The sequence below is a fragment of the Ambystoma mexicanum genome, chromosome 14 (assembly GCF_040938575.1).
Source record: "Ambystoma mexicanum isolate Mex_15411 chromosome 14, UKY_AmexF1_1, whole genome shotgun sequence".
NCBI classification, from domain to species: Eukaryota; Metazoa; Chordata; class Amphibia; order Caudata; family Ambystomatidae; genus Ambystoma; species Ambystoma mexicanum.
The window spans coordinates 529,410,670-529,482,758 of NC_090940.1; positions in this window are offsets into that span (position 1 = coordinate 529,410,670).

Below are 72,089 nucleotides of genomic sequence, written 5' to 3' on the forward strand. Positions count from 1 at the left end.
ATTCATGCACTTGTCCTTACAGTGCCGTCAGCCTGAATCTTTGACTTTCCTGGTAATGTAGTTATGTTCTATGTAGAGCCCGTTCCCATGTACTGCACTGCCCCCTCACACTTCCAACCCCATGGCTCCCCTTCTAAATACCTATTCACTTGCGTGATGTCAAGGTGAACTGGAGTTATGGAATCAGTGTGCCTGCCTTCATTTCATTCCACCACCCTAGCATTGTAGCACCTTGTCACACTTGTGTTTTTTGTAATTGTGATTTCCATGTCATGTCATGTCACGAGCATTGTACCTGGCTCTGGGGCAGTAGTCATCTACTTCCGTCAATGAAGATGTTTGGCAGTTCAGGCATGGCCATGATAGTGGCATCTGCGTATTTGCATCACTGATGCTGGTGACTCAACTTTGCCAGTCTGGTGCTTGTGTGTGAAGCAGGTGCTATGCCCCATGCACTACATGTGGTGTAGTGCCCTTTGACACACATCCATATCTGCTTCCATGATACCATTCCCTTTCATTGACACTGCGTACGGGCCAGTGTTTGTGACATCACTGACATACCAGGTTGATGTGTTCCATGACTACATTGTGAGGCCTATGTGTGTGGGCTATGCTATTTAAAAGTGTCTTCATGTACTGTTCTATCCACGTGCAGGTGATGAGGTACTGGATGCAGAGGAGGAGGTGGAGGAGGCACAGGACAGTGGCCCACGACCAGGCACCAGTGGAGGATGTGGTGTGGTAGCCCATGAAAATCCACTAGTGCTACAGGCCATCCTGGCCGTGACTCACTCTGAGTCTGCCTCTGAGGAAGCCTATGGCTCTGGTGGTGAATCAGACATGGATTCCTCGCTGCAGTCGCAGGTGAGTGCATCAACTGTGGGTGCTGGCCTATCCCAGACATCTGTAGGGGGGAAGACCCCTCACAGGACCAGTCAGTCTTGGAACATTGGTCTGTGGTGGTTACGGGTGCAGGGCCATGCTCAACAGTATTGTCTCCTGTTCCTGGGACAGCTGTTCAAGGGAGGGATGCAGCCCTGCAGCCACAGACAGCGCCAGCACATCAAGGGCCACGTTTCCTTTGGCCAAGCAGGCGTGGGGCCCGCCAACACGAAGGCCGTGTGCCAGCAGGTGATAATGTGTGGGAGCAATCCATGTATTTGGTTGCTCAACAACAGGGGGCTTCGTATGAGATGTTGGCTCAGGGCATGGATAGGGTGGCCAATTCCATTATCACCCCCCGAAAGACAGATTGAGCTCCAGCAGCAGGCATTGGGGTCCACATGCCGCTCACACATGCTCCACATGCAAGCCAGCAACAGGTGCCGACAGGCAGAAATGTGGTCTCTGCGCGCAGCTATGGCTGCATAGGGTGGGGCCCACAGGGCTGCCCTGAGGGAAGAGGCTAGGTCACTCAGAGTTACACTCACTGCACTTGAGGCAGCACACAGTGCACGCTCAGAACAGCAGATGCAACAGTTGATGCACACCATCTCGGTGGAACTGCGTGCAACCTGTGAGGTGTTGCAAGCAGAACTACGTGCATCCCGTGATATGGTGCAAGCAGAACTACGTGCATCTCGCGAGGTGTTGCATGCAGACATCCGTGCCATCATGTTGCTGATGCGAACATCTCAGCCTGGAGGACCAGGCCAGGGCTATACGTGGTCTACCTCCCATACCACTGACACCTTCTATTGCTACACCAGAGGGTGGCGACAGCAGCGACAGCTCACCCGATACCTGATAGCCGTGTGGACCACAAACCCATGGAGGGTATTTTTTTTTCTCAACATCAACACATGTGGGTGTTGAGGTGCACCCTGCCCCTCCACCCTCCTGGGTGGCCCTGCTGCCCACCCGGTACACCATGGGCATTTTTCTTTTTTTGTCTATTGTGCATTTATGTGAGAGTGTGTTGCTTTGTGTGGCATCTGAGGGCATCCACTGTAGGTTCGCCTGGGCCCATATAGGCTTGTCTCATGTTGGTACACTCCTTGTTTGTGCCTTAGGGTCCAGACACATATGCAACTCCTGCTTCCCCTTTCCATGGGCTTGCAAGGAGTGCAGCATGTGAAGTATCTTACACAGAGGCATTGGGGTTCTGTTTCTTCTGTGGGCAGTCTCAAGTCCGACCTGTGTATACACCCCTAATGGGATTCATGATTGTTTGTCCAGTGCATGGTTGGCATCCCTTATTTTTGCAACAATTGAGAGCCATCATTTCTTCATGTTCTATGTTCAAGTATTAGCTTAGCAGTCTACATTGTTGTTGGCCTTCCTGCTGTATGCGCTTCCCTGCCCCCTTTAGTTGCCAGGGCCACACTACTAATAGAAGGATGCCATGGGGTGCTTAGGGCACATTGAGGCACTTCTGGTATTCTGATTGGTGGCTATCAGGCATATTCACTGTTCGGTCCTGTGTTTGTGGTATGTTTTGCTGGCCAATTTATGTTCCTGTGTACATGAATGTTTGTTTTGATGTGTGAGAGTGAGTTGTTTCAGTACTATTTCTGTTTCTGGTTGAGCGCTTTCTGAAAGTACTGTTATGTGTTGGCCATGTATGTGTCATTTTTTCCGTTGCTTTGCATGGCATGGTGTGTCAACTGGGTGACATGGAGTTTGGGAGGGTTCTGGTGACATACCAGCATTTGGATGGTTATTTTTGCATGGGGTTGGTGGCATACTACATCTTCCATGTGTGCCATTTGTGCGCACCAGGATGAGTTGGTTTAAGTTGAAGGGATGCACACAATGTTGCTCTTCCAAGGACAGATTCTCAGGGTGTTGCAACGTTGTGCAGGACACATGCTGCCACAGTGATCCTGCACACAACTGGTGGTGCATATAGTAGCACTCTACCAGAGTGGTCAAGGGAGCGAAAGCGTGACTTTAGCACTCCGAATGTACGCTCCACTATGCCCCTAGTTGCAATATATGCTGCGTTGTATTTTACCTGGGGTGGGATGGTAGGGTTCCGTATTTGCGTCATCATGTAGGTCCTCAGTGGGTAGGGACTGTCCCCTTTGGAGGTGAGATGGTTTGTCCGTGGTGTGCTATAGTCTGTGTGAGGCATGCATGCATTTTCAGGGCCATTTGTACTCACCAATGAGCTATATGTTGCCATGCCTCCCAGCTTCCAGGACCCGGTGTAGGGGTGACATTCTGTATATGAAACTATCCTGGGTGGACCCAGGATAGTTGGCATATACAGAGGTAATGATTCTCTTGCCATCACATAAAACTTGCACGTTGATGGAATGCCAGTGCTTGCGATTCTGATAGATGCGCTCAGTGGCCCTAGGTGGATGTAGGGCCACATGTGTACAATCAATGGCACCAAGCACTTTACGGAAGTGCACAACCCTGTAAAAGTCCTGGACCACGGCCTGCCTTTCTGCTGGTGTTCTGGGCATGTATATGTGCTTGTGGACTGCGGGGCGTGCAGTCATGATTGCCAACACCTGGTGTAGGCAGCGTGACTGCGTGGACTGTGAAACGCACCTAACTATGGCAGTTGTCCACTGAAATTACCCAGTGGCCAAAAAATGTAGTACATTGAGCACCTTTTCCAAGGGGCTCAGTGCTTGGGAGCACAGGGTGGGTGATGTGAGGTAATCTTCCCACTCCCTCACCAGGTGTAGGATATGAGGTGGGAACCTATACCTGCCATAGACCTGGTCATCAGGCATCCCAAAAAGGCTGGTCCTGGGTAAAAGAATGCCGGCCCTGGCTATCCTCGTCCTCCTGCGGTGTCCCACAATCACTGCTGCAAAAAATGGCACATTCATCGTAGCTGTATACGCGTGTTTGTGTTTTGCCTCTCTATTTATGCATTGTACTTGTGCGCGGTGATGCGTACGCAAGCTTTCGCTTGGCGGACAGGTTTCCGGATTTGCGTGTCTTTTCCTGCATGCTGGTGAGCCCTGTTTGATTCCATGAATACGTGTTTTAAGCCTGCGTGTTGGCGTTGCAAGTATTTTACTGTGGTACGTCCCACGTAACGCCCACATTTGCACTAGTTGTTCCCCATTCCACGTGTTCTGCCCCCTTTATAGGTGACAGTACGCCCCTTCACCCCTTCGCTGGGAGTCTCGTGCAAGGCGTTCGTGGTGTTGCAGTGATGTGTTGGACCCATGCACGATTTCGCACGCAAGTCCCCCTTTTAACGTGCAAATAATTCCATGAATCGGGCAGATTGTGTTTAGTAGTGGGGTGTAATGCATGAATTTCCAAAAGAGAAAGGTGTACCTTGTTTTTGGTAGTGGTGTGCAATGCATGATTTTCCTAAAAAAGGAAGCAGACCTTGTTTGTGGTAGTGTGGTGTAATGCATGAATTTACAAAAGAGGAAGGCAGACTTTGTTTGTGGTAGTGGGATGTAATGCATGAATTTCCAAAGGAGGACAGCAGACCTTGTTTGTGGTGTGGGATGTAATTCATGAATTTCCAAAAGAGGAAGGCAGTCCTTGTTTGTGGTAGCATGGTGTAATGCATGAATTTCCCAAAGAGGAAGGCAGACCATGCTTGTGGTACTATGATGTAATGCATGAATTTCCAAAAGAGGAAGGAATATCTTGTTTTTGGTAGTGGGATGCAATGCATGAATTTCCAAAAGAGGACGGAAGACCTGGTTTATGGTAGTCAGTGTGAGGCATGAATTTTCACAAGAGGAAGGCAGATCATATTTTTGGTGGTTAGGTACAAAGCGTGAATGTCCAAAAGAGGAAGGAAGATCTTGTTTATGGCAGTGGCGTGTAATGCATGAATTTCCAAAAGAGGAAGCAGACCTTGTTTGTGTTAGTGCGGTGTAATGCATGAATTTCCAAAAGAGGAAGGCAGATCTTGATTGTGTTAGTGGGGTATAGTGCATGCTCCAAAAGAGGAAGGCATACCTTGTTTTTAGCATTACAGTGTAATGCATGAATTTCCAAAAGAGGAATGTAGATCTTGTTTGTGGTAGTGGGGAGAAGTGCATGTATTTCCAAAAGAGGAAGGGAGCCCTTGGTTTTGGTAGTGGGTGTGATGCATGAATTTCCAAAAGAGGAAGGCAGACTGTGTTTGTGGTAGTGGGGTGTAATGCATGGATTTCCAAATGAGGAAGGCAGACCATGTTTGTGGTAGTGGGGTGTAATGCATGAATTTCTAAAAGAGCACGGCAGACTGTGTTTGTGGTAGTGGGATGCAATGCATGAATTTCCAAAAGATGAAGGCAGACCTGAGTTGTGGGGTCTAATGCATGAATTTCCAAAAGTAGACGGCAGACCTGAGTTGTGGGGTCTAATGCATGAATTTCCAAAAGTAGACGGCAGACCTGAGTTGTGGGGTCTAATGCATGAATTTCCAAAAAAGGACGGCAGACCTTGTGTGTGGCAGGCCCCGTGTGATGCGCAGAGAAACAGTGCACTCTAGGGTCTGTGAGGGCATTACATCTATTGTAAAGTGGCCATATGGTTTCCGCCCCTATTGATACATTTGTATTTTTAAAAAATGTTTCTGTCATGATCTGATACTTTTTTGTAGACACTTTGTTCTGTTTCCGCCATGCCATGCTACAGTGCATATCTTGCGTTTAATCTATATTTGCACTTCCACACGAAAGGGTGCGTTGGGGCTCAATATCCAGATTTCATTAGGACCATAGAGATGGGTAAATGGCAGTAGATGGACAGCTCAGCACCTTGCAGCCTACTAAAAGTGCTTTGGGTTAATTCATGATTGATCAGGGCCAGCGTAGGCTCCCAACTATGGCCCTCATAAGGATTTTCATAACACCTATGATAATACCGTCAAATAGATTTACTGTTACCTCATGCGGTAATCATGTCATATCTTGAAGGTTCCACATGATTCAAAGTCATGTGAACCCTTGGGTTATTCCCCATTTTGGAGTCCTGTATGGGCTGCATTGGGGATTGCATGTTACTGCATGCAGTAATTACCACATGCAGTCCTATCCAATGCGATAGAGGTTTTGTGTGGAAGAAATGTACTCTACACAAAAACCTGGTTCATTACCTTGAGTGTCAGTATTAACTCTTAATTTGGCAGTGCGGTAAAAGTGGCAGTAACCACTTTACAGCCACTGTTTCATTTGCCACAGCACCTCACTCTAAATGAGGTCTCATGTCTTCTTGTTGACCAGGGACTGTACAGGGTAAACAATATCTTCTGTAAGCCTATTAGCTTTAGATGCAGTAGCATGCAATCCTTTTGGTGTGTTGTTCATTTAAATCCATTAGTGTGTTCCTCAGTGAATCTTCTTGTGTTATGCTTGTGTTATTTCTGAACTAAACAACATTGGGCCTCATTACGAGTTAGGCGGAAATTGTGGCCGTAAATCTGCCAAAAAATTGCCCTAAGGAATTACTGTTACCGTCACTTGGTCAGGTGGATTTTCTGGCTGATGGCAAGTGGTGGTGGCGATGCAATTCCCCATTTATTTTGAGTACATTAGACCCAATGGGGCTTTTTGCCGATTTTTCAGCGTTGAGTGGGAAGATTTATCTCCAAGGTTTTCCTGGAGGTAAATCCTCCAGTCAAAACCCAACCTCATATTTTGGCGTAGTGGTTAAATTGGTGGTAACTCAGTTAATGCCAATTTTACCACTTACGGCCTAACTCGTAATGAGGCTGCTTGAGCCTAAGGGCCTCATTACACGGATGGCGGAGAACCATGGCACTATTAGCGCCATGGTTCATGCCGGTAAAATACCGGCACCGTCTTGGCAGAAAGGGGGAATTACCGCTCTATTCCAAGGTTGGTGGGGCAGTAATTCCCCCTTCCACCATTGCCCTTCCCCATTCCCATTTTTGCCCCATAGGGTTCTATGGGAATGGTGAAGGTGCTAATTACGGTACCGCAAATTGCGGTACCGTAATTAGCTCCCTGAGTCCCTTTGCGGGTTGGTTTTTAACGCCTGCAAAAAGCAGGCGTTAAATCCCCCAACCCGCAAAGGGACCTCGTAGTAAGGCGGTAAGGATTTACCGGTACCAGTATTTTACCGGTACCGGTAAATCCTTACCGCCATCCGTGTAATGAGGCCCTAAATCTTTGAACGATGTCTAAAGGGTGCAGGATATTGCTGGGGAAACATGATCCCATCTGAGCAGTCTCGGGACAGGATAGTCGGTACTCTCCGAAAGACTGCTTAAAAGGAGGATTTGGGGAACGAGATTATTGCTTGTAAGAGTTGTTTATCCGGATGAGATGAACCCATCGACCACTGCGACTTTCAGGGAAGGAAAATAACTTGCAGTGGGGGAACTAAATGACGTAAATGCGAAAAAAAAGCCATTAGTGTTCCATAGGATTCATACCGTAGGCAATTTCTGCCAGTCTATCAAAAGCAGTTTCCGATTCCTCGAAGACGCCTCAGATCTATATTCAGCGCTGCTATTAGAGAATCCTACATCGCAGCTTGAAAATTTCATATTTCTAGGAAAAGACACTCCCGCGGGACCAAAGCGTAGGTGAAAGCGAAGACTCATGGCTGCAAATCCCACTGAGGGAGTCATTACTTTAAAATATGCCATCATTAGAGGGATGCCTACGCTACTCCATGCCATCCAGTAATTGCAGTCTTCATTAAAACTTGAAAGCGCCGGCACCGTGGGCGATTTTCAAAACTTTATTAGAAACAGATAAAAGCGATGAAACGCACAGAAACGTCAAAGGCCATTCTTATAACTGTCAACCTAACAGATGCAGGAATTGGCTAATTTAATGATCAAAATGCCTGCCAGTTGTTCTTCGGATTTCTGCTCTGACAAAGTTTATGCTAGAAAATGTACATGTCAAACGGTTTTGATGGATTGAAATTAATTTCCGCTACTCACAATGTCCAAAATATGTGCCCTCGCAAAGTATATATTTTTTAAACTGCAAAGTATTGGAATACTCTGTGCATCCTGGTCGTGTAGCTATGCAAAAACACATGACAAAAACACATGGAGGTATTTCTGAGTGATTTGCTGTCTCCTTTAATGCACTGCGCCGAGATTCCATTCCAAATTGTACTGCAATGCCTGTAGTCAAGGGTGGCTTTAGGTATTTTCTGTATAGGGATCTTCAGGTCTGTTATACCATTAGCCATTTAATCTCCTGCAAGCAAAAACAACATTCATAACGCCCCCCTGTAACCAGAAAGTTTCCATGTAACACCGCCACGATGCCTATGGGCTGTTGGGCGCTTTATAAATATGTATGTATAAATAAATAAATAAATAACACATGGTTTGATGGAGACCCCCTCTTTCATCTTCAGCCCTTCCACCTTAATACTTACTCATTAGATGCATTTTCAGATCAGCAACAGTAACCAGTCTTTGGCCACTTTAAGATCTAAACCTAACCAATATTAGGGTTCTTGACTGCCCCTTAAGGACACCACAGCCCACTCTAGAGTAGATTCCCAAATCACTTGGAGCACTGCTCCAACAGACGGTAATCTTGATGATGTTGCAGTTATTCGGAACTGCCAGCTGTATGAATTTACCGCCAGGGGTAAATACTGCTGGGGGCAATTACTACCAATGGTATACATTAAGCCAGTGGAAAAGGTGTTCCTGTTTTTGCAGCAAATGAAGAAATAACCAAGATGGAAAGTCACCACTGTAATATTGCTGCCCATTAAATACATACATTTCAGGGGCAGGTATAAGCGCAGTGCAGCACAAACCGCTTGCACGTCATTGGCTAACTGTTTACTGTTGACACACAAATGCATTCGATTGCAGCAACTGCAAGTGTCTTCGTGGCAGCCAGCAGATCAGACATGTTACAAAAAAGTTACATTCCGGAAAGCCCAAATAACAGAAAGAGCACAACTCGTCAATGGCTGGTAGCCGTTGGTGAATGGCTGTCCACCCTCAACATCAAGTTCTACCACAGAAACAGCCACAGAAAAGCTCAATCGACGGTTGATCCCTTTGGAAATGAGCTGTGGACAACGTTAACTTAATGACTGCCGCTGGTCGATCTCTTCCGACAGGCCAGGTCAACGTTTTCCTAAGTTTGTTCCTATTATTTGGTCAGTTTCTTGACCTCAACTGTTTAACATGCGGTGGAATCTTGTGGTCATTTGCAAGAAGGCAGGGAGAGGTTTGAAAATAAAAAAAACTGGGCCTCCGGACTCCCTCCTGTCCTTAAAAACAGTACGCAGCAACATTGAAACCACCTGGCACAAATCCAACAATTAATTGATCAAAGAATAACTGAAATCGGCTCACACAGCCTACCGCAAGGCCATCTTCACAGCAAAAAAGCAGTACAACTCTAAAAGATAGCTGAGGCTATTGCCAGACCCAGACACATTTTCAAATTGCTCACTCCTTCTGCATGCGTTGCACCTCAACCAAAATCCCTCCAGTGCAGCAACTTTACAATGATCTTTCCTCATTGTTCCTCAACATAATGATCACCATCAAAGTTTGGAATCATCCAATCTCATCCTCCTCTTTGGACATCTTAAGTTGCCACTGCTCGGGCTTGTTTCTTATCCTTTTGTTAACATTGTTAGCAGGCTTCAGCTCCCACCAGCCCATGGTTGGCCCTGCTCCTGGTAAACCCAAAGGATAGAACCAAGTCAGATCACCAGCAAGTATTTACATTCAACAAAACGTGAGATGCCATGGGTGATATATCTGGCAGATGACCCAGAAGGCGACTGATAGGAGCCTTCATCCTATAGTCTAAAAGGACAGAGCCGAATGTCAGCCTCACTCATCCAAGCCATGAGGATGGAATGGTCGATAGATCTTAAAGAACCAAGGCCCAGACACTGCCACTCTCCAGCACTTTGTGTAGTCATCCAAGCTAGTGTCCAACACACACACCATACTCCTCAAATGTGTGAATCTTATTTGATGCGGTAAAGGACATTTGTATTTATTTGACAACAGGTATGTCCATTTTGATCAGAAATGTCTTACAATAACACATTTGCAGCTGGCGGAGGCAGCAAACCAGTTTATGATCATGTACCAGGGACAAGACAAAACAAACCAAAATAAACATAAGAAACAGGTGACGTACATAGATAACACTAACCCAAGGAGACAAGTACTTAAAACTAAAGAGGGGTACTATATAAATATACAGAATTACATTATTAAGCATCACTGGAATGAGTGGTGGGGTCAGGTAGGGAGGATGAGGAGAGGATGTATCCTCCATTTCTAGCAATTCTGTGAAGTGTAAGCCATGCTTTGAGCCGATCCACAGTTGGACTGGCTTTGATTGTGATGGGCAGCTGGTTCCAGGGAAGTGGGGCGAGAAGGGCAAAAGATCGGAAGTGAGAGGGCAGGCTGGACATAGGAGAGAGCGGTTGAGCACAGGGCAGGAACACAGGTGGCATGATGTTGAGTAGACAGTGATACAGCAATACATGTACTGAGGGGCAAGAATAATAATAGCTTTGTATGCTAGGAGAAGGACTTGACAAGGGAGCAGCTGTGCATGGAGAGCCAACCAGCATGCTGTTGGTAGGTAGAAGTGGGGTCATATCTGGTAGGTTTTAGAGAGTGTGGGTAGGAAAGTTGAGGACTTTGTTTACAGGGAAGAAGGAGAAGAGAGGACGGCCAAGGAGTAGGCTCAAGCAGTAGTCAAATTTGCTGAGTATGAGACTGGAGATTAGAATTTTCGTAGTGCTGTTAGAAATGGTCACATTTTCCGAATGTTCAGAAAGTAAAACGAGGAGCAGTGGTGGTGGTAGTGATAAATTGACGCAGACAGGGGCTGCTATTAAAGGGGACTCAAATGTTGTGAGCCTTGGGAGGGGGAGCAAGAAGGTGAGCAGATAGGGGAGGGATTGAATGGAAGCCGGGAGAAAAACTACTTCCATTTTTGCATAGTTCAGCATGAGGCAGCAGAGAGCCATCCGGTGGCAAATTGCTGTGAGGCAATTGGTAATCTGTTCTGCGATGGCTGGGGTAAAGAAGGGAAAGGAAAAATATTTGAGTGTCGAAATTAAAGAGGTGATGTTGAAAGCCAAAGACCAGGCACGTATTCCTAGGGCAGAGGTATAGAAGGGGAAAAGGAGAGGTCCAAGGACAGGTCCTTGCAGGATGCATAGAGGCAAAATGTTTGCAAGGACAAACTATGCTATGGTTTGCTGTGACATTTGGGTCAGCAGAGGTTTTGTAAATAGAGGTAGGGCATTTGCAGATTTGAAACAAACATGGAAGAGCCCAGCAGAGAGTGAGAGGTTAAAGAACTCAGAGAGATAGGGGCAGGTGATTCTGACTAAGTATTTGACCATTTGGGGAGCAAACAGCTTTATAGTAATGCAAGATGGCCTGACCTTGCAAAGAATTGGTTCCACTTTGATAGGATTTGTAGGGGAGAATTGAAAAGGGGTAAGGAGGAGATTTAGTGGAGAGAAGGTTGGGAGCGGGAGGAGGTTTGTGAGAGTGTCGTAAGTCTTAGAGATTCTAGAGTTTAAGTAGTAAGCAAAGTCATTGGCATAAAGGGTGGAGATCATGGGAATTGGCTTGGGAGGGTTAAGCAAAGCTCAAAGGGTAGCTGAATGTTTATGGGGCAGATTGCAAAGATAAATGATTAGGTGTGTGAAGTAGCAGGATTGGCAGGGTCCAGTGTAGAGGTAATGGCAGGAAGGGTATTTTTGTAGGTGGGAGTATGGTAGGGGTTTGTGATTTGCATCAAGGTCATAGGTCAAGGTTCATGTTTGTTTTGAGGGTTTAAATCTTAGAGGAGATCCAGGGATGAGGATGGGAAGGTGAAGGTATGAATTTGAAAGCAGGATAGGGTTGGTCAGAGAGAGTCATAAGTACATAGTGTAGGTCAGAAAAAAACATGGTTAATGGAAGAGGCGTGAATAGGGGAGATAGACAGGCGACATGCCCTCACATCATCAAGGTAAGAGGCGAGGGAGAGACCTGCTGGAATTTCCTTTTAGTTATTGGGCCTCATTCCGAGTATGGCGGTAAGGGATAGCGGCCACCGGTAACGAGACCGGTGGCGGTAATCCCATACCGCCATACTCCGAGTTCCCTCTGCGCCCTCGCCCTTAACGCCTGCTTTGAGCAGGTGTTAAAGTCGAGGGCGCAAAGGGGCCTCCAAGCCAATAACGGTGACCGTAATGAACGGTCACCGTTATTTGCATCTTCCCCATTCCCATTGAGCCCTATGGGGGCTCATTCGGGAATGGGGAAGAGCCTTGGTGAATGGGGAATTACCGCCCCGCCAACCTTGGAATGGGGCGGTGATTCCGCCATCCACCAAGGCGCTGCCGGTCCGGATACGGCGTCAACCAAGGCGTTAATAGCGTCATTGGTTAGCGCCGTACTCGGAATGAGGCCCATTGTAGAGGGGAGAGGAGGAGTAGAGGATGGAAGGACCAAGATGTTAAAGTGAACAATGGAGTGATCACTGGGAGATGGATCAATTGAGAGGTCAGAGGGGAGAGTGGGTTGCAAAGAAAAACATGGTCAAGAGAGTTCCAACCAGAGTGGGTTGGCTTGTCCTGGAGTAGAGGGAGTGGTCAGACAGACGGGAGATAAGTTCAAGGTGGATTTCTGTGGCAGGATTTGAAAAAGTACAGTCCCTCAGCATGGCAATGAGGAAGGAAAGGAAAGGAAGGAAAATAGGAAGTGACACAAAGAGAAGGTTCAGGCCTTGGAATAGTAGGTGAGATAACCTGGGGCGGTAGAGAGTAAGAACAGTGAGAGGGGCTGGACGAAAGAGTTGACTAGTGGCGTATTCAAAGGAGGAAGAATTGAGTTCAGACAGAAACACAGGGCAAGTGCTGAGAACGTATTACTAAGAAACCTCACTCTACCACGCTTCCCAATAGGTGGGGAGAGAGGGAGAAGTTAGCAGAGTCGCTGTAGAGAGTCACTATTGTTGCAGAGTCAAGATCCAGGTTTCTATGATAGCAAGAAGTGAGAGTTGAAGGTGAAAAGAGTCATAGTGGTCGGTGATGTAGCAAGACTTGTTATACCGGTATTGTGCATTACAGAGGCAAAGTGAGTAATAGGATGTGGGGGAGATGAGCAGAGGTTATGCAATTTGTGAGGGGGACTCTGCAGGAGACCTGGAGTCGATTAGAATGCAACAAGTTCATCTTGACGACACAGTGTGTGTCCGAGAGGTAGGAGGTAATCCAGTTTACGACAAGGCCAGAGATTCCCATCCTGTCAGCAAGGAGGGAGAGAAGGATGCAGTGGTGGATGGTATTGAATGCAGCCAAAGGGTCAAGGTAGGACAACAAGGCCTGAGTTGCTACTATCCAGGATGTGGATGCTACACGTGTAGTGGAAACCTGAATGATAGTCATTTATGAGTTGGAGCTGTTCGATTCTGGTGAGTTGTTGTGTAGCGACTACTTTTTCCAAGATTTTGCCAATAACTAGATGTTCGTAATGGGCCTGTAGTTGGCCAGGTCATCTAGATCTAGGGTTGGTTTTTTCAAAAGGGTTTATTGGAAACCAGTCCTGAGGGTGTCCGGGAATGACTCTTCTGTGAAGGAGGCATTAATGATGCTAAGGAGTGCCCTGTGCACTGGGCCCTTCAATTGTTTAATGGTGGAGGCTGGGATAAGAAGTAGGTTTGATGGAGGCAATCGTTTTTAGGAGATCCGCGGCAGAGAGAGGAGAGAATTTGGTTCAGACGGGCAGTAGGCATGCCAGGTTGCTAGTGATGCTAATGCTGTGAGAGGTTGATTCCATTGGTCTCCCAAATTTTGTCTATTTATTCAATAATAAAAGTGTTTTCCTCCTTTGTGAAAAGTACAGTGAACAAAAAGCTATGGCTGTGGACTCTCAAAGTGGGTAAAAACCATAGAACAGGTTTTTATGCCAAGTTCTTTCTAGAGAGGGGTGCCTGCTACCTTTTCTGTATTTTTGCAAGGAACTTGGGGTTGGTCACCCTGAGTTACCTGGGAGAACCCAGACGTGGACGCCCTGCTCACTGTGCTCAGAGAGGCACAGCTCCACCTCACTGATGAGGCCCAACAGGGCGGAAACACATTTCTGGGGTTGCTATTCACACTCTTGTTCAAAAGAGGTTTACCAGGCATTTCAGTGCTGGACTGCCCTTGTGGGCGGTACAAAGACTGATATGCAAATAGTTATTCCTCCTTTGTGCAAAGTACAGTGAGCAAAAAGTGATGGCTGTAGACTCCCAAAGTGTGTAAAAAACACAGAACAGGTTATCATGCCATGTTCTTTCTAGAGAGGGGCGCTTGCTACCTTTTTTTTGTATTGATCTATTACCATTTGGTTGCAATTAATAATTACCAGAATGCCAACAGGTTTTGCGAAAGTCGAGATATATCTTTGGAGATAAGGAGCGCATGGGAGCAACATATTGCTTTCATGAGTTTTTTTGTTTGGCCTTGGGCTTAGGCCAGTTGCATCCATCCATGCTATCACCCGCCCTCAAAGTTCATTCGTGTTTGCATAGTTAAAATAGTCTACACAGCTGTAGCTCGACTCGATAGCGGCCCAACCCTTTGTTTACATATAAGTGCTAACTCTATGTTAAACTATGTTATGTTTCATAACGCGCGTGCCATTTGCCATGGTCCAAACCGCTCTACAGATTGAGTAATAAAATAACGTATAAAAAAGCAGGCCTGTATTGTTTAAAATCCAGAGATTTCAAGACAGCAAAAATAGACCTGCCAATTTTACTGTAGTGACTTCAAAAGAAAACACATTGTTGGAGAGCCTCTAATGAGATCCTGCCACATGAACAGGCCCTAAAATCTACAAGTATGACCCCTCCCCACAAACACCTCTGCACTGTAATTGGTATTACATTCCACATTAATTGTACCCCTTAAGAGCTGATATATAATCATTTTTATGGGGCGCGAATAGGGTGCCTATAAAGGAAGATTTGTACGCCTGTATAGAAGCCGTTTGAAGTTTACATGATTCGATTTGGACCCAAACACATACAAATAGATGTTTTTCAAGGTAGATTTAGGATTTAAAAGAGTAGCAGCATTGTTATACCAAATATTTACAGCACATTCAAATAAATGATCAGTTATATAAGACAAGTGAATCTTCAAGACAGCATCAAGACTGACAATACCACAAATACCTGAGCTTCTTGACAGAGCTGTGCAAAATGTTGATGCAAACAGAATTGGCATACTTCCCACTCACACAACCTGATACTGTTTATTTGTAAAAGCGTCTCCAGGTAGCGGATGACGTTGGCAAGTTTGCAATTAAATGCAGGATTTCGTGAGCTGTAGAGTCACCTCCAGGCCCTGAGGTCTGACTTCATCGCAGAAAGCGGCGAAGCGGTAGGATGGGCACAAGCGGGGTTATAGGTGGGGCCGTCAACCAGGTTGTTTTGACCATGTCCGCCTGTCATGTGCTCAAGGACTCATGGTGCTACTTGAGGAACTCCTTGAACAGTAAGGTTAGCCCAATAGGAATTTGGTATCGCCCTGGGAGTCTAACAAGTTTAAATACAAGTTCAACTCTCCACAAAATTTTCTAATAATTTTCTGTTGGCAGCACTAAGGTTCTAATGTAGCAATCACTATGTGGAGTTATTGAATTAAGACTCTATGGGCCTCATTACACGGAAGGCGGTAAACCATGGTGCTAATAGCACCATGGTTGCCGCCGGTACCATACCGTTACCACCATGGAGAAAAGGGGAATTACCACCCCATTCCAAGGTTGGCGGGGCGGTAATTCCCCCTTTCTCCATGGCCCTTCCCCATTCCCATTTTTGCCCCATAGGGCTCAATGGGAATGGGGAAGGAGCTAATTACGGTACCGCAAATTGCAGTACCGTAATTTGCAACAAGGTCCCTTTGCGGGTCCCAACTTTAACGGCTGGTCTACACCAGCCGTTAAGGTCGGGTCCCTCAAAGGGACCTCGTAGTAAGGTGGTAAGGGTTTACCGGTACCGGTGCCCTTACCAGTACTGGTAAACCCTTACCGCCTTCCGTGTAATGAGGCCCTATGCCTAATACCACATACCATGAAGAATGAGATGTCCTTCTTTTTGAAGCACATCTGCGCATACTCACAGAAACACCACCTATATACCGAAGAACACAGACTGATACTATATCTACAGTATACATTGAAGAGATAGAGTTGATCAGAAAAATCGGTTCCATACCGATAATCGAGTCAGCTTTAACTACCCTCCAGGATATTGTAAGTAAAGCCATACCCATTGACCCTAATCTAAGTGGACTCTATAAATCACTAAGAAATCTAGAAACATTTAAGATAACCATATTATACCCGAAAATAACTCATTAACACCTTTGGAGTGTAGCATGAGCACAAACACCTTAAGGAATGCAGCTAATCAAAGAGGGCCTCACACACCAACTCTAAATACTAACTTTGTCCTACTCAATACTAGATCACTTGTGAAACATGCCACACAGGTGGCTATGTGTATATTGGACAATAGCATTGATGTCTGCGCACTCACCGAAGCATGGGCATACACGGCCGCAGCCCCCTCACTTAACTTAGCCATCCCCCCAGGATATGGGATGATTAGATGTGAAGCACATCTGTGCAGTGAGCGCGTGGTTACATACACAGCCCTCACAGGGAATCACTAAGCCCTTTCTTAAGAGGTACCAGGGCTTATTTTGTGGGGGTGTTTGCCAGGGCTCAACCCTGGCACTTTTGAGCCCCGGCACTCATTGGGCCTGATTCATGGATTATTTGCCCCAAAAAAACGGGATTTGTGCGCCATTCTGCCCGCAAATCCCCATTAGTTAAACAGGGATTTGCGGGCAGAATTGCGCATAAATCCCTTTTTTTTTTGGCGCAAATAATCCATGAATCAGGGTCATTGTCTCAGACTCACTTTAATTACTCAGTGGTGATAGTCAGTGCATCCATCAACCACAATGAGGTGCGAGTTGAGGTGTAACCCCAAATATGTCGACACTGTGGGGAGCACCTTCGGGTGGTGGCAGCAGTGGGGCCCACCCGCAGTGTCACGGGACTGCAAGAAAATATTTGGGCCCTGGCAATTTTATTTTTTTTTACAAATTAAGCACTGAGAGGTACCAAACATTTTCCATGTATTTCAGTTTAGACAATACTATGGTACGCAGTCTTTCTATCAAATATTTCATAAAGAATGAACATATATTGAATATTTAATAACGAAACATTTTATAGAGAATGCATTTAAGGGTGGGGTAAAGGGTTAAATATTTTTGGGAAACGGTTGGGGTGGGTTTATAGGGGTGGGAAACAGGGGTTTGGGGGACCCCCCAAAAAAGTGCATTCTCTATACTAATTATTGATATGAAATATGATATGGTAGGTTATTTATAACACGTTTAATACCCAGAGGTTTCTAAGCGCGGACCCGCGGAACAAACCTGTGTTGCGCCATGTCGTTTTGCTTCCAAGGCGAGCACGTTGCCCCTGAGCTATCCTCCCGAGACATATATTCAATATATGTTCATTCGAGACATGTATTCGATATATGTTCATTCTTTATAAAATGCTTCGGTATAAAGACATGTAACCCAATACTATCTATGTGAAATAACACAGCACCCAATGTTTTTTCACCCACTTCTGATATTTCTTTGTCTATATAGACGGTTGGCTGGCTGAATGAGGGTGACAAAAGAGGGCCGCCGCACCAGAGAAGCACTTCAAAGAGTAATCTTATTTTCCCTCTGTACACACATCTAAGCAGCTCATTTTGAGTAGGGCTTCAATGCACAAGCAGTGCTTAAATGACCCTATGTGTTTGCAGCTGCCCCAGTGTGTGCTCAGTTATTCACCTAGCATGGTACATATTGGAAACACTGCATTAGGCTTTGAAATACTTTCTAAACATGATCCCCTTAATTTTACCCCAACCTAAACAGGGGAGCTAAAATTATTCTGTTGTAGAGACCCACCACCCCTCCTTTACTAAAAAATGTTCATCTGGTAAGCAATTTCAGGCCAAAACGATACATAGGGTGTCACAGGGGGAGGGGGAGGGATTGATCTGAGAATATGAGCCAGCATTCTCAAACCATCTAGGCCTGGAGCTGCACAATGACCAGGTGAGTCATTAAACTGGCCCTTCCCCGGAGGGTTGCCTCTGCTTGACAGGAGTGGTGAGGCCCACTGTAGCCAGACATCCATTGCACCCCTCAAAGAATGATGGGAATGCATGCAGTGATGCCATTCCCACATGCCGCATCTGCATGGCGCTGCCCCAGCGGGGCCAGTGCACCAACTAATAGTTATACCGTAAGCGGTATTTCTGAACTACTGCAAGTCTGTGATTGGTTTACTGACCCATCGGGTGCAGACTCATCAGGATAGGTAATCACTGCACTTATTAGAGTAGAAGCTTTGCCTGTCCTTCTCCGACTCCCGCTGGATACTTTCACGAGCAATGTGGCCATATAATTGAATTCACGGTGCCCCCAGGATAATGCTATCATAGGTCTCTGGACAGTCTGGCTTCTTAAATGAGATGTTTAGTTTAGTTTATTTATAATGCGCAGCCATAAACCCGTAGGTGTGAGGGCTCGGACAAAACAAGAATATGACATGCAACAAAGAAGGTCCGGGAAAAGGGGGGAGAACAATTTCTCACCAAGCATAAAGGGGCAGGAGAAGAAAAAGAAGGCTGGCTCCTTATCGAAACAACCAAGTTTTAAGCTCTTTTTTTAAGCAAGCATAAGGACCGCTGGTTTCTCAATGCAGCTGGTAATGCATTCCACAAGGAGGGGTCTAGGCCGAAAAAAGGCTCGTCCCTGCACTTTCTTAGTCTTGCATCTAGGCAGAAATAAGAGCTTTTGATTGCTGGATCTCAAGTTTCTATAGTTGGGTTTTTGTTTGTTTGTTTGTTTATTGAATTTATAATGCGCACCAGGCCCGGAGACAGCAGGGCGCCACAAAGGTTACCACAAGGTTTGTGGTAGTCCCAGTCAAGACAGATTTTAATTATTTGACATATCAGTAATTGCTAGGATGCTATGAAGCTGCATACACATTATTATATATAAACTCTTCTGAAACAAACTGTATTAGATTCGTACTTATGATGCTCAAAAGGAGTGCGGAAATCAGCCGACTACCCCTCACCTGCCTCAATATGCAACAGGCAATCATTGCCTGCCAGATCCAGCTTAGTGTAGATAACAGTCCCCCAGATCCCAGCATATCACCAATCAACAGCGAAGGGCACTGACCCTAAACCATGACATTTCACCCATAGCTGTGCACACCTTGCCACAATCAGGGGGCTCCTTGGCCTACAAAAACAGCCATGCACCACCTGGAAACTTAGAGGGAATGACTGCATCATTGTGTGGGCGCTCACTAAGGTACACCTCAGGCATTCCCATTCCTTTTCTGAGAACCTAGTGCAAGAAAAAATAAATGTCGAAGAAAGGAGGAGGGCTCTCCCCACGGGAACAAAGTCATGGAAATAAAATGAGGAATCAGGTCAGATGTGGAGGCGAGGGTGTTCGGAATAATAATAATAATAATTTAGCATTTATATAGCGCTATGAACCCTCGGGCATAGGAGCGCTGCTTATTATTACCCACAGTGTATGGTGCTCATTTATGACATCGGAAGGATGAAAGGCGGAGTTTGGCCCTGCCGGGATTCGAACCTGCGCCGGCAGGCTCTGTACGGATGTCAAAGCGAGCGCTGTGACCGGTTATAAGTTTTTCTTTTTAATCGGAAGTATATTTATGGCATCTAGTATGTGCCTGGAGCTTTGTTGGTTTTACTGAGGCAAATGCAGAAGATTATGTAAAAATGATATACAACTGCATTATCATGACTAGAAATGGTCTTATAATTAGCTGTTTGTTACGCCGGTTGCTCCCCCATGGACTGGAATGGTATGAACGGGCACCGCTCGCCGGTGGCAGAGGATAGGGGTGGTGGTCCTGTTGGGAAGAGAGTTGAGGTTGATGGTGTGAAGAGAAGGGTAGCACTGGCTGGAACTTTACGCTCAAGCACAAGTGGGTGCTCCCCATGGCTACTCAGGAAGAGAACGTACTGGCCACACATGGCCACTCAGGCAGAGAACGTACTGGCCAGGGGCCGATCTCCTGTTATCAGTCACGTTGCAGCAACACCCTCTGCATTCAGTCCCCGCTATGGATCTGCAACTACCCTCTACCCGAGTACATGTGCCTACAACCAAATAGAACCACTGGATAAATAAGAACCACTAGCTAAAATAAGACGCAGCTTACTGCCAGGAGGATAGCTCAGAGGCAACGCCCTCGCCTTGAAAGCAAAACAATGCGGTTAGAATCCCGGGTCCGCTTAGAAACGGTACGACGTCCTTGATGTCCTTTCATCAGCTGCGTGTTCATCCCCAGGCATTTTAACGTGGGCTGATAAGGGTTTGGGCGGGTAGGCAATAGCCACAAATAAGTGTGGGAACGGGGCTTGGGGTCACCCCTCCACCCTCCAAAAAAAACGATGAGCATTTTCAATGGAATGTGCACATTAAAATGACAGGGGATGAAATTACAGGCGATGAAATGACATGGAACCTTAGAAACCTCTGGGTATTTCCTTATACATAGCCAATTATAATGATTAAATTATAATTACATTAGACACCTCACTTTAAAGACTCTGAACAGTCACTGTGTTTTTCACAAGATCTTCACTCCATCTCCACGTTATGGCAGTCCATTTTCTAAAGCCTATTGGACAGCTAGGAACAACTGATAGGCAGATGTCTGGAAGTATGGGAACCCCTCCTCCTATGACCACTCACCATTCACTATAGTGACTGGGGTGAAGTGGTGCTGTAGTCCATAATGGCTGCAGAGCCTATAGCCACAGAACCCTAGATTTCAACTGTAAAACAGAAAACGCGGGAATCCATTTTGTATTTTATGCCACTACAGTTGCATGCCTTCAGCTTGATCCCCTTCCAGGTCAAGCGCAAGGATTTCTAATGTCCCAAGGGAAGGGCCTTGCTGGCCTCCCCCCTCCTTCTACAGTGTGGACCGATTTGATGTCTCTGGGGCCCAGATGCCTATGACGACTTCCTGCTGAAGGCACCATAGGGCAACTACAAAGAATTCCCGTGCTGTGGCACCGGCCCTGTTCATTAGCTCCTTTAATTAATATCCGGTGAGAGAAATGGAATGAGTTTTTTTGTTGTTTCTTTAATTAAGGACAGTTTGTGAGTTACTGGATGACTAGATTTAACGTCATTTGGCTTCCCGTTCTTCTGTTTTAGGGTATTTTAAGTGAATACTTCACGAATAGCTCTTTCCATCTGATGATAAATGTTTTTATTTTTTTTATGAAAGTCTTCCCTCAACCATTTCGAAATTTATTTCAGAAAATATGCACATCTGCAGTCCATTCAATAAACATATTCTGAGTCACGAATGTGACGTGAATTTAAGCAACAATTTTAGAATGTAATCCAAAAGAGAGTGATCCCTGACTCGGCCTTTGATGAGAAAAACACTTGTGCCTGCTGTGACAGCAGGTGGGCTCTCGTCAGTGAATGGACCTTGATATGATAGATTATATATAACAAGCTTAATACCCAGAGGTTTCTAAGCCTGGACCTGGTGATCAACTTGTCTCGGGAGGATAGCTCAGGGGCAAAGTGCTCGCCTTGGAAGCAGGACGTCATGGAGCACCACAGGTTCGATCCCCGTGTCCGTGCTTAGACATTTCTGGGTATTAAGCACGTTATAAATAACCTATCATATCATATCATAACCTGTGCTGCTCTGTGGTGTCTAGCTGCCAAAGCGAGCACGTTGCCCCTGTGCTGTCCTCCGGAGACGAACTCGAGTGAATTGAAAATTCACAGGGTTACTACTATGTTCATTTAGGGCAGTGGTCTGTAAGCTATGGCTCGACAGAATTGATTGTTTTTAACTACAACTCCCCTCAGCCCAGGCCAGCATAGTCGCACACTCTGCAATTGCAGAGTGACACATTTTCATACGCATGTTGTTGTGGTGCTGGATGCAGTTACGGGGGACCTTGCCCAGGCTCCCCGAGTCACGGCCTCCATAGGGGGGACCACACGCACTGTTTGATCTGGCAGTTTACTGCTTTTCGTGTGGGCCTGTCAGGGGCGTTCCAGCCGTGACTTTGCGAATGCGGTTACTTTGCGCTAACAAATCCATGAATACGCATTGCGCGCAGATTTACTTGACCGTGCAGTGGCCTTTTTGGCATGCAGACCTTGCGCGATTTCTGCGCAGAATTCCATGAATCAGCCCCTTAGTCTTGCGAGGATAGCTCTGGGGTAACGCACTCGCTTTGGAATCAAAATGACACGGAGCAAGAAAGGCTGGATCCCCGGTCCGCGTTGGAAATCTCTGGGTATTAAGCATGTTAGAAACCTCGGGGTATTAATCACGCTATCAATAAGCAATTATATATAAGCTTTTCCAAACACTTTCTTCAAAAATCTGTGGAGCTTGTAAAATTAATTCTAATGAGTAAAGGTGAGTTCACCTGTTTTATACCAAAAAACTGAAAAGAAAAGAAAAAAAAAACAAATGTACGTTTACTGCGCATTTGCAGTAGATGAAAATGTCGAATCCATGTTAATTCGCACAAGGGGATCAGGGTTTGGGGGGGGGGTGTCCCCTGTTCCCTTTGTGCAGCATATCACGTTTGGGTTCGGTGGTTACAGGGGTGTCCCCCGCACTTACAATGTGCAGTATATATGTGATAACTGCGCAGCTGCATTTTTGCATTCAGGGTTTCTGAATGTGCTATTTTCGGGCGCACAGTGATCACACGGATCCATTTCACGTATCTGCAAACTTTCTTGTTAATGCGGGAAAACTGCGGGCAGGAAACCAAGCAGCACATACGTGCTAATGCCGGAGGCCCCCTGCATGCAATTACCACTTTTAACAAAATGAGCCCCCTGTGTCCCCTTTGCACACCAACCTGCCTGAATGTCTCATGGTTTGAGAGACGATGGAAAATAAACTAAAACCCAACCCCCATCTTTTACAAAACTGAACCCCACTGCTTCACAATACTGTACACCTAACACAAGAGGGTTCTCCCAAGGTACAGGTTGGGGCCCTATCTAGAGTGTTGCGATTATAATTATAATTGTTATTTTATAAGGAAGTGCTTACCGCAGACCAGTTTCGCGCGAGACCGGGATTCGAACCTCTGTTAAACGTGTTGCCCCTGAGCTATCCTCCCGGCCTTATGCTCCATAACTTTGCAGGTATCCTGACCTGCAAAAATGTACGGGTAATTCTAGGACAAGTTATAGCCTGCGTTCTGTTTCTCACTGAAATAGCATCTGTTGCCACTTACAGCACCTTTAGACCATGGGAGTGTGGTGTCCTGAGGGTCCCCCAGGATCCTAGTCAGTTATGCTTGTGAACTTTACAGGTGTTGGCTTTGATCTACAACCCTCTCCTAAGAATTCGGGAAGAAAATCCAGCCAGGAATCTGATTCTTACAAACAGAGAATGGTGTTTTCTGGTCCCTGGAGTTTTTTTACTTCCCACAGACCATGGAGTGCGACAGTTCAGGAGGCAGTTCAGAGTTTACACTTGTGGACCTTCGGGGAGCTGCCTTTATCCGACGGGTACCGTTGGTGGCACTCTTCGCTGCCATGACTGAAATTGGTTCTTCTGTAACTCAGAAGAAAGCCTGCTACTATTCCTGGCTCCTCACTGTGTGACTTTGAAGCCCAAGTTCCACTTTATATGTAGTGATGTTACCTCTCTCTTCCAGGCTGCACCTCTCCCCTTGCTAGTTTACTGCTATCTGAGCAGCACCTTTGATGTTTTTGCCTGTTCCGGCTAAGAATAAGGCTCCCTGTTTTCCGTTTTTATTGATTTTTACACCTAAAAAGGACGGAAATCAATCTGCTTTCTGTCTGCATGTATTTATAAAAAAGGAGAAAAAAAAAACCCGGAAAAGCAGGCCTTCCTGCTTGGTTCCCTGTGCAGTCAATCATGAGTTGGACAGCAGACTGGCAGCACAGAGAGTGTACAAGGTGTGGGGAAAATGGCATGAAAGGTAATTGCTGACAACCTAGATCTTAGATCAGCAGCGCTCACAACATGTGTTGTTATGGTAAAAAAGGAGCAGACGTTGAAGCAGAATAACCCAGCTCCATTTGGGTCCTGTAGGGCTGATTGTGTGTTTTAATAAATGCATTTTTTCCATTGCAATAAATGCAGCAATATACTGGTTGCAAATTATCTGCCAGAAAATTAAATAAATACCATATAACCAGAGGCCTTACTTAAGAATATGATTACTCTCTTATGTGTGTCGACTGTTAGATGCTATATCTTATTCAGTTCCCAAATACTTTACAAGGCTACTCTGATAAGTCAAATCTTCTCTATAAGCTTGTTTCTTTTCTTTCCTCCTTCCTCGGCTGCACGGTTAAGTTTCACTTGTCTCAGCCCCAAACCTGTGTACCAGTCCAGTTTTTCCTTAAGCAATCCCGTAAATCTCTTTGCTTGACATTTTTCCCTTGATTTTGTAGTCTTTCTATACTTCGTATCCTTCAAGTGACTTGTCAGTTCCTCAGATGCCAGGAGCATGTGGTGGACAGTGAGCAAGTATGTTACAGTGCACACACATGCTTTCATTTTCTTTGCCTGAGGAGATACCGGGTCTTCCTATAGGAGTCGACCTTTTCAATATGGCTTAGTCACATTTCTGCACTTGTGGAGGTAGGTCACCCTCAGGGCTTGAGCGAACTCTGTAAGATGAAAGCAGACTATTCCATGCCTACAAATTTGACGTCAATCCATTTTTGGAGAAGTAAAAATACTTCCATGCTTAAATGTTTGGGTGAAAATAAATTCTATGGCTAAAAATGGAAGTCAATAGCTAGGTAAGACAACAGGAAGAATTATAGCGCCTTCTCTTTTCCAAGGCTAATAGCAAAAGAGAAGTCAACCTAGATATTTGATGTATAAAAACCCATTTTGGACACAGGGAGTGGAGGATGGAACTCGTGAAGATGCGTGCAAGGAAAATAATAGAAAGACTATCAGCAAGTTTAAGGATACTGCGCAGGTTGCACAGCTGGAAATCATATTTTTAATTTGATGTATTCTATGGAAGTATTTTCCTTCATTGCTCCTATCTTTAGACATTGATGTTTTTTCTAGGCCTAAAAAATAACTAAAAATGCTTAGCGGAAGCACTAGTCAAACTAACATGGGAAACTACCAGTGATTGAAGAGAAGTTTGCCTGTCTATCTTTTTGAGAGACGCTACTTGTTTTATGAGCTAATTTGCTCCACCTCCCATTGGTACTAGGGTATCATTCAGGGTGTGGCAGAGTAGTAAAAATGTGGAGCTACTGCCGTTGTTACTGCACCGCCGGATGAAGAGTTTCACTACCGAAACTCTTTAAAGCCACCTGGTTTTACGTGGAGGAAATGCCCTCCACACTAAACTATTACCACATGTGCTAATGGCAATGTTGCATTTCCCCAATGGAGTAATTGGGAATAACAGCACGGCCGCCTCTCTGAAACATGCAGACCTTTCAAGTCACTGCATGATTGCAGCTTGTGGTAGTGATACTTCCGTTTGGCGGTATCAAGTGAGGTAATACAGCCAAACTCTTAATGATGCCCTATGTTACAGTATTAATGCTGTGTGGGATAATGGTCTTACATCGACCTTAGTCTGGCACGGCCTAACATGCGACCGCTGTGGCTGAGTCCCGCATGGCTCTGGCCCAGTTTCAGCAGTGTGTCCTGTTCATACGTTGAACGGTACTCCTCTGATCTTCCTAACACCACCCATCTTTGGCTTACATTGCCATAGTAGTGTTGAGTTAGCTAGCATTCCACCACTCTGTATTTTGTGCCACCTTCTCGAGAAATGTAGTTTGTTACCTACTGTGAATGTTTTTGTTCCCTTCTCGCCATCCCCTTCCCAGAGGTGAGCCCAACCCTAGTCTTTCTACCCCCAACTGCTTTGCTCACCTTGCGAACACCCACTTCTGCTCCCCCATTCAACAAACACACAACGTTCCCCATTTTCCAAATTCTCCTCTTCCTCTCGCCGCTGTTTAGAATCTTCTGTTCACCACTACCCTACACCCAATTTCCAATCAAAAACATTAAAAGAAGCGTAGGCGGGCTTGATGTGGCATCCACACTCTGGGCTCTTATTGTTTTAATTTCCTTTCAATTAGAGGAAAAGTTCCCAATGAAAGAACAGCGTAAACAGGAAAAGTGCAGAACACATCTCCAGAAAACAAGCTCATATTAAAATGACATATTGGGAGGGGAGGTTATGTACAACATCCCTTTCCGCTGCAGCAAAAATAGACATGTGTTGCCCTTTATTGTGGGATGTGAAGTCAGCACATTTCTTGTTCTATGGTTTGCTCAGGCACACACAGTGGATATCCGATTTGCCCTGCATAGCAATGGTCTAACCACAAGGAACACTGAGGTTAGGCATCATTCCCAGTGTGGCGGTCCGCAAATAAGGGTGTCGGTACCGCCACACTCCAACTCTGCCTTCCTGGGCTGTTGCAGCCGGCAGGTCTGACCTGCCGGTTGCAACAACTCCAGTAGGTGGAGCTGTCATGGAAGCGTGCCAGTGTTTCTGTGTCCCCATTCCCACGCAGTCCTATGGGAATCGATGGGAATGGGGACTTACACTTTCCCCTGCCTGATATCCTGGGTTGCCGAGACTTGTAATGTCCTGGCGGCACCGGGATATCAGGCGGTAGGAAACAGTGTTATGAGTTTGGCGGCAATCCGACGGTAGCACCGTAATGAGGCCGGATGTCTTTTCAAAACCACCCAGCTGTGAGAGTTGATTGTTCACTGCTGACAGACACCTGTGTTCGAAACATAGACCCGAGTGTTGAGTCTTGGAAGGACCATCCTTCAAGAGCTGTTAAGGCAAGTACCCCTGAATTAAATATAAGTAATTTGGGTAACATCATTAGTAACTTTATGGCAGACCTGCATTAGCAGGCACTGAGTGTAGAGAAGGGGAATGCTATTATTATCTCATACCAATCTACTGTCACTAGACAGCCACATACACACTGACACGTGATTTATTGCATTCAATTTAAAAGGTAACTTTCATCTATGACATAGCTTGCATCTAATGCACTCGTGACGAGTGTACTCATTTCTGCTCTCTGGCCTGTGTAAACTATAGAGGAACAGCCCTCGTATGGGAAAATGCTGATCAAGCAGTGAACCCGTACTGTAAAATATTCCCAAAGATACACCTTTGACGTCAATCTCATTAGCTTATTCTGGACCGTAATACAAAACAGTACACAGATAGTGCAAAATCAAGAACCTATAACTAATACTGTTCAGGTATCTAAATGTTTTCTTGATTTTTGCACTATTTGCTCGATCTGTTCAATTCCCTGTGTACTGTTTTGTATGACAGTCCCTTTTAAACGAATGAGATTGTCATTAAAGGTCTATCTTTTGGACTATTTTCACAGTGAGAGTTCATTGTGTGATCAGCATTTTCTCATCGGGAGGGATGGCTCCTCAGGCCTATGAGTGTCAGGGACGTCATTTGGGGGTCGCAACTGCGACCCCTGAAGTTTCCCTTGCTACCCCTGGGGTCTCCCTTGCTACCCCTAAAAAAAAACATGTAATAAAAATGTTTTTCTTTTTTTTTTTTTACATTGAAGCTCCTGGGTTAGGACCAGTGACATGTGGCTCTTTGTTTCTGGAGTTGCTGGAATTTATTTCGAGGCCTCTTAAAAAAAAAAAAAAATAGGGTTTTCCATTAGTGGAACACTGAGCAGTGATCCGAAATAAGAAAGAATAGGAATAACAAATAATGTGTCTTTCTGGAATTCTATACAATAATTGCTAGACTCATTAAAGCGAGCGATGAAATGTCATGTTCTATCGCTTCCCATGATGTCTCTTCGGGTTGGGGTCAAATGACATACTGCCTGTGATGTCATCAGAGGTCAAGGGTCATGTGATGTCACTTCCGCTACCCCTGGCATTTTGGTGAAATGACGTCCCTGATGAGTGTTAGTGTGGATTGCAAATTCCAGTTTCTGCCTGGCAGGCTGTATCACTGAAGACCATTCTCTGGCCTGAGAACTGTGTAAACTATGGGACGTTTTGTACACAAAGGTGCAAATAGTAACAGAAACTGAAAAGTGGGGTGCATAAATGTACGAGTTTCGGGTTGCTTGTTGTCTCTCTGTCAAACCTCCACGTTTCTTTCAGCTTTTGATACATCCTATCATGCTTTTTGTGCCCCACCTTCTTTCTGAATAAACGATGCTCACCTTTTAGTCTCTGCAAAGTGCAGCATCAGTTCAGAACGTCCAAAAGCAGAAATGAGCCTTGTAGAGATTTTCTCTACATGGACCCCAGGAATGTACGAAAGTAAATGTGTGGTATGATGTAATTGCGCCTGGCGAAAACCGTGCCTGAAAGGGGGCTTTCAAGCAAAAACCCACCACAATTAGTGCTATCACCACTGGCGCAATTAGCGCTGGCGCTACTAGTGCCGATGGGAAACGCCAGAACTGGAAGCACTGGGGCGACCATTTTGGAAATCACAATCCAACAAAAATCATAGCCCCTGGCAGCCATCCACACTCCCAAACAAGCAGAAATGTCTCAGAAGAGGGTCAAGGAAAATGCAGCTCAAATCGGCTGAGAAAGCCAAAATTTAAAGACAGTGAGCTTGTTGTGCTGGTCGAGGAGGTCGTGGCCCACCATGATGAGCTCTACGGTGCAAGGCAGCGCAAAACTTCCACCCAGCGCCACACCCAAATCTGGCAGGCAGTGAGCTGGAAAGTTTCTGCAGTCGGCCGCGTCCCCCAGGATGGGGAAGACTGCAGGAAAAGATGGAATGATCTGCGTGTCCGGGGACTGCTGTCCCATCTCAGGCAGGACACCATGGCCACAGGGGAGGCCCACCTCAGTAACTACCACTAACACTGTGGGAGGAAAAGTGCAGCACAGTGCTCGACATAGAGAGAATTGAGGGTGGCAGAGGTGCAGAGGAGGGGGCCAGCAGCAAGGAGGCTGAAGGTGAGTCAAAACTCCCCCCACCCCCATATGTGAATGCAACAACAGCAGCCTAGCACAGTATCCCCAGTGGGATGACCCATGAGCTGGGCATTGCGACTGTGGGCAGAGTGTGGGAGCCACTACAGGCAACTACCGCAGCACACATGTGCCAGTGCACAAGGCCACCCCTGTGAGTTAGAGCAGTGGCGAGGGCCGACAAGGGACACATCCAAGCACCATGCACCGCACACCCATGGCAGGAACACAGCAGTGACCTATAAGGACCTGACAGTGATAGGTACGATGCCCCCCCCCAATCATCATGTGTGTTGGCAATGTGGAGGCATGGGGTTCAGATGCATGCAAGCCAAGCAACAGCTAGCCCAGCGAGGTACCCTTGTCATCCACCCAAGCCAAATGCAAACCCCCTATGTGTCTCCCCCACTTCCTGCACCTATTTCCATTGTTCCGAATCCAATAGCAAATGCAACCAGCCCAGGCACATGCCTCTGTCCAACTGCCCGAGCCCACACACATCACCATGTTTTCACTGTCGTGCATGGCAAAACACGTGGGAGAATGTGTCCTAACATCATCCCCTATGTCCCCTACAGGCACACAAGCTTTGCCAGAGGCATCGTAGGATGAGGATGCAGCTGGCCCATCCAGAAGTGCCCCCTCCTGTGACACTACCACCACCCCACTAAGGGGCCAACATGTGACCCATAGGTGCAGTACCCATCCCACCACACCCACTGCAGCAGGGCACGCTTACCCCCCCAACCCAGCCCACCAGGAGCACAACCGTTACCCCAGACACCACCTCTGCTGCAGTCGAAACCACCAGAGAGGACACACCACTGCCAACCATGTCGCTAGAGGAACAAGGAGACAGCACCAGTGCAGTGACCAAGCGGTAGTGCCCCAAACCCCAGGCTACAGTCTGCGCCGATAAACTACCTCCACACCCGAGAGCACACCACATGACGGACAGTGCAGCCAGAGCCCACACCGCTGGTGATGCACACATCCCCCCAAAGTGGACATGGACCCCCTCTCCTATGGCTCCCCTGTTGGCAGCCCATCAAGGCAACGTACCCCTGTACAGCCTAACACCACATTGGGCATGTCATTCAGAGACTGAATGACATGGAGGCAAGGCAAAGGGAAATGGAGGCCATCGCCAAAGTAGACTCCAACCACATACAGGCCATCTGTGATGCAATCCATGGTGCCACAAGGAGGATGGCACGTGACAATGTCAGGACACCGAGTGTTGTCACTTCATGCACCGCATTACTGACAGGGTTCAGCCAAAGGATGCGAGAGATGTGTAAGGGTGTCTCTGCCCTTGCTGAGCAAATCTGGGAAAGCAATGCCCTCCAATGGCAACAGCTGCAGGGGACGGCATCCATACCTTCCACCTCATCCACACCAACTGAGGAATCGCAACAGAGAACCCCTAGGCGACAGTACCTGCGTCAGCTGTGCACACGGTCAGCGGATGATGGGAGTCGGGAGAAGAGGGAAAGGCCATTGTAGATTGCATTACTAATGTTGGCCTGAGTGGCCATGCTATGGACACACTTGAGGGCGGGGGCAGGGGGATTGTGTGCTGCGTTGTTGGTGTAGGGCAGGTGGTGGGGTATTGTGTGTTGGGGTACTGGGCAGGGGGAGGAGTAATTGTTGAATTCTGTTGAACTTCAATTATGCAAGGATATTCATGTTTGTGTTCTTTTGCGCTTTATTCACAATGTGCTGGTAGAGGGCTGAGTCAGATCATCGTACTAGAAGTGATTGTCAGTTAGTGCCTGCCGGACTTGTCTGCCTTCCCTCACAACATCCCTGTGAGTGTCTGCTCGGGCTCCTGCCACATGCTAATTGTCTGAATCTTCCTCTGGGTGTGGCCTATCCGCGTAGAGGGGTAGTGGCACATTCCTCTGTTGTGTAGCATTGCATACACCAATATTATTTTCCCAACTTTGTCAGGGGCATAAATTAAGGCTCCGCCAGTGTGATCTAGGCACAGGAATCGTGCCTTGAGGAGTCCATAGGTGTGCTCAATGCATACGTGGATATGGCTGTGAGCATTGTTGTAGGTGGTCTTGTGCAGTGTACGCGGGTCATGCGCAAGGGTCATCAGCCACGCCAGTTGCGGATATCCAAACTGACCTGCATAGGGTGGAATACAAACATCAGTCAATTGTCTCATGCGTCAGTCTGCTGTCTCAATGTATCTGTGCATTGTTAGCCATGAGCATTCATATGTGCATGCCACCCATGCAATGTGTATGTGTGATGGTTGTGCAGCCTTCCTTAATGATGCCATGTGTTCCTTGTCCTGTACATGCACCCTGTGCTACTGTGGCAGGTGTTCTGTAGCATGTCCCAGGTGACTGCACATGTGGCATGGGTGGACATACTGTTGGGTGCTGCTGTGTGAATCTGCACTGTGCCACATTCAAGATGCAATGTGGTTCATGTGGTCTGATGTGTCATTGTGATAGCTGCGGTGTGTGTCCATCAGCATGATCCCTCGGATGCCCCCCATTGTTGGTGCAGGTGCTGCCCGGGTGCTGCCAGTGCATACTCTTGACATGCAGTGCTTCTTTTCAGTGTTGATACCCCGCCTCCTTTCTGTCTTGTTCTACCCAGTGCATATGTGACAAGGTTTGTACTCACCCACTATGCAGGTCTGTTGTCCTCTGTGCCTCTCCATGTATCCTGGCAGTGTGCTTTTGCATAGGACCCTGGAGTCATGTGTGGAAACTGGGTATCGGGCGCAGCAGTGGGCAATGATCAGGTCCGGGCCACAAGTCACCTGCACGTTGAGGCAGTGGTAGTACTTCGGTTTCCTGTATACGGCCTCAAGGGCATGGGGTGCCACCAATGCAACATGGGTGCAATCGATGGCTGCTATCACATTGGGCAATTGTGCAGTGGCATAAAACCGTGCCTTGATGTCATTTACATGGGCCTGGGTGACGTGGCGCAAGAGGGTATCCAGCATCTGGCCCAGGACTATGCTAAATGTTGACTGTGCCATGCCATGCATCATGGCCACGGACTGCTGGTAGGTGCTGGTACCCAGGAACTGCAGAACTGCCACCAGCTCCAGCAGTGGGGGCACAGCTGTGCGGATATTGATCCTTATCCCAATGTCATCCTAAATTGTGGTTAGTAATTCAGTGATGGTCCCCCTGTTCAGGCATTATTCAGTAACCAACTGGGTGTCGCTGTGGGCCCATTGTCAGGGCCTGGCCCTGGGGATGGGTGCTCACCTTGCTGGTGCCATTCTTCTCCTCCCCCTCCTCCTCACCCCCTCTCACCCTGTACTCCCTGTGCCCTGACCTGGTTGGGTTGCATCTCAAGCTCCAGGTGCAGCATGAGCAGGTGCCTGTTCCAGTATACAGCCACAAAAGGCAGCATGGTGTTGGAATCTGTTTTTGGGGCCTGGATGTGTCGTATATAGACCTCTGGTGAGCATTGTGTACACCTGTGGCTTGATTGCTTGCACTGAGGTCCATTTACCTCCAGCTGGGGGTAATTCTCGGCTATATCATCCCGGTTTGTGGCGCTAATACCTCCGTACATGCACTTGTGATACGGCTGTGATTGCTCTTTGTTTTGTCAGTGTTATTTGCACCAGTTGTTATAGCGCTGGCTGTAATGGCACCAGCTGTAATAGCTCTGGTTCCTTTTGGGTCCAGCGGTATTTGCGCCCACTCGTAATCCGGCAGAGCGGTATTGTAGGCGCTAATACCGTTACCGTCAGATTTAAGGGTTACCGCCCAACCGGTGATGAGGCCCTATATATACTAAAAGAGTAATTACACAGGAACAATATCTCAAGCATGTGATAGAAATATCAAGTCATACATCTTGTACCTGATGTGTTGAAGTGCCTAAGATCACACCGATTGCATGAAGACCACTTGAAGAAGACAGGTTTTGTACAAAGGAAGCAGCACATAGACTGTCATCATCATTAGGTGACCTAGTCTAGGTGGCAAAGAGCTTACCTCCTCCAGCGCCTCTTCCAGAGAATTGGAGTTCTTTTTCCACAGCAGAAATGTCCGCGATGGAAATTACTACATGAGAAATGTACGTTATACATAAATGTTCGTACATTTCTCATGAGGACATCCATGGTAAAACAACCCCAAATCCATACCATCACTAACCCCTGTCCCCACCCACACCCCCAACACACCCCACCCCCTACTAAACTTTAATTGCGACGTGCTGTGTCCCTGCAAAGCCAGTTCCCTTTCACCTACGTGATCGGGACCTGGCGCCGGAGGGTCCTTTTTCTTTTTTTTGTTTTTTTTTGTTGGGTCAGCTGCGGGGGTGTCCCCCGCAACCCCTGCTCACTATACTGTATAGTTCAGTGAGCGGGGTGTTGCGGGGGACACCCCCGCAGCACCTGCAACCTTTTTTTTTTACCTACCCCACCAAAAGACCTAATATACATACCACAGTCGAACTTTTGGTAGTTCAAACTTTTTGTGTGTTAGCTGCGGTGGGGGTCCCCTGCAACTCCCGCTCACTATACTATACAGTATAGTGAGCAGGGTGTTGCGGGGGACACCCCCACAGCCATTTTTATTTTTTTTGGTTGGGTCAGCTGCGTGGGTATCCCCCGCAACCCCTGCTCACTATACTATATACTGTATAGTATAGTGAGCAGGGGTTGCGGGGGACACCCCTGCAGCCGCTGCAGCCTTTGTTTTTCTTTTTTTTTACCTACCCCACCAGAAGACCTAATATACATACCACAGTCGAACTTTTGTTAGTTTTAACTTTTTGTGGTATGTATATTAGGTCTTTTGTTGAGGTAGGTAAATTGGATTCGGTCATTTTGGCCGAATCCCTTCCAGATTGGAAAGATATGGGCTAAACAGGCAAGCAGCCAAAACGCTTCCCTGTCTGAGTCACTGAATGTCTCCATTTCGGCTGACCGGCTACCCTTGTTGTCAAGCCGAACCTGAATACTGGTGTTTGTATGTATGACGATCATAATACTGAGGAACACCCTAATTCTCCAGCTTTCCACACATCTTAATGTGGTTGACACTATTGAATGCCCCTGACAGGTTAATACATGCTGCATAGACTAATGGAGCTCTGGTTGCTGTTGCAGCCTGATCTTTTTAAAGTACAACAGTAAATCATTCAGTGAGGTCTAATTTTCCTCCTGAAACCGGTCTGCAATGTTTCAAACCGATCATTACCCAAAGCCCCTTTTTCTAGCTCTGCTAATACCAAGCTGACAAATAATTGACAGCTGACCTACAACGGGGCGATCGGCCAATAGATTGCATGGTCAAGCCTATCGGCCTTTTAATAAATTGGAGCCATGAAGCCCAGGCTCCAGGATGTAGGTAACTGTTGAGAAGTTAGAATTTTCTTTAACAAGGTAAAGAACATGTCAGTCCAAAGTGATGGTGACCCCTTAAGTGTGTTAATCCAAAGCCTTTCCAGCCCACATGCTCTAGAGGACTTGAGTTACTTAATCAAAATGTTTATGTCAAGAACCCAAAATTGAAATCTTGTTGGCCAGAACGTGCATGCCACAGTTTTGCCCAAAATAGGTGCATACAATTTTTGAAAAATGTATGTCAATCAGACTCTGCAATTGTGTTAATTTGACACATTTGACTAGTAAATATTCTATTCACAAGTTCTCAAAAAAATCCTGCCTACTTATTTACCAGGAGCTGAAGCGTAAATGCACTGTCCTATTGTAAAATAAGGTATTGATGATTCTTAAGCCAGTCTGTGTGTCCCTGCTTAAGTGTCCCCTGTACTAATATCCTTGTCTCCCTAGCTGAAATCATTTTAGGAAACCCTTCTTAAGTCACGCCTAAACTCACGCTGCTGGAGAGTGCATTTAATACTACTGTTGCCTTTGCGGGCTGGGAAAAAAGTGTGGTTCAGTCCTTAAGAAAATGGGGAAAAAACATCAGGCGAAAAATAATCTTGCCCATCTTCGATACTTAAAGAATAAAACATAAGGACACAGATGTATTAATGTTTCTGTTGATTTCAGGGGTTCTATGTTCTTTCATCAACAGACATTATTACGAATGCCTTTTAAGCGTGTATAAAAGTACGAAAAGGTCATGAAATCTTTTTTTTGTTGATTGTTTTGGGGCGGGGGCCCCAAACAGCCCCTCCGCCACTGATTTTTATTACTATTCAGAAACCCCACACCACTTATCTGCCCTTTCCCACCCCCCCAAAATATTTCGATTACCTTTTTCGTAATTTCGTACCTGTTTATAATGCAGTCGTAAAAATGACATGCAATGAAACGACGTTACACCATTTCATGCCACCAAATTGACTGATTCAGTGCTTTACTGGCCACGTAATGTATAGGGGCACTGGAAGGGTCAATGCATTCCGTATTATTATCGATGGTAGCAATTAACAAATTGTGGTCGCTCCAAGGCTACTCCACTAACATCAATTTAGAGCTACACGAAAAGACATGGTCAGAGGCAAAAATGTGGTCAATAGATGAGACACTTCCACCTGTGCCCCATGTTGCTTTGCTGGGTGTGTTTCCTGCAATATTACCATTACATTTGTATAGACCCCAAACATCTAACATCTGAGCACAACCTCCATTTTTCTGCAAAGAATTTTCCATATTAATTGTAGGAGTTTGCAGATGAAGATCTGGACGAAAATTAGGATAATCCCCTGCCAATATCACTGAATCAAAAAAGCTTCCCCCAGCCAAGATCCTAATGCATTCCCCATATTTCCTAGAAATGTGTCCAATTGTGCATGGGCAGGGTTTTAGTATACGTTGATTACTAGGGATTCACTAAATCGAGCTGTGTCTGGCCAAATCAATTTCAGGGCCATTACCCCCAGGGAAGGTTCGGGCAAGGGGATAGCTTTTACTCCCAGATTATTATGGATGGCAGTCAGAAACCCATCCAGGAATGGGGTGTCAAGTAACCTAACCTCTGCAATTCTATAAATCTAGAGGCCTGAGGATAGCCACTAAGCTAGTTTGAATAGGCCCCTTGAATTCCATGAACTTAAATTAAGTTGGCCTTGATTAAAGGTGCATAATCTTTTTGCTGGTCATCACCGTTTGCTGATTGCAACCTGGCGGATAGCTTGGGTCAGTCCTGTTGTGTAGGATGTTGAATCCCAGCTCATCCATACATTTGACCACTCTGCCGCCATCTGTATTTCCTGAGCAGCTAATTTCGATATCCTCCTTTTAAAACTTTCTTATTGTTACCTGTGGCCCAACAGTCCTCTGGCCACCCAGAAATAGATAATTCCCCAATATAGGCCTCCATACAACAGTCAAACATTCCATAACCCACTGACAATGTAGCTTCATATTCAACTTTTAGCATTTCATAAATAAAACAAGTCTTTACATACAATTTTACAATGTGGATCAACAAATTCGACCAACTCGAAACAGTTTGGCATTTCATGTAGAAGAGAAAGAATATTAGACCGATGCAAAATGACTGAAGCCGCATTCTCCTAGATTGCTTCAATTCCGGTACAGTAATGTACTGTTTCTACAGCCCTAGGAATAATTACTCCAGCCGGCTTAAAATAAAGGAACTTTGATCTAATGTCTAGAGCACGCTGATATTTTCTGCACCATTCTCCACCTCTTGCTGCTGATTTTTTTCAGTCCCATTTGGGTACTTTTCCTCAGTGATATTGTCAGCGTTAGTAGGACTTTCACTGATATGAGAGGGAAGTCTACCCGAATTTTAAAAAAGGATAATGCTTGACTTTCCTTTCGATGTGACCAAAATGTACAGGGACTACCCTGTACATTTCCCTTTTCCCCAACTTTTTGGTCACTTTTTAAAATCCTTAAATGTCTGAGAAACATAAGGATTATCTGTACCAGATGTCTTGTTCTCTTTCATGACCATCAAGTTTTCTAAAGGGGGCAAAAGAGATGCAAGAATTTCCTTCAGGGTTTCCTGTGGTTTGCTACAATTTTCTTTGATTGTTTTCTTCTTGCCGTCCTTCTTTCGCTTTAGAACCACATCCTCCCTTCATCTGGGTGTTCTCTTTTCCATTTGAGCCCTTCTTTGCAACAGAATCCATAACACTAACTATTAATAAGTTACTTTCTGTTTCTAGAACAGTAGGGTGAGACTATGACCTGGTAGGGCCCGCCATGGGCAATTCCACAATACGCTCATCCTCATTTTTAGCACCGACTGTGTCCGCCACCGATTTGACTTTGTCTTCGATACATTTCAAAGATGTGGTAAGAGATTTCCCTTCCAGGGTTATACTGTCATGCAGTCTGACCAATGAACTCCTCACTAAATGTGAGGCAGAGATGAAAGTATAGCCCAAATGTTGTTCTCAAGCGGCTGCAAAGGTGTCAAGTGCACAACATTGCATCATATTAGTTCAGAAAAATATCAATGTACACAAAAAGGAGGTACATTTATCATAGACCACCTTAAGAGGATAGAGGTGCCATAGTCACCTCGAGCAAAGGATCTTCATGTAACTAAGACCCCCCTCTTGCAACAGTGCCTCAATGCCTCAGGGCTGCTAGCGCACTTTACAACTTAAATAAATAAATAAAGAAATTAGTCCTTTTTCCAGAAATCCCTGCTAGGAGTAGGATTGTTAAGTCCATTTGGAGAAAATAGTGCACATATGCCTGAAAGATCCAAAGAGGAGTAGGTACTAGGAGCACATAATGAATTTCTACATTCAGATGCAGCTGGGATTGCAGTCTTTTTATGGACAATATCAACTGTGATTTTGGTCTTGAAGGCTTGAACGGCAGCAATGATAACTCAGCCCAACAGGAAACAAGCCTTGTCCAGTAAAAGAGCTAATACTCATTGGTTCAGTAACCAGGTGTTACGCTTGGAGGCATGTTTCAGGCGGATACTCGTGACTGGGGCAAGAACGTCGAGACTGTTAGTGATGGCAAGATGGAGATGACTGAGAATGGAGTTAGAGGTAGAGTCGGGACAGAGGGTGGGATGATGGTGGATGTGAAGACAACAGCAGACACTTGTTTCATCGGTCGGATGTCCTTGAACGAGAGGGCAGAGTTGGGGGAGGTGCGGTCAGATGGCAGAGAGGACCAAGGTGGGATGCACGAGGTTGGCGGAGCTGGGGGAGGAATACCAGTTCTGTGCGGGATTCCAGCTTTTCATGACAGGCATTCAAATGATATGTGAGGGGAACATGTTTTGCACATGTGTATGGTATGTTGAGATCTATAGGTTATGAGTTGAGAAAACTAGACCTGACTTTCAAAGATCTGGAATGGCTGTACACTCAAACTGGGATTTTGACAATTCTGGACAAATAGGAAACAGAAGCTGAGTGATTCCTGTGCCACAGCGGCAGCAGAGCTTCAATCCCAAGATCAGAAATAAGAGTCCCTATTTTTCACGCGAAGGTTACTTTCATGTTCCATCAGGCAGGATATAGGTACTAACAGCATAGCAGCACTTTCGGATGCAGCAGGTAAAAGGCACATGAGCAATTCATTTATTTGCAAACTTTTTGATTCCTGGTGCAAACATCTCTGTACTTGAAAATTGACAGATCAGGAGAACAAAGAAATACCTAGATAAATCACACAACGGTGCGCGGAACAGACACCAGGTGTCATTCAAAGCACTCTCACCATGTCTGAGGAGATTGTGTCTGGGGTCAAATCATTGTCCGATAATAAAGTGCCAGATACTGATGGTCTACCGGCCAGATTTCTTAACAAGTGCATTGAAGAAATAGCCCCATTTCCTCTGGAACTCTTGCCTAGGCCACAGGTATGGCACTCATCACAGTGCTCCTTAAACTTGATAAGCCTCTAGACAGTTGCTCATCTTACCATTCTCTGTCCTTACTTCAATGGCAAGACACAGAGGCAAGTGTTATGTGTCTCTTACTTTACTGAAACTTTCAGCATGAATGCACATTTTGCTAAAGAAACTAGTATTTCCTAAGCTTTCTTGAACTCTTACCTAAATATACAACATTGTAACATTATAACTTTTCTACCTCATAGTCCAATCCAGTGGCTCCAGGCTCTGTGACCTCACGTCCATCCCTAGGCACCGCCTCTTTTGTGGCTGCTCTTTCAGCAGGTACATTTTCTTACCAGTTTTTATTTAATTCTCCTTCTGTGTGAGCTGGTCTTCCATTCTCATCTTGTAGTAGCATTTTTCTTACAGAGGCCACACGCATAGCACTCATCAAAGTGCTCCTTATACTTGATAAGCCTACGGACAGTTGCTCCTCTTACCTTCCTCTGTCCTTAATTCTGCTGTAAGACACAGTGGCGAAACTGGTTCTCTTTCTTTACTGAAACTTTCGACAACAAACCACATTTTACTAAAGAAACTACACTTTGTGGGCTTTTCTGTATGCCCTTGCCTGCATAGAACCTTTTTTAAAAGCCTTTTTCAGTTCATATGTTTTTTACTAGTTCTTATTTGATTCTCATTTCATTTTCTTTCAGCTGGTTTTGGAGGTGCTCTCTTTTTTGACCCTTGAGTGTTGCACTGTCAGGAGCGTCCCTGCACTACCTCATCATGGGATATAGGATGTTTCCCCGCAGGCCGATTTTGCCAAAACCCTGTTTGCCGAGTCCAGTTTCAGCACTGTGGGGAAACATTATTTCCTCTCAGTGCCCCCTCCCCTGTTCTCTCCCAATGATGGGACCCCCCCCCCCCCCCCCCGGAAACCTCTTTCCAACACCACCCCTCCTCCCCCACACCCTGTATGTTTTCTGAGGCAGACACCCCTACCCTCCCTCAAACACACACACCCTACACACACGCATACACATTCCCTCCCCAAACCAAGTCCTTACCTCACCCGATCGCGCTACAACCGCCACCATCAGCCCCACCTCCTGGATGCTCGGTGATCGCATGCGTTTTTTCCCCGACAGGCCCTGTTCGGCATAAGCAGCCTTACCGGGAAGTGTTTCCGGTGTAACACCTCCTCATGCACTATTGCACATTATGGGGCGGTTCAACCCTTGGACCGGAGCGATGAAAAGAATGATATACACCACTTTTGCCGAATGTCAAGTTCACCAAATTTGTTCTGGCGCCTTTTTTGCCACTTTTATTTTACCACAAACACGTAGATGGTAAGTTGGGGTAGGTTTTATAGTGGGGGAGGTGGGAGGTGGAAGGGTAGAACCAAGAGAGTTTCATTCCTTTTAGTGCTTTGGAGGAGGTGGCACAATCATCAGATCAGGACACTTGCACTCTCACCCACCCTCTATCTCCTTGGCCCCAAGCTTTAGTATTTCTGTGCTCTTTCTCCTCCCTGACAGCACATTGATGTTCAGCAGTGCATCAGAGCACACGTTCCTAGATTGAGCATGAAGACTTCAGGGCATCTTAAGGGTGGAGTGCAATGGGGCCAGCTCACGCATATGTGCCGCTTGCACCCCTCATTTTGCTTTCATTTTCAGTGTGCTGCCCAAAGTCTGAAACTGAGCTGTGCTCCTGTAGTGATACAAGCATTTTCCTCCTCGCTGGACAACTGCTTTTCACTTTCAAGCTCCAAATCAATGCCCTATATTCATTACAATGCTTGAACAACTAAATATGTATTCCTTAAAGAACAAATTACTTACTCTTGCTAACGTCCTTTTCGAATGGATGTTCCTCCCATGTATTCCTCATCTTTGATATACTCTGATGTCCTCCTACGTGTAGCTCCCGAAAACATTTTTTTCTTTTTTTTTAAAACAATTTTTATTAAATATTAACAAATAACACAAACCAAACTTGCAGTGTATACACTAACATTCCAATTATATATTCTTCAATCACGTTCACTGCTTCCCTTATCTAACCCCCAGTTACGAGCCTATTTCTACTGATGTTCTGTCCTTGCATCTTGTGATGGAGTATTCCTTTCCGAGGATTCTGATGAGTCTTGTCTTGACTCAAATAGTTCTGCTATCAGTAGTTTCCAGGCCATCAAGGTCTCAGCCTCCTCCTCCCCCCAGCACTGCTAGCCTCTTGCCATACCATGGTTTCCGCCTCTGCCCATTTCTATAACTCTTTCCACCATACCTCCAATCGTGGTTTGTGGCACGTCTTCCACCCCATAGCAATTCTCCTTTTCGCAAGCGCATATGCCAGATCTTTTAGTTTGCTTACGTGCCTAAGTTTACGCGGCCTAAGGAACCTCCCTAACAGGCAGGCCCACACTGTGTCCACCACAATGTCGATACCCTTCCCTGCAAGTTTATGTGTAACCTCCCCCCAGAAGCCTCCAATAATCTTGCATGACCAAAACATATGCACCATGCCCGCGTTCTCCTCATCACATTTAGGGCATGCCTGCTGTCCTGCATTTTGAAACTTAGCTATCTTCTGGGGTGTCAAATACGCCCTAGGCGTAATATACAGTTGCATCTGTTTAAGTCTTGCGTTCCTCGACACTTTCTTATGATACCCTTGGACTCGTTCCCACACCCCGTCCTCCATCGGGGCTCCAACTTCCCTTTCCCATTCTAGTCTCAGCTGCGCTACCTCCTTTCCCACCTTGGACATCATCATCTCGTATATTCTAGAAGTCTCATGCCCCCCCTCCGCTATTTCATATATTATGTCTATAGTAGCGTCTGGTTCTTCTGCTAGTACCGGTTTGGGCCACGTTTTCTTGATCTTCCGCACCAGTCTATGGTACGTGATGTATTGGCCAATGTGTAGCCCAGTTTCTGCCCCCCAGCTCCTCAAAGTCTGCTATAGTCCCATCCCACCAAATATCCCCCATCGTCGCTATCCCAGCCGGCTCCCAGTTGTTCCTAATTGACTTCCCTAACTGCACTTCTCCGCCCGCCAGTGCGACCAGTGGGACCTGTGGGGAGCACGGGTATGCGTTCTCCATCAATTGACAAGCCCTACGCCACATCTTCCATCCAAGTACCATCATCTTTGGGCGCCCATCCATTACTGCTTGGGGCAACCACATAACCTCCTTCAGGTAAAACGGGGCACAATCCTGCATGAACAGCCTGGTTTCAGATGTTACCTCTTCTGAGAGCCATTTAGCCACATATTGCAGTTGACTTGCAACATAATGGACTTCATAATTGGGCAATTTAATACCCCCCTTCTCGTGAAAATTCTGCAGCTTCCAGAGGGCTACTCTGTTTTGTGTACCGTGCCACAGGAAGTCCCTGCACATGCTGTCCAGTCTACTGAAAAACTTCCTTGGTATCAAGTACGGGATGTTCCCAAAATAATGCAGGAGCCTAGGCAAAACCACCATTTTTAACATTGCACTACGTCCCATCATTGCTAAAGGCAGTCTTGCCCAGAACCGCATGCTATTATCAATTTTCTCAATAGCTACCTCTGTATTGCACTTGTGTTCTTCTTCAACCGTGTGGTATACATCTATTCCAAGATAGCAAAAAGTACTAGCTGCCCATGGCACCTGCAACACCGGTAGTTGTTTAGGGGGGATCCCTTTATATATACCTAATGGGAACATACTAGACTTCTGAGGGTTCACCGCTATTCCAGACATTTCCGCATACCTCCTCATCACCTCCAAAATATATTGGAGGTTTTCCTCTGGATGTCGCCAATACAATAGTATGTCATCTGCATATAGGGAGATCAGGTGCCATTCACCTCCCACCGGGATGCCTATTGTGTCATATTGTTGCCTTCAATAAATCGCTAGGGGTTCCAGGGCCAATATATAAAGCATGGGGGACCATGGACAACCTTGTCTGGTTTCCTCTTCGGAGTTTCCACCTTTCTGATATCACCGACCCCGTTTTATCTCTGGTCAACGGTTCACTGTATAACATTTTAGCCCACTGTGGATAACCTAGACCCATCCCGTAGCCAGCAAGGGACGCCAACAACCATGGGCATTTGACCGAGTCGAGGGCCTTAATTGCATCCAATGACACAATTGGCAATTCGTCCTCGCTTTCATTTCCTTATTCAATGACCCTGTGGAGCCTTCAAAGGTTATTGGATATGTTTCTATTGGGGACATAGCCCGTCTGGTCCGGATGTATTAGTTTGCCTATGACTCTTCTTAGCCTATTTGCCAAAATGGCAGTCAGAATTTTACTGTCTTGATTTAACATCGACAGGGGTCTATAGGAACTGCAGCTATGCCCCGGCTTGTTAGGATTGGGAAGTGGTATTATAATCGCTTCTCTAAGTGACTCTGGCAATCTACCGAGCTCATACGCCTCATTCAACATATCTAGCAGCGGGGGTAGCACCTCACCCTTGAATAGTTTGTAAAATTCACTGGGGTGTCCATCGGCCCCCGGCGTCTTACCACTGTCTCACCACCTCTTCTAGCTCCTCTAGGCTAATTGGTGCCTCCAGCTCCTCCCTTTCCTCGGCACTGATCTGCGACAATCCTATGTCCTCCAGTGTTTCTGCTATCATTGCACGATTATCCTCTCCGTCATCCCCATACAGCAGCCCATAATAGTTTGCAAATTCCTGATTAACTCCCTCTTGGGTATCCACCACCTTTCCGTCTTCCCTTGTTATTGATCTGATCTGGGGTCTAGGGGTTACACCCTTATATAACCATGCCAAGATCCTTCCTGGTTTGTCTCCTCTCGCATGCAGTCTCTCTGTGTACTTTTTATAGTTAAGGTTACACAATCTCTCCCAGTGCCCTGCGCACTTTTGCTGCAGTCTTAGTATCAGATCGGCATCCTGGCCGGTACTGTCTTCTCCCTTAAGTGCCCTTTCCAGTTCTCCCTCGGTTTCCTGCAGGTCCGCCAGGATCCCCCCCTGCAACCCCCTGGATTTGGCTATAGCCACTCCTCTCATCACAACATTGAAAGCCTCCCACAGTGTGCCGGCCGAGTCCACACTGCCCGTATTCGTCTCAAAGTAGCTAACAATCTCTTCCCTCATGTCCTCCCTAAAAAGGGGGTCTCTGAGCGCCTCTGCCCTGAGGCGCCACGTCGGGATTCTTACTCTCGGAGGACAACATTGCCATCTAAGGATCAGGGGCGAGTGGTCTGAGAGGACCCTAGCTTTATATTCAACTTGCGTGATCTCTGTCAGTATCTCTGGAGTGACAAAGACATAGTCCAGCCTTGTGTGCAGTTGCTGCGGGGCGGAATAATGCGAGTATTGCCTCTCGTGAGGGTGGCACGCCCTCCATACATCTTCCAGCCCAAAGTCTTGCAGCAGCGTCTGCAGTGCTTTAGCCGACGGGGCAGGCCTACCCATTTTTCCATCCGATCTGTCTAGCCTAGGGTCTAATACACAGTTAAAGTCCCCTCCTCAGATCACTGCACTCCCCACACACATACTAAGATTGTTACACAGGGTTTTAAAATATGCCGCAGTATTCTGGTTCGGGGCATACGTATTCACAACACTTATTTCCCTGTTTTCCACCAATCCCCTCACCACCACCATCCTCCCGTCCATCTCAAACAACGTCTGTAACAGCTTAAATGGGACGTGTGGTGCCACCCAGATGATCACACCCCTGGCGTAAGCCGAATACGGCAAACCCACCACAGTTCCCTTCCATTTCCTCCCAATCATCTCCATCTTGTCCCGCGTTAGATGCGTGTCTTGTAATAAGGCAATGTCTATCTTCTGTCTCCGTAGGTATAGCATAACCTTATTTCTCTTCAGGTAACTATTGAGTCCCCTGACATTCCAAGTGATTATCTTAAGATCCCCCATAGCATATCAGAGTCCTGCTTCCCTCCTCTCCTATGCAATCCAACTCCAGTTGCTTAACTCGTCTATGTAGGCTCGCACCCCAACTTAAACTTCCGCTAACTATCAACACAACAAACCCTCCCACCTCCGTCCCTCCCACCTCCCTACCTTTCCCCAACAACACCCTCCCCAACTGTTGCCCATCTCCATCCCTGGATCTCAGGCACCCCCGCATCTAGCCCTTTCTGGCAAACGCCTGTACTCGCAGCTCAGCAGGGTAAAGTCGCCGTAATGGCCGACTTACTACTTTTTCCTGGGGGTAGGTAGCCTTCGTCCTGTCGCTCCTATCTATTTTAAATTGACTGCGCCTAGTGCTACCCAATTTACTTGCGCATTTTATTCGCTATATTCCAGTCCAACAGGGTTATAGGGCCCGCAAGCTACAAAGTACCTTCCAAATGTTCCGAAATCTCATGCTAGGACTTCCCTCCCACTTATCCCTTCAGTGTTCTCGATACATTCTCCTCACTTGTCGTGTTTCTGGCAATCCCGTTCCTCGTCTTGCTCTGAGCAGCCCTGCAGATCCAGCCACTTCGCCGCTTCCTCTGGGGTATCAAAAAAGAGTGCTCTATCTTTATGCAAAACATTCAGTTTCGCAGGGTACAAGAGCATGTATCTGATTCCAGCCGTACACAGTCTCTTCTTGACCGCCACGTAGCTATACCTCTGTCTTTGTACCAGCATAGTTTAGTCAGGATATGCTGTGATGTTAGTGGATGCTCTCTCTATCGTTCCCGCTTTACGAAAATACTCCAGGATCTTCTTCCTGTCTTTATAGTACAGGATTTTCGCAATTATTGCTCGCGGTGGGGCCCCAGGCCCTGGCTTCCTCCTCAGGGCCTGATGTGCGTGTTTAACCGTGAACCCTTGTGAGAGCTTGTCTGCCTCTATCTCTTGCAGAATCATGTTCTCCACATAGTCTGTGGGGTCTTGACCTTCTTCTCCTTCCGGCAGGCCGACCACCCTGATGTTGCTCCGTCTTGCCCTTCCTTCTGCTTCTTCCACTCGGTTTTCGAGGTTAGCCACCTGCTGTTTTAATATGTGGATCTCTTGCGCATTATTTGTACTGACTTCTGTGTTAGTCTTGACCGCGCTCTCCAGGCCACTTGTCCTTTCTGCCAGTGCCCTAACATCCTGTCGCAGCAGGGTAACTTCGATCCCTACTGCGTCTATTTTGTTCTCCATGGCCGTCTGCAGATCTGCCATGGCCGTCCCCATTTGGCGTTCAGTTCTGTTATGGCGGCCAGGAACTGATGGTTTTCTCCTTCTGGGGTGCCGTCTGCAGAGGCCGTCGCCACACTTTGCGCCGGGGTCGAGAGAGTCCGCTGTGCCTTTGCGAAGGTCTCCATGCTAGGTTGCTTGCTCTTGGCCCTCACTCCTTTCACTGACATTGTGCAACTTTCCTGGCATGGCTGGTTCCGGCCCTGCAATGTTGTGGTGCCTACACCTGTTCAGTCAGGCACTGGAGCATTTACTTCGGGGAGTTGCGATATATGGTGGCCCGAGAGGTTGCATTCCGAGTGGGCTGTGTCCTCCCACGTCCTCCCCTGATTTCTGTGGGCAATGTCCCCGTAGCCTGTTCCCGCAGGCCAATAGGCACACCCTCCCTGCCACCACCACCGTGTCCCGGACCTCCGTGGAGTTCAGTGCTGTATGCCCACCTCAAGGGGAGCCGTTGTGCAGCTCCCAACCAGTCGGGCCCATATCAGTACATCCAGATGGCGCTGCCTCATGCGTTTGTCAGCCCCACTCTGCTTGCCACACCTACAGAACTGTCCACTTCCACTGTTCCAGCCACCACCTCCACACCTGCCAGAGTATCCGGGGTAGGGTCACTACATCAATGACTTCAGTCTCCGGAAGGCACCCTGCACAATCCCCGCTGTATCCCGGGCGTGCTGTGGCTCTATACTGAGCACATCCGCATGTCACGTCGGGTGCCACTCATCTGGTGAACCATTTTACACTGCGACCATACTCTTCGTTCATTAACGTCAGCTGAGTGTGTGCCTCATATTTCAGCACGTATGCGCTGCTCTGCGGTCCGTTCTGTGTGCCGCTTATCCAACTGCTGCAGAGCCTGCCCTGGGCATCCCCCAGGATCACCACTGGAATTCGCTGGATTGTTACTTCTCCTCAGCAGGCTTATCATGTCAGCAATGCACCTTGAAGGTGGCCATCCCTGCAGTAACCGTCTTTTATGTACAGTTCTCGTGGTCTTAACTTCAGTTTCCCTGCCCATGTCATATGATGAATGCTGGCTCACAGAGAAGGTACTCCAGTGGCTGCTCCGGACACTTCCTCTATGTCCCGGTTATGCCTCCATTTCCCCACCTTATGCCTCTGGTAATGTTCGTATCACTGACGCTGCGCACGATGCGCTTACCTAGCGTTGTGGCGCTGCACACCTATGTCCTCTCTGTGTTGTGCAGTTCCTCTGCTAATCTCCTGCAGCCTTGCTACTTCAGTATGCCTGCGTGTATACACAAGTTCACCTTACCGGGAGCGGGCGCCCAGCGCCTCAAGCTTCATGCAGGGCTTCCGCGTCTCAGTCCGTCATGGGAGATCTGTTTTTCTGGCATTTCTCGCCCGCTCCAGCCGATCTCCTGCCTTCCGCGTTTCCGCCGCACTTGGGTTTCTTATGGGGGGTCCAGATCACTTCACACGGTGCTTCGGGCCACCCCCTGTCTCAGCAGTCTCGCGGCGCTTCGGTGCAGGCAGACGCGTTCCACTGCACTTCAGCGTCCCATCGGGCGTGCTTCTTTCTGCCCTTCTGCAGTCCTCTCTTCCTCGGCAGCGCCGACTTCACTTCCCAATAGAGTCTCCGGTTCCGTGACATTCTTCTCGCTCAGGGGCTCCTTTGTCCTGGAGCCGCGGCCATTTTATTGCCGACCCCGCGGCACTTGTTGGACTCTTCAATGCCTCATAACTTCTCACGTATACGTTCGTTCTGATTTCGGCTGCATTCATTAAGGTCTGCTTGCATTCCGATTGCCTTGGTCTTAATTTTTGCTGGAAATAACGTTAAAAGAGCTTGCGCTCGTCCGGATCAGTGCTCGGATCCGGGAGCTCGTCAGAAGAGCAGCCTAGTCCATGGCTCCCAAGCCACGCCCCCCTCCCGAAAACATTTCATAGCAAAGGTCTCACAAGTAAATGGGTTGATTTCCTTATCTCTGCACCAGCTGCAAAGCTAGTTCCAACTGCAGCGGTACAGAACTTTTGTCGCCGGCCTTCTGCCAAAAGCAACACCTCCATTACATCTTCCAGAAGGTCCCAATCTCGATATCGTAACCTCTCAGAAACCCAGCATGAAGGTTCAGGATCTGATTTCTGGGTGAAGAACGCAAACTCCCACTTGTGAGGGAAGATCTTCTCTCTGGGGAAGACGAATCAGAGGACAGATGGAGATTTCCAAAAGTTCCGGTACCATGTCCTCCTAGCCCAATCCACAGCAATCCGGATCATGGATTTACCCGAACCTTCTCCACCTCCCGAGAACAAGAGGAATGACAGGAACCAGGGGGAACGCATACAGCAGTGAAAATCCACTACGAACGCGTCTCCCTGAGAAAATTCCCTCCTGCAGAACAGGTCACACTCCCTGTTGACACTGGTTACGAACAGATCCACCGGAGCGATTCCCCAAAGGGGGCAAAGATCTCTTGAAGGACTTCCTGAGCTCACTTCCACTGGTGGGAGACTGTGCTTTTGCCTGGTCAGAGCATCTGCCACAGTGTTCTCCTCTCCGGCCAGGTGAACAGCCGACAGTGATATTTCTTCTTGCAGTGCCCAAAACCAGATCTGCATTGCTTCTCTACGCAGTGGTAGTGACCCTACACCTCCTCTCTTGTTGAGGTAATGCACGGCCACTGTGTTGTCCATCATTATCAGGACAGTCTTTCCCCGTACAGATGGCAGAAAGGCCATCAGTGCTAGTATGATTGCCCTCAGCTCCAAAAGGTTGATGTGTAGGTTGCACTCTGATGGAGACCAGCGACCGCTGATTGTCAGATCGTTAGTATTTGTCCCCCCAACCTGCGAGGGAGGCATCCCTAACTACTGTTTTCTTTGACCATGGTTGTCAAAAGGGTTCCCCCTTCAGCATATTCTCATTGCAGGCCCACCACAGGAGATCCTGTAGAACCTTGCTCGGGACCTGAATAAGGTCCGTCACCCTACCGGAGAATGGTGACCATTGGGATCTGAGGGCTCACTGAAGGGATCTCATCCTCAGATGGGCCTCTGGCACAAGAAAAATGCAGGATGCCGTGAGACTGCACAACCTAAAAAAAACAAAGGTTGGTAGACGTTGGGCACTCTAAAATTTGTTTGCCATCTGCAAAATGGGTTGGGTCCTTACCTCGGGTACAAAGCTTTATCTGAGGAAGAGTCCAGGACTGCTCCAATGAATTGCAGCTTTTGAGAAGGTGTCATGTGGGAAGTTGAGGGAGAAGCCCAGTCTGTGGAGAGAGTGGCAGGTGCTGTGTAGATGTTCAAGTGAACATGCTCTGATCAGCCATTCATCCGGTTAGGGGTAGATGCATATCCCTCTCCTCCTTAGATTCGCTGCCACCACCGCCATCAACTTGGTGCAGACGCTTGGAGCAGAGATGAGCCCAAAAGGCAGAACCTGAAGCTGATAGTGAGAACTGCCAATGGCGAATCTCAGGTACTTCATGTGCTTCTGATGTATTGGCCCATGAAAGTGATCATCCTGGAGATCCAATGACACCACCCAATCCCGTAGCTGCATGGTTTGGAGGATCTGCGAGAGAGTGACCATCTTGAACTTGTCCTTCCTGAGGAACTTGTTCAAGCACCTCAAGTACAAGATGGGTAACAATACAGTGTCCTTTTTGGGGATCAGAAAATAAGGCGAGTACCACTGTTGATCCCTCTCTGCCGCAAGCACAAGTTTGTTTGCGCCATTCCCTAACAAGGTTAACATTTCCTGAAAGAGTCAATGACCTGCCTTTTGGTGGACAGTCTGTAGGCCTTTTTAGAAAAGGACGGCGGTAACCATGAGCAACTGTTTTAAGTGCCCAAGCATCAGAAGTAATACTTTGCCACTCTTCCAGATGCTGAGATAAGCTGCCGTCTACCACAGTCCTCTGGGTTAAGGCCTCAGGGTTGTTTAGGAGTTGCAAGGGCTGCAGAGGCTAGGCAGAGGGTGTTGAAGCAATCCTGCCTCCATGTCCTCATGGACCGCAAGGCTGTCTGCTCTGCCCTCTCTGAGAGAACTGACCTATGGCAGAGACCTATGGAAGAGTAAAACCGAAAGGACCAAACTCTCCAACCTTGAGAAGTCGGTCGGTTCTGCTGAGGCTGACAAATTGCAGCACTTAAATTCTTAGCGGCAGCCTTTGAAGACTGCAGCGTTTCTAAGCTCATCCGGCCTAGAGCCAAAAAGCTGAGAAGCCTCAAAGGCATATCCAAAACCCAAGCTTGCAAATCAGGTGCAAAACCCGACTTCCTCAGCTAAGCAAACCTCCTTAAAAAACGGCTTGCTGCTATGATGTGACTTACACAATCTGCCGTGTCTAAGCCAGATTGTAGAGACTGGCACATGGTGTCTTTTTCATCCTGTATTATATTGCAGAAACCCTTTCTCTACTCTCCCTCTGGGATGTGCTCAGCAGCCATTGCAATAACCTCCCACAGAGTGTAAGAAAACTTGGCCAATGCACAAGTGGCATTAACCGCCTTCAATGCAATGCTCCCTGCCGAAAACACTCTCTTCCCTAGGGCATCAACTCTCTTGTCGTCCCTGTCTGGTGGATTCATGGCATATACCGCCCCCTTGGAAGTTGAAGTGGCCACTTGTACCACCAAGCTCTCTGGACTTGAATGTTTGGATAGAAAATCTAGCTCAATAGTGGAGTGTCTGTACTTCTTGGTGAAGTCTTTATTCACCGCAGGGGTAGAATCCGGCTCCTTCCAATTATCTAGCATTCTATTCTTTAATGCTGTATGGAAAGGAAGGATGGGATTCTTTGCAGGATTTTTATGAACTATGTCTGTTAAATCATCCTATTCAAATTCCACATCAGCTCTACCCCAGCCAAGATATTCAATGACTTTTGGCATCACTGATCTGTACGATTACAATGGCAGTTAACATATCCTTTCAGGAGGGGCTGATTCCGAGGTACTTGAAACACACTTGTGTGCTCCCCCTTTTGAGGAAGCCCTCATTGGACCCTGCTGTTCTGGCTAACTTTCAACCTATCTCCTTTCTTCCATCCCTGATGAAAACTCTTGAGGCGCTGGTCTCTCCCCTCCTGTCATCCTTTATGGAATCCTCTGGCTACTTTAACATATTTCAGTCTGGCTTTCTACCCGGGAGAGGCACCAAATCGGTTCTCAATTCTGTATTTGACGATCTAACCCGCCTACTCGATCAGGGCGATGTGGGAGCCTTGCTTTTACTTGACCTGTCGGCCACGTTCGACACGGTTGATCATCCTACGCTGATCACCCGTTTGTCCAGCGCGGGCCTGAGAGACCAGGTATTGAGCTGGTATGCAGATTTTTTGACTGACCAGTCCAATCTGTCTTCTTACCCCCTTTTTGCTCGGAGTCTATCACATTGTTCTGCGGAGTACCGCAAGGATCTGCTCTATCTCCTATTTTTTGTAATATTTATATCCACCCTTTACTCCTCCTTATCCCATCAGATGGTTTTCGTGTCTATTCTTACGCAGATGATACACAGATCTTGGTACGTCTGGATCTCTCCCGTCCCGATAGTGCAGCCTGGCTCACGAGCTCTCTTGAGGACTTGGGCACCTGGATGGCAACCAACTCCCTCAAACTTAATGGCAGTAAAACAGAGGTCCTGGTGGTTGGGACAACCAGCCCCCTAAACTACTGGACCCCTGACTTCTGGCCTACCACTCTCAGCCCGTTCCCCTTACCTTTCCCTACAGTGAGAAATCTGGGGATCAAGCTCTCATATTCGCTGATGAAGACTGGCAGGTTGGTGCAGTTTGTAAAGCCGGTCACTTCACACTGTGGACTCTGAGGAAGGTCCTGCCCTTCATTCCTGGTCATCTCCATGCCCCTGTGGTAGGAGCGCTGGTTCTTAGTACAGTAGATTACTGTAACTCGCTGTACTTTGGCCAACCACTCTATTTGCGTAATCGCATTCAAATGCACCAAAACGCAGAAGTTCGATCAATACTGCACCCTGCGGCACACACTCATATGGCTCCACTCCTGAAACAACTGCGCTGGCTTTTGTTCAAATCCATGTGCCTGGTACACCGAGCCTTCTATAAGGTGGGAGCGGAGTATCTTCAGGAGAAATGCATTCACTGTGTCCCTGCTTGTTTCCTTCGCTCACAAGCTGCTCTACTACTTTCGGCCCCTCGCTTTAAATGAGCCCGAACTGGCGATCGTGCCTTTTCTGTAGCATCCGCTAAAGCATGGAACCAACTGCCTTTGGCCCTTCGTGCGACAGCCAACCATCTGACCTTCAGGCGTGCCCTTAAGACTCTTCTTTTTTAATTCGATCTGCCTCACCTGTACCTTCCAGCGCCAAGATGCCTTTGGGCGTATGTTGCGCTTTATAAGTTCATATAACATAACATAACATACGATGCATCAGCATGCCCCGGTCCTTCAGGAGAACCAAACTCCACCTCTGGAGATGTGTGCAGAACACTAGCATCTTTAAGGCTGTCAACCAGGTCCCTCATTCTCGACTCCTCTGAGATGAGCTCTTCTGGAACACCAGGTGTGCCATAATCAAACCCAAAACCAAACAATGGGTTCATAAACGGAAAACATTGATTAAAAAATGTGTGGTTTATAGACCTTAGACGGGCTGGATGTTGATGGCTTCAACAATGTCAAATTCAACGTTGAGGGGCTTGACGTCAAAACCTTTGACGGAGCTGGAGGAAGTGGAGTTGGAGTTGGTTTTGATTTTACTCAAGGTGCTGAGTCCATAAGTGATGCTCGAGGAACCTTTGGGACCTTTCTTTTCGGGTAATTGGGTGTGCAAACAAAGGATTTCATCAACGCCTATCGGCCTGGCACGGCAAGATGGGGTCGGATGCCTTTTTAGACTTAGCTGAAGGAGTTGGTGTTACCGCCTTCGTAAATACCTCCAACATTTTTTGTCTGAATTCTTCCAACTCAGCTTTGGAAGCCATCTAGCTCTGGAAGCTTACCCGCTTTCCATTAGGCGAGGAGTCTAAAGAAACAGATAGAGACCCGTTGGTGCCTCTTCCTGGATTTCCTCGAGGAGGACGATGAAGAGTGAAGACACCTCGACGTGGAGTGCTTTGCATGCTTGTTGTGCTTGTCCCAGTTTTGAAAATCTTCCCTTGAACTCTTGTTGTCCGTTGATTTTTACTTCTACAGGGTGGTTGATGCAGACTTTGGAGAAGGCCTACCCAGAAGGAGTTTCCCCTTCCTCTCTTTTAAGGCCTTCACTACCATAGACTGACAGGAACCACAGTCATTGACTTTGTGGCCTGTATCCAAACACCAAAGTCATATCTGTTATGGGTCCATAATAGACATCTTGGAACCGCAATCAGAACATCTTTTAAAACCGTTTTTTTGGAGTAGACATTGTTGCATAAACTCAAATACACAGCTAGAAAAAAAATAGCTGAGGCAAGTGTACCGGTTCGAAGCAGCTGTGCAGAAAAACAGAACTGTGGCAACGGGCACAGTGTGTGCCATTTATACTGACGCCAATGTTATGGTTGAGAAAGGACGGAGGCCATCAAGGGACACAAGGTCAGCGATGACGCACGGCGCCCTCTGCTGTGAAAAGTGTAATGAAACTGCAAGCAGGATATCAGAGTATATCAGAGATGAGGCATATGTGGGAGGATACAATCCATTCCAATACATATTGGGTTGTTTGAGCTGCACACTTCATTTCTGCCTCCTACTCCTCCCACTCAAGGGTTTGCATCCTAGTGTTCCAGGTTACCAGGGCACATGTTCTCACCAGAATGTTCAGTTCTGCGGACTGATATGAGCAGGAGGAAGAGGGTTAGCCTGAGAAATTGTATTATATGGGTGAGGGGCAGATAATCAAGGAAGCTATCACCTTGAGGATCAAGCTTATGACCGGCATAAGCAGTCCTAACTAGATGGCGATTTTTTGGTCAACTTCAAGTATGGGCTGGGTAATTCTGTTGACTTAATGATGTGCTCTGCTGTTGCAAATGGAATTACAACAGTACATTAGAGACTGGATTAATCGGAGGCCCATTGAAGTTAGTTCGCTCCTCGACTTTGAGAGGTCAGTCGGGGCCACCATGTGGATCCCGCTGTATCCATCAAGGATGCCCAGTAGAGGCCTGCTTCTTCTACTCCCCCTGGACAAATCATGACACGAGAAACTGCTTTCTCTTAAGAAAAGTCTGTATTCAAATAACTTAAGGCATCCTTCACTCTCAGTTTGACTTGCCCAGCCTCTTATACTGTATCCCAGGGGACACAATTATGGGTACAGCACACTCCACTAAGGAGTTAGGTACACAAGCCATTGCTGTAGAGGAAGCAGAAAGCCGATGAAGACATATAGAAAAATTGAAGCATGTCAAGATAGTAAGAGTAAGGTATATGGTCACCTCCACAGGATCAATTGAATACCTCAGGCATAGCTGTATCAGGCTTGGAAATGTTTGCCGGAAGGGCATACACTGCACCCAGTCATTTGAATGGGTCCCATCCCCTCAAGTGGTGGATTACATGAGGGTCAGAACATGCAAGGCTCTCAGTAAATATTCAGAGCCATACTGAAGGCTGAATGCGATAGACCTTTGTGGGAGTGAAAGGTGAGAAGTGCCGCTGAAATAGATTAACGCATTTTGATATTTATTTCCAAAGGGTAAACAAATCTTAAAAAGGGAATATATTGCTCATAGGAAACCTGCCAGGACCCGCTTTTAGACCTTACAGATCACTAGCGAAAATCATGGATCTCTGCACAGAGGACTTTCTACTTGCTTGGCAACATAAACTGTGCCATTACTGCCAAACACTGTTGGTTCTCATGAAAATTGACTAAATTGAGCAGATTGGCCTCATCAGAAGCAGGGTCCCAAGACAATGGCATCCTAATTGGAAATAATGTTGGAAAAGAACTGAGCGCTTTTGTGAAAACGAACGCATGGCTGGATAAGGCTCAAGCCACCAGCTGCATGGTTCCCCTGTCAAAAGATTTTGGAAGGGATGGTCATGAGATGAGCCACTCGACCAGTCGTTACTATCAAACATGAACAGATTCTGATGGAGCAAAGTCCATTCTGCCGATTGGAACTCCCAAAAAGTAGACTTGCTTTTCCTAACTAGAGGGAGATGCAGTTGTACCTAGGCTAGAACGAACTTCACAAAAAGTCTACAGTAGGATTCTCAAATATATTTGAGAAATGTTCTAAATGTTTGTGCTGTCCTGCAGGCAATTCACAATGCCATTGAATCATCATAAAACGCCATGAACGATTTGAGGTGCTATAAACATTTTACAAATGGGAAATAAATTACAAACACATTATTATATAATGTGTAGAAAATATAAACAACATTTACATCTATATTTTTAATATTTATATATTTTTAAGCTATTTACATAATCTATAATATATACAATGTTAGCAATTCATAATAAAAACACAACTCAATCACAAGCTCAGGGAAATATAACAAGATGTATTATGTGAATGAATAATAACAATATAATGTATTTTAATCTAATTTAGAATCTGATTAAAATATTTTGAAAAATATATTTAAAACCTTTTTATAAAAATTGACAAGATCAAGTAAAATCTCTTGAAAAATGCAAAACTCTGATTATAAGGTATAGTATTATTAAACAAAGAATACATTTTTAAAGACTTTTTAGAAGCTTTTATACTATTTTTTAAAATGCATATAAATAATTTATCCTAAAAATGAAATTAAATTCAAGTCAAATTTCTTTAAAATTACTAAACAATGTAATGTACAGAAATATTAAACATAATATAACAATTTTGTGAAGAATTACCAGGCTCTTTTAAAAAACTATACACAACTGTTGATGTGCCAGGATATTCAGCTACTGTTGGAGCAAGCGTGAGCGGTGATCATATTTTTGCAGAGCCTCAGTTTCATTATCAACTGGCAGAAGCCAGAACATACTCGGCCTCAACAGCTGGAATTCTAGGTTTCCATCTGGGCACAATATCTGCAACCAATCAATTACCTTCCCACAAAGTGAGAGCATCAACAGGGAAATATGCTCTGTCATAAGATAGATTTGCAGGCCTATTGGCTTCCAATATCCAAGACATATTTCCAAGCATTTGCAGGCCCTGCAGAAGCTGAAGATCTTTCCGCTGCACAATACTTTGCTGTATTCTCAGTCAGTAAGTCTAATTGTGGAGGAGCTGATCACGCCCCATTGCTGGCCAGATCGTATGGATGTGTGGAATGTGTGAGCCATATTTGGGTGTACACTGCACCTGATCACAGAATCCAATGCAAGCTGATATGGCTGGGGAGCCAGTTGTGTTTGTTTGTTTGTTTGCTTATTTGATAAAGCGCAACCAAAAGCCTCAGGTAGCTGGGCGCAAGCATTACAAGAATATTTAAAAGCTTAGTTACACAGTAGATTAGATACATACATTAAATTGATAAACCAAGGTGCATACAATGAAGGCCATATCACTACAGCATAATTTACAATAGTTCCAGTAGGTCCCATCAGAAGAACCATGGAGTAAGGTGGAACAATGTATGTACATTAGGGTAGGACAGGCCTAGCAGTCGTAGGAAGAGAAATAGTCTGGGAATAGGATCAGTTCCATGTTGAGAAGGGTCAACTACAGTTGGATTCAGACATCATTGCTCTATAACGAGGATAGGATTTTTCGCCTAAATCTAGAGTAGGGTTGGTCAGTTCTAAGCTCTAAGGGCAGTCCATTCCAGGAATGTGCAGCTACAACGGGAAAGTTAGTGCCGCCAGCTGTCTTCTGTTTATATCTAGGGACCTCTAGTGTGTAGGCGTTGGCCGATCTCCTGGGTCAGTTGGAAGTTCTTTTGTTTATTCTCTCGACAAGGTATGGAGCCGCTATGTTATTTAGGCATTTGGAGGTGAGGGACAGCATTTTGAGCAGGATCCTGTCCTTGACCATGAGCCAGTGGTCATCTCTTCTGAAAGTAGAGATGTGATCTCTGTTGTGGAGCTATTACAAGGAATGGAAATGCACCACAAGAACTGAACTTTCATTCCATTTGATGAAGCTGCTGGCAGGCACTTTTTTTTCATAATCAGGGTTTTTGACAGCACCCATGTAGCCGCATCCATATTTATCAGGATGGACAACATCTCATGGTTTGCTTTATGAACCATGTGATCCAGACTCTTTGTGGAACTGGTGAATGATTTGTGGTGCTATTGCCTAAAGAGGAAGATTTCGAGTATCTTCTGCCCCCTCCGATGTAGTGATGGGCTGAATTTCCAAATATGTCAGGGAACCTAGTGATTGGAGACATGAACCTATGATATTTGCAAGTATCCTGAAAGCATGAAGGACCTTCCAGGCTACCTTTAACATACAGAAAAAAGAAGGGGTGAGGCGCGCACTCTAGTTCCCAGCTTCTGCAGTTCTGTTGCTCTTCTTCTCCAAGCACTTTCATGCCTCTTGCAATCTTCAGGGAGGCAGTCCGTTCAGGTGTTGCTGATTAGTGACAATTTTGGCCTTAGGGATTTCTGGTAGCTGTAGTCAATGCTGGTAGCCAGGAACCAACTCCCCTCCAATTGCACAATATACATCCCACGGAGGAGGGAGGGGGGAAAACCAGCATTATGGCTCTCCTAAGTGGGGCCTGGGTCACCCCGGTGCTGCGCCTCTGGAGCACGGGACTCCCAAATCAATATTTAGAAAAAAGAGAGGGTGAGGTGCGCACTCTAGTTCCCAGCTAAGGGTCAACATGCCATACTTAGGAGAATCACATTGCTGGTTTTTCCCACCTCCCCCCACCGTGGGATTCATATTGTGCTATTGGAGAGGAGTTGGTTCCTGGCTACCAGCATTGACCACAGCTACCAGAATTACACCTGAACAGACTGCCTCCCTGAAGATTGCAAGAGGCATGAACGCGTTCGGAGGAGAAGAGCAACTGAACTGCAGAAGGTATACAAAGCTGGTTACTAGAGTGCATGCCCCACCCCCCTCTTACCTTTCACATACACTCAGTGTTCAACTTTGTTGATTTGTAAGTTGGAGGATAGTCCCTTTTGCCAATGGCAGATGGGTTCCTTCACCCCTATGTTCCAGAGGGGATACAACGTTTCCCTTCTTTGTCATGTTAGAAATAATGCTAGCCAAGGAGGAATGCCACTGTTGATCCTGTTGCTGATAATATCCTTGTGGATGACTCTTGCTTGCTATCTGACTCTTCTGGAAATTTCTTTGGATTTTCCAATCCTACTTCCCTGGGAACAGAACAATCCGATGGATGCGACAGGGAGGTCTCACCCCTGGTCTTCGATGGACCATTGTCCGGCATGGCATAGACGATATGCAGACTCATCCATGACTGATGGGTTGCATCCACTTCCATACGTTTCGAGGTGGCCTGGTCCAATTGGTGTTGCTGTTATGTTAAGGGGGGATTGCAATCCCTTTTTGTAGGCTTTAGAATTCGTTTCAAATCTTTTAGCATCCCTGGTGGAGGGTGCCAAGGTCTTCTGCACTATGAGTGTATTGGTGAGCCAACTCTGCCACCTATAGACATGTGGATGGCAAACCTTCAAGGTAATACCCTCTCGTGTGCCCCTTCTTTAAGATTGGCAAGTCGTTTAGGGCCCCAGAGTCCAAGTACTGTTTTTTTCTGGCCCATTAACACTGTTTTGCATTTTCTAGAAGATTGTGGAGGATAATAAGGGCCTGCATCTGAAATCACTGTATTACAAGTTCTTTGTTTCTGTGCCTCATCTCTTGCAAATCGTCTTGGACATAGACACAGTGGATGTTATGCAGAGGATGTATTTCCCCCAGAGGAATCTGATTTTCAATTTCCTGGCTGACTTGGACAAACATTCACTTTACCCGGTCTTTCCTGCACATGCTCCCTTATGCGTCACCCGTTGCCCTAAGCAAAATTAATCTGTTTTAGCCCTTTATAGGTTATCAGAAACTCTTTAGCTTATTTTGATCTGCAGAACTATTTTAAGCTGGTACTAGCTCATATTGGCGGGATGGGTCTGGAGAGTTATGGAAGAGGCTGATATTAATAATTGGGATTTTGGTGCTCCTTCGTCCGGATATGACATGGCATCTGAAGCTTACTTTCTTGGTTTCTAGCTGGTGGATATCATGATACAGGTAGATTGGTCAGGATACTTGTGGCCGCATTATGAGTTGGTGGTAAACAGAAAAAGTGGGTACACACCTTTCCCAAACACACTTCCCAACACCATGCAACCACTAGCAGTTGCACACCTGGAGATCCAGGACTTCCTGCTCTACATTGAGGTGCAGAGGCGTGTCCAGCAGCACCAATGAACGTAAGCAGCAGAAAGGCGGAGAAGACACCTTATACGTAGAACGCCCATTCCCTGGATCAGGCCATCACCCTGGGCACTTATTGATGGGCGGCTGATAACACTTTACTGTCTTAACTGGGAGACCATAGCAGAGCTCCTCAGGCGAATACAGGATGATCTACAAAGCAGGATCAACATAAGAACAGCAATGCCTTAAATGCCGAAGCTTATTGATATTGATAATGATATTTTATTTCTATCGTGCTCATACACAAGTGTTTCAGAGCGCAACAAGACAAGGGAAGGGGAACAGGGGAGAACAGAAACGACGATCTTACTAGGCCCAGTAACATTGAGAATGTGCAAGTGCAGGGTAGAGGGAGAAGGGGGAGAAGTGCACGGAAGGGGGAACAAAAGGAGAGTGTGGAGCGAGAAGTAAAAAACAAAAATAATAAATAAAAAGGCAACAAACAATGGGAGTGCAGTCAGCAAGTGGCAAGTGCTGGGTTTATGGCAGCAGGCCATGTAGGTCCGAAAGTGCAGGAAGAAAAGGGGAGGGCTGTATGGGTACAGATACAGACCCCAGTGCAGGGGGTGGCCCGGAGGCAGTGCCTGAGGGTGGCAAGATGAACAGGTACCAGGGCCCAGAGGACAGAGGATGGCCAGGTGCATAGTGCCGAGGGAGAGTAGAATCAACAGGGGAGAGGGGAGGAGAAGGCAGAAGCAAAGAGGAAGGTTTTGTGGTGCTTCCGGAACCAGAGATGGTTATCCTGAAGTTTTAGAGTGGCAGGGAGGCTGTTCCAGAGGGAGGCCCCAGCCGAAGACAGAGATCTGTCAATGCTGCACTTTCTCCCCACAGGCACTTTCCACCACTCTGCAGGTAAACTGCACGGGATGTTGCCGCCCACACTTTACATCATGCTTGGACAGATTCCGGACATTAGGACGTTAGGACACACTCATGCCTCGTGCACTCCAGCATATCTCTCTGCCCACCACCCCTGCACAGGGAAATGCAACAAAGGCACGTAGTAATTGAAGCAAATTAATGTATGTATTTGTATCTTAGGATCGTTTTCAGAATAGGCACTAACACAATTAAATCTCTTTCGTCTTAATCTCTTAGTTGAGTATTTATAACGTGCTTAATACCCAATGGTTTCTAAGAGCGGACCAGTGGATCAAACCTGTGTTGCTTCGTATCCTCTTGTTTCCAAGGCGAGCACGTTGCCGCTGAGCTAACCTCCGTTAGCACGACTGATCAAAACATATGTATGGAGATTGTGGGTTGCTTCAGGGGTCGGTGTCCTCTGTGCGGTTTCCTTCTTCTGTTGGGAGCATTATACTCTGCTCTTGATGCACGTTTTAAGGGAGCGCAATTGGCCGGTGCAATGCTTATCCATAGGAATGAGCACAGGAATTCAATGGGGGGGGGGGCGAATTGGAGTCATAGTCCAAAATATCTCAATACCCACAGGTTGTATTGTGTATGTCTGTGAGCCTTGTTATGTGTCACCCAAAGTGGATGTGAGAGAGACTTTTCTGACTAAAGGAAAGAGTGGGGTGCAGAAGAGTGGGGTGCAAACCTGGCCTGGCATGTCAGGGGAGCACCACAAGTATACTATTATCTTTTTTTGTTAATTTGCTTGGTGAGACCCAGGTGGCATACACATGCTCAAATGTCAGTATAGTGGTCCTCGGATACAGTGGCAGGATTGCCTTCCTGTTCGCATGATCAAACTTAACTTTTTTTCAGCATTTTTGATTTTGTTCAAATGAGAGCAGGTGTTTGAGGACCAGAGGCGTTGCAAGGAGGTGAGAGGGGGGATAAGGGGGTTATAGCCCCTGGTCTTTTCGTTGTAGCCCCGGATAGAATCTCAGGAGCTACAACCAAAAGGCTAGCTAGCCCCCAGTCCCGACAGTCTCGACATTAGCGTAGCCCCGGGTATTTTCCAGACCTAGCAACACCCCTGTTGAGGACTAATCATGCTATGCCACACAGGGATTTTCCGAGATACTAATAATACCCTTCTCTTCCTCTAGGGTAATGACTTGTAAAGGATGAATGGGCAAACTGGCACCATTGCTGCTCTTCCTTAGTACCATGGGGCCGAGAGGATAGATAAATTCTATGTAGAAACCATGGCAAGTGGTTGCAAGGAGGGGTTAGTGGGGTAGCTGTCCAGTAGATCGGTTTGCATTGCAGTGGGAGATGTGGCCAAAGGCAGTGCTCTGCATGGGATAGGCATTATAAGGCTGGCTATGAGGGTGACTGTGACAGGACGAGTGGACAGTGTATTGACGAGCGCATAAAGGGCACTGCAATGATTGGTAAAGAACAGGACATGATGGCAGTCCCAAGTTCCCTGGAAGTGCCATTAAAAGCTGCTGGACTGCTGAGGCACAGGACAAGGAATGCCCGGGCCATGGTTGGCATCGCCGCGGCTGGAACTGTTTTTCACCAATGTATGGCAAGGCTATCGTTGCCACTCTCTAATCCTCCTTTTGCACCATTCTCCTTGGCAGGCACACATTGCTCTTTAAGAGGCACAAAGACCACTTCTGGGGGGTACATTTCAGAGTAAATTGCATACAGCTGCACCGGGTGCACAGACAGCACTGCAGGTGCCATGCTTTTCTCCAACTCCATGGTGTCAGTCAGGGGCAATGACTCCTCCAGGTTGATGTCCAAATCTAGAAGAGGTGTTGGTACCAAATAAAAGAAACATGCACCCTGCTAATTTCATGGGCCCTCACAACTGGGAAGATGATAAGACAGGATTGTACCCCTTTAGCAGGAGTCTGCACCCATTGGCTCTCCATATGTTTTGGCGTGTGGACATGAAGGCACTCTGGGTACTGCAGCAGAGGTGAAGAACAAGAAATTGGAACAAGGAAACATTAAAAGGATATGTCTTTGAAAAAAAGGTACGTGCAAAAGTGTGGATTATCCATCACCAGAGTACCAAAAGTGGACCAAGGGGGAGGGCCTCTCAAAAATAAATTTGCCCATAGTCTCTTCTTGGTGGTATGACAGCTTCAAACTGGGGTTCTATGCACTGTAGGTTTAGGTCAAACTGGGTTTGAACGCAGGCCATGATTCGGCAGTCGGGTTCGATGTGAACCACCATGTGGTTTGATGCCGCATCAGAACAATGTGTTTCGAAGAGTCACCAGGTTAGGTTTGATGGTTGAGACAGTTGGATGCGCTGAATACCGCTGGATCGAGTCATTGGGTGAAACCCTACTTCCAGTGGTTTGAGTCGAGGTCCAGGTCTGTTCGATGTGAAGAACATGGAAGTTCGAGATACTGTTTGAAGAAGCAGCTGTTCCAAGATTTCTACAGTGATGAGCAGGTGAAATCCTCTGCAGACGTGATGCAGCGGCAAACTCTGTGGATGCAGCAGCACAGTGTTTAAAAAATCATTGAGTGTGAAAGGCAACACTGTAGGTCCTGATTGGTTGGAAAGCATCTGAACGGGTCAACTCAGGCTCGAGAATGGTTCAAATCAGCAGAACACACTATTCAGCTGTCTTTGCTTCTCTGGTGCTGCAAGTCCAATCAAGGGGCTCAGGCACAAGATAGGCCTTACTTCTTCACTCCAAGCCTGAGGAGGCTAGCTGGAACCTGCAGGAGTATTTAACCTCTAGTGAGGATGCGTGGTACTGGTGCAGTTGGCAGAAAGTGCATGTCGTGGTCCAACAGCAGTCCCCCTCAATGTTCCCTGGTGATGGTTAGCGGACAGAGCTTGCCTCTGTCTTGGAACACCTGCCTTCATTTCACAACTGCAGGACTTTGCAAGGGCCGCTCTACAAACAGGGTCCAAACAAATTCTTCTTGTCTTGAAGGTCCAAGAGGAATTGAAGAGGGAGTGTGAGGCCCCTTCATTATACATGTAAAAGGTCACAGGGGACTGGATAAAAAGAATCCTGATTTAAGAGTTATAATCCCTGTCACTTTGACAAGTGACTTGCAACTTCTTGCATTCTACAAAAAGAAGTTATGTAACAAAAGTGCCTGTGTAAATGGGTATCCTATCAAACAGTTTAGTAATACCGTTTTATGTTTTCATTTCCAAAAAATACACATTTTATTAATCACACAAAAGAAGAATCATAAAAATGATCATATCATATAAAACATTTGTAATTTGTTTTTTTACAATACCTAAAAAAGCAACAACACAACTAATCCAATACAAGTAGGTCCTAAGTATATCCTAGGCCAAAAGTGTGACTCATTCACACTGTGATCTTTTTGCCGTGACAAGTCCACCTATTGAATATTTCTTTTATACTTTATAATTTCCCAACTTGTAGACGTTTCTGTCCATTGAACACATAAATGTAGGACATTCTTCAGGGGCATATGTTGTCTTGTGTCTGTTCTATTCGAGAAATAGCTGAACTCTGTTTTAAAAAATCTTCTTTCAGAATCAAAATAAGGTACCCTCTTCGAGTCATCAAATGAATATTCCTGAGTCTTTTGTCAACCTTGACTGATTATAGTAGGCAGGGTCCAATAACTTTGGAGGTTCTTGCCTTTTTCCTCTTCTACCATTCAAAAGTCACTGAATCTTTGGCAATTTCATCCACGTCAATGCAGTCACTGGTGAAATGATTTAACTACCATCCTGTTTGTTAATGGCAGAATGTTGTAACTACCATCCTCTTTGTTAAAGGCACAATTGCTTGTGGGTCTGTAACTCTAGATGGCCATGGACACCGAATTTACAGAATCTGTATTCCAGATTTCAGGGAGGTTCAGTCTATGAATGTCAGCCTCGAAATTTCCTTTAATCAATTTCTTTCTTTTGTTGGGTCCACCAAAATTCTACTTCTGGACGCCAAAAAGTAGAGAGAAGCCCTCCCTGGAGGAACCGCGATTGTGAGATCTGGAAAGGGGAATCCAAAGATGGCGTCCAGGATGGCAGGTGCGAGTGGAGCCAACATGCTGCCAACAGTCTCCTCCTTCTGCACCCTTAAAACGTCTACACCCTTACCAGATGGCAATTCCTCACAACTATATATTCCAAAGGAAGGTAGCAATGTGTAGATGTCTAAACTATGTTACAACATAAAACCTAAACAATTCTAAATAATCAGAAACTGAGTCATTTTCTGAATAGGAATTTGAAAAAAAGTGGTGTTCTCATAAAAATGAATTCAACATAGCAGCTAATTATTGCATGAACAACATAAAACCCCTTTAAAACTATACATCTTTCTCAGGTGAAGCCCATGTAAAATGTCAAGCATTCCTAGAGGACCCCAGACTCCACAGACACCCCATAGGATAAGCAAAATTTACTGACACATTTTAATTCTTCCCTTTAAGAAAAATGTAGCTAAATGCGTGTTCACAGTAGCATTCAGCATTTCGCCCTGGTTGAACAGCACTATGCTTTGGTAATTTGGTAATAGCATAATTGACCTAAAAACATTTGACTACATTTCTTTGGTCAAATTTAATTAAATATATATATATAGGGTTGGGTATGGGTATGGATTAGGTTGTGGGGAAGTGGTGGGGAGGTTGCGGGGGTATTACCATTCATTTTAGACCGAAAAAAAGGTCAAATAAATTCGATCAAATGTGATTAGGTCAAATGTTTTAGGTCAAATAGACCCAAACCAGTAATTCTACACTGACACTACAGGCATGCAACTTATCACAAGCTCCCTGCCCCTCATTCCTTTATCTGTCAAAATATTTCATGTGAATTTAACCTTTCTCCCATTTATCTTGTCTGGTGCCCTTTACTTTTATTGGGCAAACCGAGGTCTGGATACTACTGTTATGGGCACAATATACTCTACCTGGCCTAGACTTGGCACAGTTCGCTATGGAGGGGCCTGGGGAAGTAGAAACATCTCCCAACATATTTAACGCCACAGTATTTAGAATGGTTACTTATGCAATGTAGACAGTGCATGTATTTGCTTCTAGGTACTTGAATCTAATTACCCAATTCAATAGTACTCGTTTAATTGACTTTGGATTAATGAAAGTCTGAGGTGGCTTCTGCCGACGTGGATTCCGTGACGTGTAGGTTACAGGGCAAGAACATAGCCCACTGAGTTATCGTTCTTGCCAAATGTCTTGGGCGAGGCAGTCCCATGCTTCTGTGCCTGACATGAAGAGCAACAAGAAGGTCGAACCCAACCCACCTGGATCTCAGTTTTTCCAAAAGTAACCTGACAGTGAGTTCACTCACATCAACGGGAGCTGGCAGCTCTACGATGTAATACCACGAACGCATTGCTCCTCGGTGTCGGATTAAACCCTGTGGGGGCCCCTAGGCAGTCGAAATGTGCCCCCCTTGCAAATGATCTCCTAATACGGTTTTAATTTTCTGCACCGCTTTATTTTGATCCGTTATCGTGGGGCCCTTAAAAGGAGTGGGCCCAAAGGCTGGTGCCGACTTGGCCCAATGTGTAATCGGGCACTGGGTTTCATGGTTATGACCCATGGGAAATGTAAGCGACTATCGGTTTAGCCAATGAAGTCAATGGAAGTGACCATTTAATAGTAGACAAGGTGCGAACCAGCTTGAAAAAGATTTGAACCTATCTAAACAATGGGGGTTCGACTTGAAAGATTCAAATGATATGAAGCCGACGCTTGAACTGATTCGAACCCTTTGAGCCAGAATTTGAGCTGCTCGTACCGATGGGAGTAGTTGATGGATCAACTCGGCTGGAAGGAAGCTCTTTGGTAATACTGAAATCCAGGCTACTGGATCAGTGCCCTGGGATTCAGGATTACTGGCGGCTACGGAAACGATACAATGCATATTCGAAGCAGATACAGGGAAACGTAACTCTCTGCTTTGCATTTCAAAGAGCATTCGGTGTGTGGATTCGGGATCCGCCTTTGAAATATACAGACATTGACAAGTGCACAAAGAGGGGGGAGGGGTGAAAAGGGGCGTCGGAAAGGGCGCATCCAAGATTCAGACGCCCTTTGAGAACAATGAGAAAATCACATCACTTATGCAACAGAAAAAGGTGTTGAGCATCTGCCCATCCTTTCTTAAAATCCACATGGATTTGAAAGAGTGTGTAAGTCAATCTGTGGCAGAGTGATCTATGGCTTGAAATTGGGTCGAACCGATTTGAGCCGAGTCAGACATTTGCTGACTCAGCTCAATTCGACTCGTGAGCCAATTCTATGGAGGCTGAAATGTGTGAGTCAAGCACATTACGGCTTGCCCATGCCTAAGTGATGCCATCATAGTATTAACGGTGTGGCCAAAAGATCCTGTTCTGCAAATACATCTCCATTATGTCACCGTCGGATGTTGCTAACATTCATTATGTAATTACAATGTTATGTCGCTAATGAGCCCGACCAAATTTCACAAGCTCAATTGCAGCTGTGATAGTAAAGGAATTTAGCTATAGAACGACCCTCGGTTCAATAGTGATATTATGCTGCCCTCTTCTGACAGGAAAGGACTTGGAACCGCTCCCTTATTCTATGGCTCCTACATAATTTTCTTAATAGCCTGTTAGCAATGTTTAAAACATATTTTTGTGTTGCAAGATTTATCTCTCATCATGGTCCAATCAAGCAACACACAAGTCAACATGACTTCTATTTGTGTGGACGTTTTATCACTGTATTTTAATAGATCCTAGTTCATATACATCACAGGTACAGTGTTTCTCGCTCGGCTCTATGTATACAGCAGCACTAAGCGCATTTGGGCATAGTGTATGCCTCTACAAATTGAACAGGGCTCATCTCTGTCCTTGTGATATCATTTGTGAAGACATTATTATAGTGCAGAAAACAATAAAGATTTTGCATTTTGTATTTCATGTCTTTTTTTTTTTAGCGTCGTGATTTTTTATTACCAATTATTTTCTATGTGATGGCCGTAGTATTTTGAATTTCCAGATCAGTTCATACGGGGTTCCGGTTTAACAGCAGAAGGGGAAAATCCCTCGGGGACAGGAGCGTGGTCTGAATGGTAGTCTGAAGACATTGCAGCTCAGATGGCAGCCATGTCACAAACACCCCACCCAGCTCCACCCATGCTGCCTCTATTACCGCTTGTGGGGATCATTCGAGGCGTCCAGGCTCAGTTGGCGGCCATGTCACAAACACCCCACCCAGCTTCACCCATGCTGCCTCTGTTACTGCCTGTGGGGATTATTCGAGGCAGCCAGGCTCAGATGGCAGCCAAGTCACAAACACGCCACCCAGTTCCACCCATGCTGCCTCTGTTACCGATTGTGCAGATCATTCGAGGCGTCCAGGCTCAGATGGCGGCCATGTCACAAACACTCCACCTAGCTCCACCCATGCTGCCTCTGTTACCGCCTGTGGGCCTCATTCGAGGCGACCAAGCTCAGATGGCGGCCATGTCACAAACACCCCACCTAGCTCCACCCATGCTGCCTCTGTTACCGCCTGTGGGGATCATTCGAGGCGTCCAGGCTCAGATGGCGGCTATGTCACAAACACCCCACACAGCTTCACCCATGCTGCCTCTGTTGTCACCTGTGGGGATCATTTGAGGTGACCAGGCTCAGATGGCGCCAATGTCACAAACACCCCACCCAGCTCCACCCATGCTGCCTCTGTTACCTCCTGTGGAGATCAATCGAGGCGGCCAGGCTCAGATGGCAGCCATGTCACAAACACCCCACCCAGCTACACCCATGCTGCCTCTGTTACCGCCTGTGGGGATCATTCGAGGTGATCAGGCTCAGATGGCAGCCATGTCACAAACAGCCCACCCAGCTCCACCCATGCTGCCTCTGTTACCGCTTGTGGGGATCATTCGAGGCGTCTAGGCTCAGATGGCGGCCATGTCACAAACACCCCACCCAGCTTCACCCATGCTGCCTCTGTTACCGCTTGTGGGGATCATTCGAGGCGTCCAGGCTCAGATGGCAGCCATGTCACAAACACCCTACCCAGCTCCACCCATGCCGCCTCTGTTACCGTCTGTGGGGATCATTCGAAGGGTGGCCAGGCTCAGATGCTGGCCAAAAACCCCACCCAGCTCCACCCATGCCGCCTCTGTTACCGCCTGTGCGGATCATTCGAGGCGGCCAGGCTCAGATGGCGCCCATGTCATAAACACCCCACCCAGATCCACCCATGCTGCCTCTTTTACCGCCTGTGGGGATCATTTGAGGTGGCCAGGCTCAGATGGCGGCCATGTCACAAACACCCTACTCAGCTCCACCCGTGCTGCCTCTGTTACCGTCTGTGGGGATCATTTGATGCGGCCAGGCTCAGATGGCAGCCATGTCACAAACACCCCACCCAGCTCCACCCATGCTGCCTCTGTTACCGCCTGTGGGGATCATTCGAGGTGGCCAGGCTCAGATGGCGGCCATGTCACAAACACCCCACCCAGCTCCACCCATGTTGCCTCTGTTCCCGCCTGTGCGGATCATTCGAAGTGGCCAGGCTCAAATGGCGGCCATGTCACAAACACCCCATCCAGCTCCACCCATGCTGCCTCTTTTACCGCCTGTGGGGAACATTCAAGGTGACCAGGCTCAGATGGCGGTAATGTCATCAACACCCCACCCAGATCCACCCATGCTGCCTCTTTTACCGCCTGTGGTGATCATTCGAGGGGCCAGGCTCAGATGGAGGCCATGTGACAAACACCCCACCCAGCTCCACCCATGCTGCCTCTGTTACCGCCTGTGCGGATCATTCGAGGCGGCCAGGCTCAGATGGCGGCGATGTCACAAACACCCCACCCAGCTCCACCCATGCTGCCTCTATTACCGCCTGTGGGGATCATTCAAAGGGTGGCCAGTCTCAGGTGGCAGCCATGTCACAAACACCCCACCTAGCTCCACCCATGCTGCCTCTGTTACCGCCTGTGGGGATCATTCGAGGCGTCCAGGCTCAGATGGCGGCTATGTCACAAACACCCCACACAGCTTCACCCATGCTGCCTCTGTTGTCACCTGTGGGGATCATTTGAGGTGACCAGGCTCAGATGGCGCCAATGTCACAAACACCCCACCCAGCTCCACCCATGCTGCCTCTGTTACCTCCTGTGGAGATCAATCGAGGCGGCCAGGCTCAGATGGCAGCCATGTCACAAACACCCCACCCAGCTACACCCATGCTGCCTCTGTTACCGCCTGTGGGGATCATTCGAGGTGATCAGGCTCAGATGGCAGCCATGTCACAAACAGCCCACCCAGCTCCACCCATGCTGCCTCTGTTACCGCTTGTGGGGATCATTCGAGGCGTCTAGGCTCAGATGGCGGCCATGTCACAAACACCCCACCCAGCTTCACCCATGCTGCCTCTGTTACCGCTTGTGGGGATCATTCGAGGCGTCCAGGCTCAGATGGCAGCCATGTCACAAACACCCTACCCAGCTCCACCCATGCCGCCTCTGTTACCGTCTGTGGGGATCATTCGAAGGGTGGCCAGGCTCAGATGCTGGCCAAAAACCCCACCCAGCTCCACCCATGCCGCCTCTGTTACCGCCTGTGCGGATCATTCGAGGCGGCCAGGCTCAGATGGCGCCCATGTCATAAACACCCCACCCAGATCCACCCATGCTGCCTCTTTTACCGCCTGTGGGGATCATTTGAGGTGGCCAGGCTCAGATGGCGGCCATGTCACAAACACCCTACTCAGCTCCACCCGTGCTGCCTCTGTTACCGTCTGTGGGGATCATTTGATGCGGCCAGGCTCAGATGGCAGCCATGTCACAAACACCCCACCCAGCTCCACCCATGCTGCCTCTGTTACCGCCTGTGGGGATCATTCGAGGTGGCCAGGCTCAGATGGCGGCCATGTCACAAACACCCCACCCAGCTCCACCCATGTTGCCTCTGTTCCCGCCTGTGCGGATCATTCGAAGTGGCCAGGCTCAAATGGCGGCCATGTCACAAACACCCCATCCAGCTCCACCCATGCTGCCTCTTTTACCGCCTGTGGGGAACATTCAAGGTGACCAGGCTCAGATGGCGGTAATGTCATCAACACCCCACCCAGATCCACCCATGCTGCCTCTTTTACCGCCTGTGGTGATCATTCGAGGGGCCAGGCTCAGATGGAGGCCATGTGACAAACACCCCACCCAGCTCCACCCATGCTGCCTCTGTTACCGCCTGTGCGGATCATTCGAGGCGGCCAGGCTCAGATGGCGGCGATGTCACAAACACCCCACCCAGCTCCACCCATGCTGCCTCTATTACCGCCTGTGGGGATCATTCAAAGGGTGGCCAGTCTCAGGTGGCAGCCATGTCACAAACACCCCACCCAGCTCCAACCATGCTGCCTCTGTTACTGCCTGTGGGGATCATTCGAGGTGACCAGGCTCAGATGGCGGCCTTGTCACAAACACCCCACCCAGCTCCACCCATTTTGCCTCCGTTACCGCCTGTGGGGATCATTCAAAGGGTGGCCAGGCTCAGATGGTGGCCATGTCATAAACACCCCACCCAGCTCCACCCGTGTTGCCTCTGTTACCGCCTATGGAGATCATTCGAGGCAGCCAGGCTCAGATGGCGGCCATGTCACAAACACCTCACCCAGCTCCACCCATGCTGCCTCTGTTACCACCTGTGGTGATCATTCGAGGCAGTCAGGCTCAGATGGCGGCCATGTTACAAACACCCCACCCAGCTCCACCCATGCTGCCTCTTTTACCGCCTGTGGGGAACATTCAAGGTGACCAGGCTCAGATGGCGGTAATGTCATCAACACCCCACCCAGATCCACCCATGCTGCCTCTTTTACCGCCTGTGGTGATCATTCGAGGGGCCAGGCTCAGATGGCGGCCATGTGACAAACACCCCACCCAGCTCCACCCATGCTGCCTCTGTTACCGCCTGTGCGGATCATTCGAGGCGGCCAGGCTCAGATGGCGGCGATGTCACAAACACCCCACCCAGCTCCACCCATGCTGCCTCTATTACCGCCTGTGGGGATCATTCAAAGGGTGGCCAGTCTCAAATGGCAGCCATGTCACAAACACCCCACCCAGCTCCACCCATGCTGCCCCTGTTACTGTCTGTGGGGATCATTTGAGGAGGCCAGGCTCAGATGGCGGCCATGTCACAAACAACCCACCCAGCTCCACCCATGCTGCCTCTGTTACCGCCTGTGGGGATCATTCAAAGGGTGGCCAGGGTCAGGTGGCGGCCATGTCACAAACACCCCACCCAGCTCCACCCATGCTGCCTCTGTTACTGCCTTTGGGGATCATTCAAGGCGACCAGGCTCAGATGGCGGCCATGTCACAAACCCACCCAGATCCACCAATGCTGACTCTGTTACCGCCTGTGGGGATCATTCAAGGCGGCCAGGCTCAGGTGGCAGCCATGTCACAAACACCCTACCCAGCTCCACCTATGCTGCCTCTGTTACCGCCTTTGGGGATCATTCGAGGTGGCCAGGCTCAGATGGTGGCCATGTCACAAACACCCCAAGCTTCACCCATGTTGCCTCTGTTACCGCCTGTGGGGATCATTCATAGGGTGGCCAGGCTCAGATGGCAGCCATGTCACAAACACCCTACCCAGCTCCACCCATGCTGCCTCTGTTACGGCCTGTGGGGATCATTTAGGTGACCAGGCTCAGATGGTGGCCATGTCACAAACACCCCATCCAGCTCCACCCATGCTGTCTCTGTTACCGCCTGTGCGGATCATTCGAGGCGGCCAGGCTCAGATGGCGGCGATGTCACAAACACCCCACCCAGCTCCACCCATGCTGCCTCTATTACCGCCTGTGGGGATCATTCAAAGGGTGGCCAGTCTCAGGTGGCAGCCATGTCACAAACACCCCACCCAGCTCCACCCATGCTGCCTCTGTTACTGCCTGTGGGGATCATTCGAGGTG